This window comes from Rana temporaria, chromosome 8 (genome assembly GCF_905171775.1).
Source record: "Rana temporaria chromosome 8, aRanTem1.1, whole genome shotgun sequence".
NCBI lineage: Eukaryota > Metazoa > Chordata > Amphibia > Anura > Ranidae > Rana > Rana temporaria.
Genome location: NC_053496.1, coordinates 32,783,983 through 32,837,792, shown reverse-complemented (window position 1 = coordinate 32,837,792; position 53,810 = coordinate 32,783,983). Strand labels below are relative to the sequence as shown.

The 53,810-nt window shown below is 44.9% G+C and overlaps 1 protein-coding gene across 1 annotated transcript; it reads left to right on the top strand.

The window, feature by feature from the left end:
- The first annotated feature begins 286 nt into the window (after positions 1 to 286).
- On the top strand, positions 287 to 33,484 carry LOC120946810 (pancreatic triacylglycerol lipase-like). Its single transcript, XM_040361527.1, has 11 exons — positions 287 to 343; positions 430 to 478; positions 7,363 to 7,517; positions 9,247 to 9,372; positions 13,830 to 13,964; positions 21,987 to 22,095; positions 22,787 to 22,906; positions 25,384 to 25,506; positions 26,351 to 26,469; positions 31,119 to 31,239; positions 33,356 to 33,484. Exons 1-10 carry the CDS (start codon positions 299 to 301, stop codon positions 31,227 to 31,229), a joined length of 1,092 nt encoding a protein of 363 aa, XP_040217461.1. The 5' UTR covers positions 287 to 298; the 3' UTR covers positions 31,230 to 31,239; positions 33,356 to 33,484.
- The last annotated feature ends 20,326 nt before the right edge of the window (positions 33,485 to 53,810 follow it).

The following is a 53,810-nucleotide window of genomic DNA, read 5'->3' as shown; positions in this document are numbered from 1 at the left end:
TCTTTTGTGCAACACCTTGAAGTAACATAATACAAACATAATGATTAATTTCATGACAACTGATTTACTAAGAATGACCAGTGAATCCACAGCCTAAAGAACAGAAAAGGTAGAACTAATAAAATAATAAAATACAAAAATACATTATGTTTTTTTGATCCTGAGGGATTTTTTCTTGATGATATTATCCCGTGACACACTCTTATAGTGGCAATAAGAAGAGATGCTCTTTAATGATTAATACTGCTGGGGGTCATTGTGTATAGTGACCCCTCCCTCCCTCTATATATACACTGAGATGTCAGGTATGAGTGCAGCTGAGTGGAGTGCTGTGGGGACGGAGGTGAGAGTGGAATTCATTGTTTTCCATCACCAAGGGATGAAGAACGCCCAAATCCTCGTTTTAAATCCGTTCTCTTTCCCTTGCAGATGTTGCTCGCCTGGATCATCGGTATTTTCCTCCTAGGCACCGTAAAAGGTAAAGGAATTTATTCATTCGCTTATTCAGAATGATCACCAAAAAGTTTATTTTTGTCTTTGGAATCCCTTTGGGAATAATAAATTATTCTGAATATGAACTGATGTACATTTAAAACATTACAGATAAAGTGCAGATCTCATACTGAATGAGATAGAAATAAGGATATTTAGGGGCAGATCCACAAAGCGAGTACGCCGGCGTATCTACTGATACGCCGGCGTACTTTCAAATTTCCCGCGTCGTATCTTTGTTTTGAATCCTCAAAACAAGATACAACGGCATCTGGGTTAGATCCGACAGGCGTACCTCTTCGTACGCCTTCGGATCTAAGATTACATTTTTCGGCGTCCGCTGGGTGGCGTTCACGTCGTTTTCCGCGTCGAGTATGCAAATTAGCTATTTCCGACGATCTACGAACGTACGAGCGGCCGTCGCATTTTTTTACGTCGTCTCTAGTCGCCTTTTTTCGGCGTATAGTTACAGCTGCTGTTTTGTGGCGTATAGTTAAACCTGCTATGTTAAGTATGGCCGCCGTTCCCACGTTTAATTTGAATTTTTTTTTTAGTTTGCGCAAGTCGTCCGTAAATCGGGATGGACGTAATTTACGTCCACGTCAAAACAATGACGTCCTTGCGATGTCATTTAGCGCAATGCACGGCGGGAAATTTAGGGACGGCGCATGCACAGTTCGTTCGGCGCAGGGACGCGCTTCATTTAAATTAAACACGCCGTTTTGAATTAGGCGCCGTTACGCCGCGAGAGATAGACTACGCCGCCGTAACGTACGGCGCAAAATCTTTATGGATTCGAACCAAACTGCAGTAAGGTACGGCTGCGTAGCGTATCTCAGATACGGTGCGCCGGGGGAATACAGGTGGATCTGCCCCTTAAAATGTAGTAGTTAGTTTTGGATGGTATGGGGCTCTGCTAGAGAATTTTTCCCCTACTTGCTGGTAAAAATGAGTTCACCAGACATAAAATTAGGGAAATTTGAAATAAAATTAGGGAAAAATGCAGACAAACCTGAAGAAATGATGGCCAGAAACTTTATAAAATGCCCCAGGTCATGTAGGAAACATGCTGCAGAAGACAGAGACTGGAAACATGTTGCATGAAGCTGTAGAGATCACTGCTTATGCCCCTTTGTAAATCAATGCTCCCACTTTCACTACAGACTATGAGACCCGAGGGCCCTATAGCAAGTGTCAAAGGGCTGCTTGTGGTCCTTGGGCTGCAAAGATGGGCAGCAAGAGGGAAACGGAAAGGCGTTGCTATGTACAGTAAGGAAAGTGCTAGACACGGTCTATAAAGTCCAAAAATTAGGATTATTGAAAAATACATTCCATTGAAGCCAATGGTTTAGGAGGGTCTAAAGGACCATTCAGAAGGGTTCCTAGAAGTATACAAGAACCTGCTCATTCTTAGCTATACTGTAATGGCAACAGCAGACCGTTTGACTTCCAACACATTCCTGAGGAACCTATCAAAATTCAATGAATTGGTGGCCCTGCCGATACTCTAATGCCCGATATAAGGAACATTCAGCACAGCTTCTGGGATGATACAAGAACCTGCTCATTCTTAGCTATACTGTGCTGGCATCAACGGACAGGGTGAATTTCAAACAGTTTCATAGAATCAACCAAAATGCATGGTATGGGTGGTCCTGTTGACACCCGTCCACTGACATCCTTCTGTCAGCATCCAATTAGAAGCATCTAATGTTCAAATATTTTGACAGTTGTTGGAATATAATAGACGGCAAAAGAGATTCCTTCATCCATGCTGTCTCACATAAATGGGGGATCATTAGATAGCTCTCATATAGCCCTCGGCTTGCAGTGTATAGTCAGCTTAACACTTAGCTATCTAGTCATTGACCATTTATCATCATTATTTTATGTTATACATTCTTTTATTCAGCCATCCATGAACAGTACTGATACTATTTCTTTTTTTCCAATTTGCACTTAAAGCGGTGGTTCACTCTCAGTAACAACATTGTAGGATTAAATTAAGCATAGTAGCGCGAGCTACAGTATGCCTTTTTTTTTGCCCCGTACTCACTGTGTAATCCTATAGAGAAGATTCCGACTTCCCGCGGGGAATGGGCGTTCCTATCCAGAGGGAAGATGATTGACGGCCGGCTATGGCACGTCACGCTCCCCGAAGATAGCCGGAGTAGGTCTCGGCTCTTCCCGGCGCTATACGGTGCCTGTGCACAGACATCGGAGCTGACTGCGCAGGCGCCGTTAAGAGCAAACACCTATTTCGGCTATTTCCGTGAAGCGTGACGCTCCATAGCCAGCCGTCAATCACGAGCCCTCTGAATAGGAACGCCCATTCCCCGGAAACTTTACTACTCGATTACAGAGTGAGTACGGCGCTAAAAAAAAATATAAAGGCATACTGTAGCTCACGCTACTATGCTGAATCAAATGCTAGAAAAAAAAAATGTTTTAGGGAGAACCCCCGCTTTAACAAATAAAGAAATAATAATAATAATAATAATAATAATAATAATAATAAAACAAAAAAAAAAACATATTTCGAAAATGAAGTACTATTCAAAGAAAGTTAAATTAGAAGAAAGATGCTTAATTCAAGAAGCGTTATACAGCGATAAGGATCCTTAATGTCAGTCATGTCATTCTTAAAACTCATTGGGCTAATCTGAAAATAGCTTTTTCAAAGTAGGGATATCTTTGTGTGTTGTCTTTTTCTTTATTATGGTAAAGACTAAAAACAACATTTGAAAACTGTTATTTTTATTTTGAAATATGAAATTTTATATTCTCGTTTTTAGCCAGCAACTCCTTTGTGTATATGCAAAAGAAGAAAGATATGGACAGCGAGCTATGACTAAGCATTGATATCCAATGCGAAACGCGTCAGCTGTTTTTCCCACTGTGTGCTGATACCTGTAGTGCATTTTTCCTTTACCCAATAAAGGGCACGTCTTTTTAAGAAATTGGAGTGCGGCTGTCCATATCTTTCTTCTTTTGCATATCCCGTGCATTGCCGGCACCCATTGGTTTCTGAGTGGACATTGATTGTTCTAGTGTGCTCACCTGGAGCGGCAGCCTTCCTAACTCCTTTGTGCATAATTGCCTTTCTAAAGCCAGCCTCACATGGATTCAAATTTGTCCATTTCAGCAGGGACCAGATGCATTTTGATCCATGTAGGGGCAGGCTGGTTGTACACAAGTTGATTATACAATAAGCCTGTTGGAAAATGTTCTCTCGATCAGCACTGCCAGCCTAATTCCTATCCACTTTACTGATAAAAAAAACCTGTTGACATAGTAGCTCAATGAACACATACAATTAAAGCATATCTAAACCATAATAGTATATACAGTATTTTATGTTTATTTTTTATTTTGTATTTCTTTCCTTTGTGAATAATCGCTCCAACAGTTGTCTTCTTTCTCAACAAGCTGCTTGCTGATGGTCTTGTAGCCCATTCCAGCCTTGTGCAGGTCTACAACAATCTTGTCTCTAACAAACTTTCACAGCTCTTTGGTCCTGCCCAGGGATCCTCAAACTACGGCCCTCCAGCTGTTGCAGAACTACACATCCCATGAGGCATTGTAATACACTGACAGACACAGACATGACTAGGCATGATGGGAATTGTAGTTCTTGAACAACTGGAGGGCCGTAGTTCAAAGACCCATGGTCCTGCCCATAATGGTGAGGTTTGGATAGAGAAAGAGATTCTGTGGACAGGTGTCTTTTATACACATAACGAGTTTGTTGTTAGGATCACCTTCTTAAATTGACAGGACTAATCTGTGTACCACATAAGCACATACTGTAGCCAGTCTCTGGGAGCCAAAATAATTTTATAACATTTTTAACATTTGTATCATGTGAATTTTTTCTGAATTTTTGGTTGATATTCTGTCTCTATCATTTAAAATACACCTATGATAAAATTTATAGACCCTTTGGGCCGGATTCAGAAAGAGATACGACGGCGTATTTCCTGATACGCCGTCGTATCTCTGAGAGCATCTATGCGGCTGATTCATAGAATCAGTTACGCATGTGTGTGTTAAGGCATACAGCGACTTGTTGAACCTGTTATCAAAATGTAGACCGGTGAGTGATGTACTGCCAATCAAACTGTCAATCGAATTCAGAATTGTTATAACTTTTACTTAAGTAATGCGAGAAAAAAAAAAAAAAAGGGGGGGGGGAGAGAAATAATTATTCAAACAAAAAACAGGGAAAATTGTTAACTGTAGGAGAAAGACCGCTTTATGTAGGAATGCTCATGCGTCTAGGTTTCTGAGTGGTTGTCGCCATCTTCTTTGGTCTGCCCTATTCAGGATATTCCAATATCAAGCACAAGACTTATTCACACATTTCTCACCTCCATTCATTGGGCCATAGCCTTTAATTGGCGCTCCACTTTAGTACCCTGGCCACAGATTCTCAGCCGTATGACAAACATCAAACTCTCACAGAGAATTCACCATACGCTATATGATTCTATGCCCCAGTATAAAAAAAAATGGTCTCTCTGGGAAGCCACGCTTCTAGTTCAAGTTTAATTATTACTAACCATGACCCTTTCTCCCTATACAATGTCAATTATCAATGATACCCGTATACATTCCTGTACCATCATTGTTATTTTATTTGTACCTTGACTTTTTCTACAATAAAATCGTTTGTAAACAAAAAAAAAAAACAAAAAAAAAAAGAATCAGTTACGCATAGATAGCTCTAAGATCCGACAGGTGTAATTGACTTACACCATCGGATCTTAGGATGCAATACTTGGGTCGCCGCTGGGTGGAGTTTGCGTCGTTTTCCAGCATCGGGTATGCAAATAAGCTTTTACGGGGAGCCATGAAGGTTTTCGCGTTCGTTACGTCGTCGCTAGTTGTTTTTTCCCGTCGCAAAGTTAAGCCTGCTTTAACATGGCTTAACTTTAGACGAGCCATGTTAAAGTAAGTTTTTTTTTTTGCGTAAGACGTCTGGGAATATGAAAGTACGTTACGCACGTCGCCATTCAAAAAACACGTTGGGGCTCCGTAATTTCACGCAATGCACGTCGGGAAATTTCCTAACGGAGCATGCACAGAACGTTCGGCGCAGGAACGCGCCTAATTTAAAAGGTACACGCCCCATTTGAATTAGGCGGGCTTGCGCCGGACGTCTTTACGCTACTCCGCCGCAAGTTTATACTCAAGTGCTTTGTGAATCAGGCACTTACGAGGAAAACTTGCGGCGGTGTAACTTAAAGACGATACGTTAAGCCGCCGCAGTTCCTTCTGAATCTGGCCCTCTGTTTCTTTGTAAGTGTGCAAACTTACAAAATCTGCAGGGGATCAAATAATAATTTTCCCCACTGTATATACAGAGAGAGAGAGAGCTAGGCCGGCCATACATGGTGCAAATTTCTTTCCTGCAACTACGGTTTGCAGAAAAGTAATTTGCGCGATTCCCCCCATCAACACACACAGTACTGACAGGGGAATCAGTAATTGTCTTCTCCCGGCAAGGGGGGGGGGGGGTGGAAGCAGGTGGGAGGGGTTGAAGCTGTTCTCCCTGCCGAGAGAAGGCAGCAATTATCGCTAGCGTTTATAGCAGCCACTAGCAGTAATCGCACGAGAATTCCGGCAGGCTGGTTGTACTCAAGTTGATCAATCATTCAACATGCTATATGCCCAATAACAGTTTGAATCTTGGCCGGTTCCTGCTGGGTTGGGCAAGGGTTAAATCTTCAGCTGTTGGTGATGATGAGACATGGAAGGGTAAGCTTGTCTGTAGATAAAGCAGGTGAGGCTGATAAGATGTAACAGAGATAAAATCTCCTGAAATTACCTTGAGATTATACCTGCAGATAGCAGAGTACTGATCATCATCTGCAGTGAACAAATAGGTTCATCATGTTCACATAAAAAGATCACATCACATAAAAACAGCCAACATGTTTCAGGGGCCAACAACGCTCCACCTTCATCAGGGCTCGGTATACTTTAAAGTGTATTTGCACTTTTGCAGCCAAATTGGGATAACACTTAAAGCGGTTGTAAACCGCATAAACTTTTTTTTTTTCCCCCCAAACCTGCAATGCAAAAGGCATAATAGGCTAGTATGCATCGCATACTAGCCTATTATGAAATACTTACCTCGGAACGAGGTGTGTACCACTTACCTGGTCCACGCCGAGCAGGATGTCATCTTGCTCCGGCGTGTCTTCCGGGTATCGCCGCTCCAGCGCTGTGATTGGCTGGAGCGGCGATGACGTCACTCCCGCGCGTGCGCGCGGGAGATTTAAAATCGGCAGGGTCCGGCGATGCCGGTCCTTCAGCCGTGGAGTCCCCCCTGCGCATGCGCCGCCCGCATTGCGGGGGTAATATCTCCTAAACCGTGCAGGTTTAGGAGATATTATCCTTACCTACAGGTAAGCCATGTTGTAGGCTTACCTGTAGGTAAAAGTCCAAATAGTGGGTTTACAACCACTTTAAGCTGGTCATATATGGACAAAAATTCAGCCGGTTCAGTAGGAATATATGGCCATATTAGGTCAATGATGTCACCATCATCCCCTCACCTGTGTTACATATGAATTCCATGGCTGCTGTTGATTGGGCCTGTGACTTGCTATCATGTGAAAGTTTTCTGCAGGTTTGGGCCGAATTGAGAAAATGTGCAGTTTGTGCTACCTATAGACAAAAAACGACTGTGCCCAGAGTTACTGGTTGAAGGTGATCGCACATATTAGAGATCCGTAAGCACCCACCGTGCTCCTGATGCAGTTTTAGGTGGCCTTTTGGGTGGCCTGACCCTGACTTTAATTTTATTAAACAGAGCGTATTGGGAGTCTCTCCTCACTGATGTCTCTTTGTGCCTCCCTTCAGGTGGTGAGGTGTGCTATGACAGGCTTGGATGTTTCTCGGACGCCTGGCCCTATTCAGGTTCTCTTCAGAGACCCTCTGCCAAGTTACCCTGGACCCCAGACAAGATCAACGTCCGATTCTTCCTCTACACCAGGAGCAACCAGAACAGCTACCAAGTGAGAAATCCAATTCTGCCAATTTTTTCTGTAAACTTATTAATACTGGTAAAGGATCAGTCCTTCCCAAAGTGATATTTAGTTATTCTAAATTTCCTCACTTTCTGTTTCACCGAAAATGGTCATTATTGAGTGAGTAACTTGTATAGCGCAACAAATGCGACCTTAATCGCCTCAAGGCTCTTGGCATCCAGAGTCGTACCGGTCTTTCAGAAGAGGTGGGTCTTTAGTTTTTTCCTAAAGGAATGATGGTTTTCCTCCAAGAGGATGGTAGTGGGTAGAGCATTCCAGAGCCGTGGTCCTTGGACCGAAAATCTATGTTCTCCCTTCGATTTGTAGCGGGATTTAGGAATTTGGAGGAGGTTTTGGTTGGTTGACCGGAGCACGCGCTTGGTGACGTAGGGTTTTATTTTCTCGCTTAAGTATTGGGGAGCGTTCCCCTGTATACATTTGTGGGTGAGGCAGAGTGTCTTGAAAGTCACCCGGTCCTGTACGGGCAGCCAGTGGAGGGACCTCAAGACCGGGGAGACTGATTCCCACGGCTTTTTACCTGTTACCAGTCTGTAGACGTGAAATCTGGTATTTCGGTAGTCCTAAATAGAGGGAGTTTGCGTAGTCGAGTCGTGAGTTGATGATGGTTCCAACCACTACTGCTGTGTCCTCTTCCGGGATGAAGGGGATGAGTCTACGTAGCATGTGGAGCAGATGATGAGAACCGCTGACGACTGATCCTATTTGTGCTTCCATCATCATGTCTGAGTCAAAGATGACTCCGAGACGTTTGACTTTATTGCTTGGCGCGATGGTTCGTCCGAGGATGGTGGGTGGTGTCCATGTGGTCCTAGAAATGGATTTCCTATTTGCGTGAAGGGTGAGTAGTTCTGTTTTGGATCCGTTGAGTTTGAGGGAGCTTTCAGTCATCCAATTGTCGATTAGTGAAAGGCACTTTCCTAGTTCATGAAATTGGTCTTTTTTGTTGGTGATTCGAAGGTAAAGCTGCGTGACGTCCGCATAGGAGTGGTAGCGCAGGTCCTGTTTGCTGATGATTTTGAGGAGCGGGCGGATGTAGATGTTGAAGAGTACGGGTGAGAGGGGTGATCCTTGCGGGACTCCGCATGTAATGGTCCGTGTTTCTGATGTAAAACCTCCAAGTTTCACGGGTCTGAGTGCGATTTTCTAGGAAAGATGCGAACCACGGTAGGGCCGCATCAGAGACTCCTGCTACTTCTTTGAGTCGCGTGAGCAATATGTTGTGGTCTACCGTGTCGAAGGCTGCACTAAGGTCCAGCAGCACTAGGAGACAGGATTCTCCGTCATCTGCTGCTTCGAGGGCGTCATCCCATATCTTGAGAAGAGCAGTTTCTGTACCGTGGCCTGGGCGAAAACCTGATTGTAGAGGATCTAGGTATTTGTGGTCGTCCAGGTGGGGCTGAAGCTGCTGTACTACTGATTTCTCCATGATCTTGGAGATGGTGTTCAGGCTTGTTACCGGTCTGCAAAGGTTAGGGTCTTTAGGGTCGAGATTGGGCTTCTTTAAGAGGGGTTTTATTATGCCTTGCTTGAGGTTGTTCGGAACAATTATTGCAAAAAGAGAGGGTGAATCTCCCTAGTGAAGATAACAGGACTTTTCACCTTATCCCTTTCGGGTGATGTTTCCACAATATAGCACAATATAGCATATGATATACATTTTATCATATATAATTATTTTTCTGTCTCCTCCATCCAGGTGATCAGTGCTGTCAATCCTTCCACCATCTCCTCCTCCAACTTCAGCACCTCCAGGAAGACCCGTTTTGTCATCCATGGCTTCACCAGTAGCGGAGAGGCTTCTTGGCTATCTCAAACCTGCAGAGTAAGTGGACCTCCTTCAAAGTCATTGGCATCTCTACTGTTAATGTCCAACCTAATTTAAAGTTTTTAATCGTTTTTTTTTTTTTTTTCTGCTTTCCATGACTTCATTGGGGGGATTCTCCCTATCATTTTACCCTTGTGACCCCAGGATGGGAATTGAGGGGAGTGGAAGTCAATGAAAAACAAGCCAAGTCCAATTCCATTAAATTTAATTTAATTTATGATAGACTAGAAAAGGTTTAGAGCATTTATCATGGTTGTATTGCTTTCTGTGTTCTCATTGGGGAGATTTTGTCATGACAGGAAGTGATAGGTAATTGCTCTGGTGGTAACACAGATAAAAAAAACAAAAACACATTTTTAAGCAATAATGGTCCAGATTCAAGAAGCAATTGCGCCTGCGTAACCATAGGTTACACAGCGCAATTGCTTACTTGCTCCGGCGTTACAAATGCTCCTGATTCAGGAACATCGTAACGCCGACTGCAGCCTAAAATCTGTGTGGCATAAGGCTCTTATGCCACGCAGATTTTAGGCTGCATTTTTGCGATGACCGCTAGGGGGCGCTCCCATTGTGCTCAGTGTATAGTATGCAAATTGCATACTAACACCGATTCACAATGTTGCGCGGGCCCTGCGTAGGCAAGTTACAGAGTTTCCGTACGGCGTCTTTAGCGTAAGGCTGCCCCTTCTAATAGTAGGGGCAGCCAATGCTAAAGTATACCTGCCGTTCCCGCGTCATGAAATTTGAATTTCACGTCGTTTGCGTAAGCGATTCGTGAATGGCGCTGGACGCCATTCACGTTCACTTGGAAGCAAATGACGTCCCGCAATGCACGTCGGGAAAGTTTCCCGACAGTGCATGCGCTCTACGCTCGGCGCAGGAGCGCGCCTAATTTAAATGATTCCCGCCCCCTACGGGATCATTTACATTAGGCGCCCTTACACAGGACAAGTTTAAAGAGCGCACACGCAATTTACGGAGCTACTGCTCCATGAATCGCGCGCAGTGCAGATAATTTGCGGGGGTGCAGGGCAAAACGCTGCCCTGTGCCTCCGTAAAAAAGGGGCAAATCGTACCTGAATCTGGGCCAATAAGGTTACCAGAAATCATGGACTTTATAGGTACAAAGGCATGAGTGTATAAACAATTACAAACCAACTTTACTGATACATCATTAAAACACTAATGTCAGTAAAAAGGTCTAAAAATCCTTCACTTAATAACTTAATAATAATAGCCGCTTCTTCAGGAGCTTCTTTGGGTGCTGAGTCAACATAGTGATTTAAAAAATATTTAACATTAGTGTATACGATATTTTTAATCTGTATATACAGTACTGTATATACTCGAGTATAAGCCGACCGAGTATAAGCCGAGGCCCTAATTTTACCACAAAAAAATTGGGAAAACGTATTGACTCGGGTGAGAATGCAGCAGCTACAGTAAGCGGAAAAGAGGATCAACAATGCCCATTTGCAGCTTCACTGGGCCCATTTGCACGCCTCACTGTGCCTATTTGCAACCTTACTGTGCCCATTGCACCCTTACTGTGCCCATTGCAGCCTTACTGTGACCATTCTGACTGTGCCCATTGTAGCCTTACTGTGCCCATTGCAGCCTTACTGTGCCCATTGCAGCCTTACTGTGCCCTTTGTAGCCTTACTGTGCCCATTCTCACTGTGCCCATTGTAGCCTTACTGTGACCATTCTCACTGTGCCCATTGTAGCCTTACTGTGCCCATTCTCACTGTGCACATTGCAGCCTCAGAGTACCTGTATTCTTGACAGGCTGCGGGCATCCATTTTGCAAAAGTCGCGGCTTCCTCCTGGTTCCGTTCCATGATAGTCAGTGTACCTGTCGGGTCGCGGGCATCCATTTTTCAAAAGTGGCAGCTTCCTCCTGGTCTGTGATTGGCGTTTGACACTGTGTTCTGCTACCGCCTATCATGGAGGTCCTCTGACTCAGTTTCCCAGCAGACACTGTGTTCAGTGTTCCACCAATCACGGACCTTCTTTCATCCTCGGACAAGAGGACGTCCATGATAGGCGGAACACTGAACACAGTGTCTGCTGAGAAAGTCAGAGGATGAGAGGACCTCGGTGATAGGCGGTAGCAGAACACAGTGACAAACGCCTATCACGGACCAGGAGGAAGCCGCGACTTTTGAAAAATGCACGCCCACGACCCGACAGGTAGACTGACTTGAGTATAAGCCGAGGGGGGCATTTTCAGCCCTAAAAAAAGGTCTGAAAAACTTGGCTTATACTCGAGTATATACAGTATATAATGTCATCTCGTTGGATTAACTGAAACTTTTAGTAGAGTGGGTAAGGGTTCCTCTTTTTTTTTCTTGTCTCAAAGACAACCATCCTCCTTGTTTCTTGTATGGATGTCACATACAGGACAGGACAGGAAGTTGAGGAATACCTCTCCAATTTAACAGAAATATTAGCTCTTCACCACTCTGTCCAATACTGAAAAAAGAAGAGATGATATAAAATGTAGGAAAAACTTCAACTGAGATCACAGAAGCCCAATTCACACAAGTGTCTACAGGAAATGTTTGGATAGCCCTCATTAGCATGTACCATGCATTATTTACTGGTTGTCAGCCCCTTAGATCTGTCTGTACTTTAGTTCATGGGGTTCTTCTGAGGGGTCTTCACCAAATACGAACCATAAATGGGCAAACTTTAAACCAATATAAACCTTGATAGCCAAAGTTCCTCATCCTCAGAAGATAAGGTGTAGAAGACTCTGTTGCTTGAACATGTCTGTGTTTGAATTATCAACAGTATGCTGAAAATTGCCAAAACCTGAACCTGAGTCTGAACAGTATTGAAGTCAATGAAGAGAGAATTCAGGGAGGCTTTTCGGTAATCTGAAAGACTGCCACAGCCTCCGCGGGATCTGTGGAGATCCAAAGGAGCCTTATTGACAGCTTAGCCACTGATTGGCCAGAATTCCCAGAACCCTTTGACAGGTACCGTTCCCCACTTACAGAGACGGTGCCGCAACGCCATTTTTCGGAAGTTCGGCCCCCCTCCTCCACCACCATACCAATTAGAAACGCGCTTTGTGCATTTGCAGTAGGGAACCGGCTGTGAAGCCAAAAGGCTTCATTCCTGGGTTCCCTTACCAGGAATGGCAGCGGCTGCACCTAACAGCCGATCTGAAGATCGGCTGGGGTGCCGACATTGTGGGATCCCTGGACAGGTACGTGTTCTAATATTAACCTGCAGTAATTGTAGATGCTGAATTACATTTTTCTTGTGGGGGGGGGGGGGGGGGCTTTTCCCTTCTCTTTAACAATCCATAGTTAAAACAAAGGGTTTAGTTTCACACATTTGCAATTATATGTAAGTGTCGCAGTGCCCTGCCAAAGCTCCTCTGTATACTATGTTGGGGCACATATAGCAGTAAATAAATTAAGGGCATGTTTGCCAGGAAGGAGCATGTCCAAAAAATTAAGTTTTTCCAACTTCATCATTAAAAACGATGTTGCCCACACACCATCGTTTTTAAAAAATGATGAACAAAGCGCGGTGATGTACAGCCTTTGGGGAATTTTAAAAAACGAAGCTGAAAAATAATGTGAAGCCCACACACGATGATTTTAAATGACGTTTTAAAAACGTCGTTTTTTTAATGCCGAAAAACGACCGTGTGTACACAGAATTAGGGTCAGAGGCGTTAAAAAGAAGACCAATGGCTTCATTATTGCAGGTTCCAAAATGGTGGCTGGAGGATTGAATCTGATTACAGCAGTTCCTATAGCAGTGACAATATTGCAGTTGTTGGGTTCTAGCTTTTTAGAACTTATTCTGTGACGTTCAGGATGTTCAGGATAAATTTGTAATTTTCCCAAGCATGAACACAAACCCTAGCATTGTATGAAGCTAGGTTTTCTAGGCCCAATATATAGGGTATCTATCCCTGAAGTACAATATTCAAGAACCCACAAGGGGAACAAAAGTTGGAACAGCTGGGGTAGGAACTTGTGGTCTTGGCGCCAACTCTAGCCAACCAGGAAGCACCTCTGAATTGTCTCTGTTTCAATGCAGCTAGGGCCACTGACTGCCATGTGTCCTTGACAGTTAATTTGGAACCTCCCTTCCCCCACCTTTGTAGCGATAACAGCATCCAATCTTTTCTGAGGGCTTTTTTCAAGATTTAGGAATGTATCCATGGGAATTTGTGTACATTCAACCAAAAGAACATTTGTAAGGTCAGATCAGCTCGCAATCAGATTTCTAATTCAGTCATTCAGCAGGATGGAGGTCAGGGCTTTGTGAAGGCCACTTGAGTTCCTCTACACTAAACTAGTCAAACCAGGTTTTATGTTGAAGTGTAGGTGGGAAGGTCAAGGGTTCACATACGTTTGGCCATATTGTGTACATACTGTGTACATCAAAGCAAGAAAGTGTAACCAGCCTCTGTTTCTGGTGCTCAGACCCTGTTTCAGGTTGAAGATGTGAACTGCATTGCCGTGGACTGGGCCGGAGGATCCCGCACTACTTATTCCCAAGCTGCTAACAATATCCGCGTTGTGGGGGCAGAAATTGCCTATTTTGTTAACTATTTATCGGTAAGTTTGTGAAGGTTCTTATATTTCCAAGTTATGATATGCTTAGTAGTAGTTGGACTTGTTCTGTGATTTTGAAGATGCTTCATTGCTCATCCAGGTGGCTTCCTAATGAATGTTGATGATTTAACAGTTCAAACCCATTGCCATGTAACTTGAAAATTGGACACCTGCCAGACTTCATGGCAAATCAGAACATGGGGGTTTACAACTTCCTGTTTTTGGATAATCACATTCTGCCTTGAAACATTTAATTTTAATGAAAATATGTTGGTGTAGTGGTGAATTTAAATATTGGTAGGTATTAACCACTTCCATACCAGGCACTTACGCACCTTCCCGCCCAAGCCAATTTTCAGCTTTCAGCACTGTCGCACTTTGAATGGCAATTGCGCGGTCATGCTACACTGTACCCAAACAAAATTGGCGTTCTTTTTTCCCCACAAATGGAGCTTTCTTTTGGTGGTATTTGATCACCTCTGCGTTTTTTTGCGCAACAACTAAAAAAAGACTGAAAATTTAGAAAAAAAAATTATGTTTTAAATTTTTCTGTTCATTTTTTTGTAAATAAGTAAGTTTTCTCTTTCAATTACGGGCACTGATATGGCGGCACTGATGAGATGGCACTGATGGACATCGATGAGGTAGTACTGACGGGCACAGATGAGGTGGCACTGATTGGCGGCACTGGTATGCGGCACTGATGGGCACACATAGGCGGCAATGATGGGCCCACATAAGCGGCACTGATGGGCACTCATGGGCGGCACTGATGGGCACTCGTGGGCGGCACTGATGGGCACTCATGGGTGGCACAGATGGGCACTCATGGGCGGCACTTATGGGTGGCACTGATGGATACTTATGGGTGGCACAGATGGGCACTGATAGGTGGGCACTGGGCATGGATGGACACTGTGGGGTGGCACTGATGGACACTGTGGGGAGGCACTGATTTACCCATGTTGCCAGTCAGTGCCCATTTGTGGGCACTGATTGGCATCTTTTTTATTTTTTAATGCTTTTTTTTTCTGATTTTTTTTTTTGCCCCCCCTTTTTTTTTTGCCCTTCCCTGGTGGTCCAGGGTGGGCTTCCCTGGTGGTCCAGTGTGGCGATCTGAGGGGGGGCTGCGCTGATAAACAATCAGCGCGAACCCCCCTGTCAGGAGAGCCGCCGATCGGCTCTCCTCTACTCGCGTCTGTCAGACGCGAGTGAGGAAGAGCCATCAACGGCTCTTCATGTTTACATCGTGATCAGCCATGGTTGGACACGGCTGATCACGTGGTAAAGAGCCTCCGTGAGAGACTCTTTACCTTGATCGGTGTTGCGGGGTGTCAGACTGACACCCTGCAACAACGATCGCCGCGATGCGCGCCCCCGGGGTGCTCAGAATCCTGAGGACGTCATATGACGTCCAGTCAGAATTCTACAACCACTTTGCCGACGTCAATATGTCATTGGCGGGCGGCAAGTGGTTAAGGTCTGTTGATATTTTGGTGAAGAGGCTCATTCTGAAATCCAATGTTTCCAAAAAACCGAGATCCTTGTAATGACGGCAGTACGTTTGACAGTGTAAAGAGAGTGCCAGATGTATAGTTGAGAATTCTTTTAAATTACATTTTTTATTTCAATATAAAATTGTTCTGAAAATGTTCAATGCATTTTGGGGTCTTTTGCAAGTGGGGGTTGGAAGAAAACTGAACTGAGAACAAGAGTACATTTTTCTATAATGGATTAAGGGCTAGTTTGCTAGTGAAGTAGGCACATTCCATGGTAACTGGGTGCAGGTGACTGGGGTTTGCTAAAAAATATGGGGGAATGTTCCCAGCACTAATTCGAAATGAAAAACACACTTGGATGAATAGTGAAATGTTTTTACCATTACAGAGCCAATTCCAGGGCAGTCAATGTTGTCAAGTAAACAATTGAAATGCCCCCTGTTCAAAAGTCTGCATCCCCTTAGTTCTTAATACTGTGCATTGCCCCCTTTAGCATCAATGACAGTGTGCAGTCTTTTGTAATAGTTGTCTTTGAGGCCCCCAAATTGTTATAGCTGCCCATTCGTCTTGGCAAAATGCCACCAGGTCATGCAAAGTCATGGTCAGCTTGCATGAACCACACGTTTGAGATCTCCACAGAGAGGCTTCATGATATTAAGGTCAGGAGACTGTGATGTGACCACTCCAGAACCTTCACCTTTTTTTGCTGTAACCACTGGAGGTTCAACTTTGCCTTGTGATTGGGAATTTTGTCAAGCTGGAAAGTCCAAGTGTAACGGCTACCCCCTGGTAGTGAGGGGTATCGGCCGTTGGAGACGTCCTTTTCCCTGGCAAGCTGCGATATGCAGGTACCGCCGGTATATCCCATCGAACGCCCTTCCAAGAAACGAGACGTGCTACGTTTGGAGGGTCAAGCAGACTGACTTTATTTGGCATATTTCACCTGCTTATATCTGCTTACAACTGTTACAAGAACAATGACAGTTTCCGCCCTCCCCTTTTCCCAGTAGGGGGCTTCAACACAAACCCCCTGAAACAATGACATCTCCTTGAATTAATCACTTGGCCAGTTTCTAGCCGCTTCGGCACCTCACCCCACTTAACATTTCCTGGCCAGGCACATAGAATTCAATTAACCTTTAAAACAATTATCACTCACACATAATCCCCATCAGCATACACCTCACAGGGGGGCTGTTTACCTGCACACAAAAGAGGGTTCATTAGGTATGCGAAGGGAACATTAGCATTCAACAATGAAAAGATACTTGTCCAATTAACCCTTTGTGCTCAGAATACAATGTGGTAAATCCAACTGTAACAAGTCCTGCAGTTATTATCAATGTCCAGGCAGAATAGTCCATAATCCGTTACACTGCCCCCCTTTTGTGGAACACTTCGGCAGACCCGGATTGATCCTTTTCGGATCAACTTGGGGATGTCCGGTCTGCTGTTAGGGTAAAAGTTCCGTTTGCCTGGACAGTCCGTCGGCCTTCCCATTGGCTTACCAGGTCGGTAGCTGATGGTGACGGTGAAGAATAGAATTCAATTCTGGAACAGTCACTTGCTTTGCTCTCTCAATGGCTCCCAAAACCTGTTGCTGATGCTCTTGGGACAGATACGGCACCACCTGGATGCAAATCCCATTTAATCTTTTGACAATTTCCGCCTGTTTGTGCATTTCAATATTCAAGCCACGGGACATCTCATAATACATGACATAGTGTCGTTGCATCTCTGATTTCTCACTGGCCAACTTGTCACATTCCCATTTTAGACTGTGATATTGTGCCGGATCTACAGTACATGTCGGGGAAGGTAGTCTTACCCGGTTCTCAGCAGCAAGCGGGTTGATTCCAGCAACGCGGGTGGTCCCGGGACAAGCAGCAGCAGGTGTAGGTAAATAAGTCAGAGGGCCAATGTCGTTGCCCAGCACCACCTCGGCAGGTAGGTTGTCCATGATACCAACTGTGGTCTTTCCTGACCCGGCTCCCCAGTCTAAGTGCACACGGGTGGTGGGTACGCGAAATACAGCACCCCCTGCGACCCGGACGGCAACTGTGCGAGTGGACACGTTCTCTGGCTTTACCAGATGTTTTTGAATCAGAGTGATAGTAGTCCCGGAATCTCTTAAGCCTTGTGCTACTTGTCCATTCACTCGTACCTCCTGACGGTGATGCTGACGGTTATCCGGAGAGGCCACTTGTATTGGGTCTGCCTCATACCAAATTCCCAGACATTCCTCAGGGCCCCCCTCGGTCTCCAGGCAGTGGGCCGCAGAGGGACGTGATGGAGTGACCTCTGTGTTGGGTGTTGTGCGTCTCCAGTTGTTATTTGTAGCTCTCAAAGGGCAATAACGAGCAATATGTCCCGTGTCGCTGCAGTGATGGCACGTCACCCTAGGCGAATCCCGGGGGTAGTTGCTAGGCCCCTGAGGACGTGGTGGGACTGGAGCCCGAAACTCTGGGCGTGGGGTGACGGTTGGAGTACGCGGTTCTACCTTCTGAGCCAGCCGCGTCGTACCCTGGCTTACTTTCCTTGTCTCCGCGTACTCATCTGCTAGCCGAGCCGCCTCGTTTAAGTTAGCGGGACGGCAATCTCGTACCCAGTCTTGTATGTCTGCGGCCAGGTCTTGGAAGAAATGTTCCATTAGGAACAGCTGCAATACTTCCTCCCCGGTGTTGGCCTTGCACCCTTGGACCCAAAGGGATGCCACCCTTTGTAACTGGTTGGCCCATTCCATGTGGGAGTCCACAGCCATCTTCTTGGACTCCCGGAAGCGCCGGCGGTAGGCTTCTGGCGTTACGGCATATCGGGTTAGCAGCGCCTTTTTAACTTGCTGATATTGTAAAATATCCTCTGGAGCGAGAGCCCGAAAGGCTTCGTTGGCTTTGCCCGACAATTTCCCCGACAAAATAGTGACCCATTGGTCTGGTGGTACCTGGTGTAGTGAGCACTGCCTCTCAAAGTCCGCCAAATATCCATCGATTTCCTCCTCACTTTCTACAAAAGCTTTAAATGCAGTGAACGGTATTTTCTTTCCTGTAGCAGCGGGTGGGGGGGTAGGAACTGCAGGTGTAATGGGCTGTCTCGCTCTTACCAGTTCCAGTTCTTGTCCCCTCTTCGTTTGTATTTCTTCCCTTGCTTCCCGGAACAGCTGGTTGATTAGTTCCACGGACGTTTCTGGATACAAGGATAATCTCCGCTGTACAATCCCAGTAATTACATCTTCTTCGCTGACCGGTGCAAGGGGCTCCGTTCCTTCCATGGATCTATCCATTTCGTCCAGCCCCAGCAGTTCAGCTATCAGCTCCCTCCGTGGTCTGTTGCTGGCGCTCCTACCACGAATCTCCAATAGATCTTTCAGTGTGGATCTTTTCAGCCTGGCGTACTGCGACTCCATTCAGAACTTGCTCTTTGGATAAAAGGACCATCCCACTACTGCCAACCAATGTAACGGCTACCCCCTGGTAGTGAGGGGTATCGGCCGTTGGAGACGTCCTTTTCCCTGGCAAGCTGCGATATGCAGGTACCGCCGGTATATCCCATCGAACGCCCTTCCAAGAAACGAGACGTGCTACGTTTGGAGGGTCAAGCAGACTGACTTTATTTGGCATATTTCACCTGCTTATATCTGCTTACAACTGTTACAAGAACAATGACAGTTTCCGCCCTCCCCTTTTCCCAGTAGGGGGCTTCAACACAGACCCCCTGAAACAATGACATCTCCTTGAATTAATCACTTGGCCAGTTTCTAGCCGCTTCGGCACCTCACCCCACTTAACATTTCCTGGCCAGGCACATAGAATTCAATTAACCTTTAAAACAATTATCACTCACACATAATCCCCATCAGCATACACCTCACAGGGGGGCTGTTTACCTGCACACAAAAGAGGGTTCATTAGGTATGCGAAGGGAACATTAGCATTCAACAATGAAAAGATACTTGTCCAATTAACCCTTTGTGCTCAGAATACAATGTGGTAAATCCAACTGTAACAAGTCCTGCAGTTATTATCAATGTCCAGGCAGAATAGTCCATAATCCGTTACACCAAGTGCATGCCCAGCTTGAGAAGAATGCACATTGTCTGCCAGTATTTTCTGAAACAATGCTGCATTCATCTTGCCATCAATTTTTAGAAGATTGCATGTGCCTTTAGAGCTCACACACCCCCAAAACATCAGTGAGCCACCACCATGCTTCACAGTGGGGATGGTATTCTTGTCGCTGTAGGCCTTGTTGACCCCTCTCCAACAATATCGCTTATGGTTGTGACGATAAAGCTCTATTTTGGTCTCGTTGCTCCAGATTACAGTGTGCCAGAAGCTGCGAGGTGTGTCAAGTAGATATGTGCATTCCCGTTCATACGAATGTTATTTTCGTACGAAAATGTTAATTTTCGTACCCGCAGAATAATGTGTACATACGAAAAAATTAAAGCACCAAAATACGAAAACGACGGGATTACGAATGAGCCGCATAACGAACAACCGCAAATACGAACGAACGATCTGACGAAAATACGACAAAACGAAAACGGCAAAAGAACGAAAATTACACCTACAACAAAAGATTTGCATTCTGTATCCTGTTTGAATCCCCTCTCTGCTCGTATCCTCAGCCGTATGTTCACACGACATCCACAACAAAAGACCCGCTGTCACACGAACACTCGACCGAAAACACCAAAAGAAAAAGGATCCAAAACACAGAATGCAAATCCCTTGCCACAGATGTAATTTTCGTTTTTTTGAATGGGCAGTGAGTGTAGTTAGTAAAGCAGCTTCTCTTTTGTGCTGAGTAGTACAGTAAAGCCAAATAAACTTTTCTGTGGATTTTCATCTGAAGGGAGATCAGTTGGCCAGACTTTTGAACCCAAAAATGGTTTTCTGATGGAGTTTAAAAACGAACAAATTTTCTGAGAACGAACGGAAAACGATCGTTTTTATGTTTGTTGTTAAAAAAGTCTGACCAAGTGTATGGGGCTTAACAATCGTTAATATGGATGAGCCGCGTGTTGAAAGTGCCGCGAATCCCACGATATATTTACCAAAGTACAAAATGATGAAAATCCTTTTTCTGTTCGTATCTTCAGTCGCATGCCCACATGACATCCACAACAAATTGTCATAGATGTCACACGAACACACGACCGAAAACACGAACAGAAAAAGGAATCCAAAACACAGAATGCAAATCATTGACGAAAATTCACGAAAATTATTGTCTAACAAGTAACGAACATGAATTAAACAGAATAACGAACCATCCCGTTTATTTATGTACGAAAATAAAACGGTAACGAAAATACCAAACGATCGGAATACGGAAAAATCTCGTCGTACGAAAAACGAACGGGAACGAACAGGAAAACGGGCGTCTTACGAAAAACGAACGGAAACGAACCTACAGAACAATACGAAACAGAACAAAAAAAAACGAAAAAAAATTCTGTGCACATGTCTAGTGTCAAGGTGTTGAGCATATTGTAACTGGGTTTTTTTGTAGCATCAGCACAGTAAAGGCTTTTTTCTGACAACTCGACCATTCAATTAATTTTTGTTAAATTATCGTCGTATTGTGCTCCTTGAAACAACCACACTATCTTTTTCCAGAGCAGCATGCGTTTCTCCTGAGTTTACCTGTGGGTTTTTCTTTATATCCCAAAAAATTCTTCTGGCAGTTGTGGCTGAAATCTTTTCTGGTCTACCTGACCTTGGATTGGTATTAAGAGATCCTCAAATTACTGTACTGACTGGCATATTCAAGGTTTTGGCTATCTTTGATATCCTTACCATCTTTATAAAGTTCCATTGCCTTGCTATGCAGGTCTTTTGACAGTTCTTTTTCTGCTCCCCATTGCTCCGTATTCAAGCCTGCTCAGTGCATACACATGAGAGCTTACAAACAAATTGACTATTTATACACAGACACTAATTGCAATTTAAAAAGCGACAGAGGTGGAAAATTAACCTTGTGTTTCTGTACCAAGGCTAAATATTCCAGGGTATGTAAACATTTGATCGGGGCCATTTGCATGATTTCTGTTGTCATGATTTAAAAAGGAGCCAAACAACTACAGTATGTGATAATAATTGGCTTCATGTTATCGCTATCCTTAAATAAAAGACAGTTTTTTGGCACGATCGGTTATATTTTTAATATCAATGCCAAACTGTCAAGTTTTCTGCCAGGGCATGCATGTTTACACATGGAAGAGAAGGGTTTCATGCTTTTTTTTAACCTTTCAGTAAGTGACAATTTTTATTATCACAATTGCATGTTGAAGCAACATGAAAATACCCTTTTCCTGCTGTACATTACTTTTTGCTTTTTTCCAATTTTGGCTTTGGGTACATGTGCCCCATGGCAATGTCCAGCTTTCTATATCTACTTTTTTTTTTAAATACTTTGCTAATCCTTAATTTTATTACTATTAGCAGAAAATGTCCTTGAATTGAAATAAGCTGTTTCTTTTAGAACGCTTTTATACCTTTTCATATTTCTAATTTCTTATTAGGAAAAGCTTGGATATTCTCCTTCCAAAGTCCATGTGATCGGACACAGTCTGGGGTCACACGCTGCTGGAGAGGCCGGGAAGAGAATGAAAGGCATTAGCCGAATCACAGGTGACAACTGATGGGGGGGGGGGGGGCTACACAGACAGGATAACACAGTGTAAACCCTTTTACATGTTCTGTTGTGGTATTCTGACCTTAATGCACGCCTTACAGCATTTTTTCAACCAAATTTCACAGCATGTTTATCATACTTAGCTGCAATCAGGGTGCCTGGGCACCTAATACTTTAATCCAAATATGGTCCCAGGACTCCACAAATGGAACCCAACAGAATCAATAATATAATAGTGAATGTCACCACCAAAACCTACTGATCCAACAAGCAAATAAATGTAGGTGGGAACCTACCGTAGTTGAGGGTTGAAGTGCCATTCTTAACTTCTGACACTGTGTGCGAACGGAGCAGCGGCTGCCTGCTGATGCTGAGACTTAGTTGCTTGCTGCAGAGAGAAGAGAGTAGGAACAAAAGTGGCTGGGCGCCATAGGCAGCAGGGTGCCTTAGGTGGCTGCCTAGTTTGCCTAGTGGTTAGTAATCTCTTCACTTTCGACATGGGACTAGCATGCCACAAAAATCTGACGTTCTGTCGTCCGAAAATCAAAGCGTGTTTACATGGCTTAAGATAATGTGTCCTCGAGGGGGTGGGGTCTCATGGATCAGAGGGACTGTACGGTCAGTATATGAGGATGTTAATAAGGAAATGTGTGGAAATCTCATATTGTATGCTTCCTATCTGGGCAGGTCTGGATCCCGCTGAGCCATACTTCCAGAACACACCCGCAGAGGTCAGGTTGGATCTGACGGATGCTACATTCGTTGATGTCATCCACACCGATGCTGGAGATATCCTGACCAACTTGGGTCAGTATTACTAAACAATTGTAATGATAAAAAAAAAAAAAAAAAAATCAGGATAATGTGCGTGTAGAGAGTGTAATTCCCGTGCATGCAAATCATTATTGACCACTTAATGTCCGAAGAGGAGTGCCATGGGAACCAGAAGAATCGTCTATGCTGGGGGAAGCAGTGGTGACAGGATCTTGGACCCATTATCACTGAAGAACAGCACAGTAGGAAGTAGTAGCAGCAATAGTAATAGATTAGTAGCAGGTAGTTGTAGATACAGTGTAGTAGTAGTAGTAGGTAGTAGTAATACTAGAAGTGGTAGAATAGTTGTAGGTAGTAGGTAATAGTAGAGTAGTAGTAGTAGTAGTAAAAAGCCTTGTACACACAGCTGGTTTTCCCGACGGGAAAACTGCGACGGAGCTTTGGTCGGGAATCCCGGCCGTGTGTATGCTCCTCGCAGTTTTTTTGACAAGAAAACTGGCCAAAAACCACCGGACAAAAAAAGAGAACCTGCTCTCTTTTTTCCCCCCTGGTGGTTTATGGCAGTTTTCCTATGGGAAAAACTGCGATGGAGCATACTCACGGCCGGGATTCCCGACCAAAGCTCCATCGCAGTTTTCCTGTCGGGAAAACCGGCCGTGTGTAGGGGTAAAGACTGACCAAGCAGGTTCTCAGCTTTCCCTTCAGGATTTCCGATGGGAACTTTACCCGTCGGAAATCCTGCACGTGTGTACTAGGCAAAAGAGTAGTCGTAGTAGGTAAAAGGTAGTACCGTGTTTCCCCGAAAATAAGCCTGGGCCTTATATTAATTTTGCCAAAAAAAGACAGAGTAGGGCTTATTTTCAGGGTGGGTCTTACCATGTAATGTGCTGTCTTCTCTCCCCCTCTCTCTCCCTGCCTGACAAGAATCTCCAGTGTGAACAGAGATAAAATGCTTGTAAAATCCTATAATACACTCTATTACAGTATTATATAATGTACAATGTGTGTGTTTCTGTAATATAATTGTAGCACCTGGTTACTTAAAAGGTAGTGGGCTGTGGGCTGTCTATTGTTGCTGGGGTGTAGTTCCTACCTCAGGGCGATGGGTGGCAGCAGTGGAGTCGAGGTTTGGGCGCTCTTCCCCAGCAGCCAATCAGGATGGTTGAGCCTCGCTGTGCATGCTGGGGGAGGGTATTTAGGGGGCAGACGTCATTGTTCTGGGTTCTTCTTCGGAGCGTGGCACCCACCTTTAGGGTGACTGTGCATCACGGCGCCCTGGCGAAATGGCCTTCCAGGCCGTGGTGCACGCGCCACGTGCCACGTTCATGGTTCCGGGACCATTTAAGATGTGGCAGGGGGCCCAGTAGTCGTCTGGGTTCCCAATTCTGAGGATCCCAAGCGAGATAGCTGTTCGGTGGGGAGTCCATCTGAGGAGAGCCAAAGAAAGTTTGGCGATCCAATAGGGTCTCGACAAACCACCGGGGATCAAGGTAGCCGGACACTGAGAGGCTGGCCACCTGTCAGTCGGTACCTGAAAACTATCTGAAGGAGATCCAGGCTAATTCTATCAAGGAGGATCATCTCCGTAATCACAATCACAGAGAGGGCCTGTGGCAGAGGCTTTTCCCTGAGTCCATTTCAGGAGGGTCTGTGGCAGAGACTTTTCCTTCCAGTTCGAGCGATACCCTGGCTGCCAGGTCAGTGAGAGTGGGCATGTCCGGGTACGCTATGCCCACTCTGGCTGGAGTGGTGAGGAATACAAAGTTTTGTTGGGAGCAGGACTGTTTCCCTATTGTTACGCCTGAGTCTGCTATTTCTCCTTCTACTTCACCTCTACTCTTCATCACAAGTTTTAATGTTTTTACCCGGCTGGGTAATAAAGAGCACAGCAAAAGACGCCTGTCGTGGACATTCAATTGCTGCTACATTCACCATACACCCTAGGCTGGTGGAAGAGCCACGAGGTAACATGCTGCCCAAAACCAACTAGCAGCTCCTCCAGGGGTAGTGCTACATAATTGTGCCAAATACCTTCATTATAGCGCCGTTCTGCACTTCTGTGACCCGCCGGAGCTCTCTTCCCCGCAGTTATATTAGAGAAACACACACATTGTACATTATATAATACTGTAATAGAGTGGATTATAGGATTTTACAAGCATTTTTTAACTAGGGCTTATTTTCTGGGTAGGGCTTATATTGCAGCCCTCCTGGAAAATAACGGTAGGTCTTTTTTTCGGGGTAGGTCTTATTTTCGGGAATAGACAGTAGTAGTGCAGTAGTAGTAGGTAGTAGTAGTAGTAGAGTAGTAGTAGGTAGTAGTAGAGTAGTAGTAGGTAGTAGTAGTGATAGAAAAATAGTAGGCAGTGGTACTGTGCAGTTTAGTACTTGCAGACTATGGGAAAAGTTCACTTCTACCAGAGAGTTTACTCTATCTTTACTTCCCACCTTCTTATACAAATATATCCTACATGTATTACATTGTACTGCCATGAAATTGTATCTTGCAGGTTTGGGGATGAGTCAGGTCATCGGTCATGTGGATTTCTTCCCCAATGGTGGTGTGGACATGCCTGAATGTCAGTCCTACAAGAATGTTGAATTTACCAAAGAAGAAATCTTGAGTGATCCAAGTAAGTCATTGGCATAACAGGTCTGTAACATGCAGAGTACACATAGTGGATGAATGATGGTAGTGGTAGCGTGCTTTGAGGGTCAGTCCACTCAGAACTGATACAGTATGTCAGTGTTTGGTAGGTGCTGAAAACCAATCACAGTCTGTATCTCTCGGAGATTTCATTAGTGAAATCCCTTTGCTGTGTTCTCAGCTTTGCACACCTACTGTGCCTATTATGAGTAGTTTCCACCATCTCAGAACTGAGTTCCCGACACTGCACACTTGATGTACCCATAATGAGGGGGTCCTAGATCTGCCCACCTGTTGTGCCCATTGTGAGGGGTTCGCACCATCCCTGTGTTGAGTTCCCAGGTCTGAGGCCCCGTACACACGACCGAGTTTCTAGGCAGAATTCAGCCAGAAACTTGAGGAAGCCGACGAGTTCCTCGTCGAGCCAAATAGAGAACATGTTCTCTATTTCCTCGTTGTTCGATGAGGAAAGTTGGCTCGCCGAGATCCTCGGCGGCTTCACACAGAACTCGACGAGCAAAACGATGAGTTTTGCCCGTCGAGTTCCTCGGACGTGTGTACGGGGCCTTAGAGTGCCCAGTGTGGGTGGGTGAACCTTATCTTCTTCCTGCTTCTCCTCCCTTTCTTATATGCCCCCCCCCCCTCATTTTTTTCTCATGTTATGATCAGGGAACTCAGACAGCAGTACAAACCTGGCAGAGGGTCTAACCTTTCCCCACTCTATTAGAAAACTCAAAAATATGTAATAAATGTTAATACATAATAATGATAATAATTAATAATCTGCCTGGAGTTTAGTGTTAACCTATTTCTGTCTGAACTTTTTCCAGCAACATATGCCTCCCTCTTGTGTAACCATGATGCTGCCAAAGTATATTACCTCCATAGTATCACCAATCCGAGCGCCTATGTCAGCTATCCCTGCAGCAGCTGGGAGAATTACATGGCGGTAAGTTCCTGTTACTAGGCTAAAGGGAGACGTGGGGTGTTGGGTAAAAACCGTAGACTCCTGAAATCACAAAATCAATAAACGCATTTTATCTTTCTCTGCCTCCGAGTACCTGACACCTTCTCTGCTCTACATCATACCAACAGCTCAGCATACATACAGCAAGGTCCTGATGGGACACATTAGATTGTAAGCTCCTATAGTGCAGAGACTGATGGGACTGTCTCACTGTTCTCTGTACAACACTTATAGCTAGATTCAGGTAGCCGGGCGCATCTTTGAGGCGGCATAGCGTATCGTATTTACGATACGCCGCCGTAAGTCAGAGAGGCAAGTAGTGTATTCACAAAGCACTTGCCTCCTAAGTTAGGGCGGCGTAGCGTAAATGGGGCCGGCGTAAGCGTGCCTAATTCAAATGAGGATGAGGGGGCGTGTTTTATGTAAATGATTGGTGACCCGACGTGATTGACGTTTTTTACGAACGGCGCATGCGCCGTCCGTGTACATATCCCAGTGTGCATTGCTCCAAATCACGCCGCAAGGACATATTGGTTTCGACGTGAACGTAAAAATTTCAAATTTCGACGCGGGAACGACGGCCATACTTAACATTGACTAGGCCAGCTATTTGTTCGACTAACTTCACGCCGGAAAAAGGCGTACGTAAACGACGTAAAAAAAATGCGCCGGGCGCACGTACGTTTCTGAATCGGCGTATCTAGTTATTTGCATATTCTACGCCGAACTCAACGGAAGCGCCACCTAGCGGCCAGCCTAAATATTGCACCTTAAGATACGACGGCGTAGGAGACTCACGCCGCTCGTATCTTAGCCTAATTTAAGCGTATCTGGTTTCCAGAATCCGCTTACATTTAGGACGGCGTAGATTCAGAGTTACGACGGCGTATCTACTGATACGCCGGTGTAAAGCTACCTGAATCTGGCTAATAGAGTTATATACAGTAAATGTGGTGGGGACATTGGAGTGTGAGCTCCTTTGGGACAGAAAATTTTGAAAACGGCTCAATGTTTTCTGTATAGCACTGTGAATGCTATATAAATGTAAATTAATAATAGGTGGGACATTAGAACGTAAGCTTCTAATAGTGTGTGACTGTGGTGGGATTTTAGAGCGTAAGCTTCTCTGGTACAGCGACTGATATGACTGGCTCAGTGTTCTCTGTACAGCACTGCAGTATATGTCAGAGCTATATAACTGTATAATAATGGAGTGTGATTATGTTGGGACATTAGAGTGTAAGCTCTTCTGGCACAGAGACTGATGTGACTGGCTCAGTGTACAACACTGCAGTATATATCAGAGCTAAATAAATGTATAATTACAGTATGTGAATGTGATGGGGACATTAGAGTGTAAGCTCTTCTGGCACAGAGACTGATGTGACTGGCTCTGTGTTCTGTGTACAACACTGCAGTATATATCAGAGCTAAATAAATGTATAATTACAGTATGTGAATGTGATGGGGACATTAGAGTGTAAGCTTCTCTGGTACAGAGCCTGATGTGACTGGATCAGTCTTCTCTGTACAGCACTATGAAATATATCAGTGAAATATACAGTAAAGGCAGTGGCTGCCCATCCATAGGGGGAGCAAGAGCAAGGGCGTGTATCTACATGCAGGGACCCGGATGCATGGATTGCAATGTTTTTTTTTTAAGCACATGATTAGAGCCTGGTGCCGCATACACACGACCGTTTTTCGCGATGTGAAAAACGACATATTTTTTTTTATGTCATTAAAAACATTCGTGTGTAGGCTCCAGAGCATTTTTCGCGACTTTAAAAATGGGCATTAAAAATTTAGAACATGCTCTAAATTTTCACGTCGTTTTTAACGTTGTCGTTTTTAATATCGTAAAAAATGGTCGTGTGTGGGATTTAACGACGTGAAAATAACGCGCATGCTCAGAAGCAAGTTTCTGGTAAAACTAGCGTTCGTAATGGAGATAGCACATTCATCACGCTGTAACAGACTGAAAAGCACGAAGACTGAAAAGCGCGATTCAGCAAAAGCAGCCCCAAGGGTGGTGCCATCCGAATGCTACTTCCCCTTTATAGTGCCGTTGTACGTGTTGTACGTCACCGCGCTTTGCTAGAGCATTTTTTTTTCACAATCGTGTGTAAGCAAGGCAGGCTTAACAATAATCGGGTTGAAAAAAACTTTGTTTTTTCTAGACCATTAAAAACGATCGTATGTACACGGCATGAGACTCTGATGCCTCGTACAGACGAGGGGACATGTCCGATGAAAACGGTCCACAGACCGAAATCACACCATCAAGCCGAAATCCCCGCGGAGAGAGAACGCGGTGACGTATACGACACCGACGTTCTCTGACGCGGAAGGTCAAAGCTTCCACGCATGCGTCGAATCATTTCGACATCATGCGCGGGTTCTCGGGCCAGCGGACATGTCCGATGAGTCATACTGACCATCGGAAAATTGTCCGGTCGGCCCTACACACGACCGAACATGTCCGCGGACCAGTTTCAGCAGACATGTTCGGTCATGTGTACGAGGCCTAATTGGCTTAAAAAAAGTGGTGGGTTTGGAGCGCAGAACACTTGTGTGACAATAGCAAATTAATATTCGCTATAGTATTCCTTATTCTCCTCCTGGCCAATCAGGAAGCAGTTCCTGAGACACGATTGGCCAGGAAGACTTAGGATTCCTGGCCAATCGGGTCTCAGTCAGGATGCACTTCCTGTTCAGCCTGGAGAACAAGCAATGGCCCGGAGCGAAGACCTGTCTGACCTGCCTCCTTCCTTAGGTAAGGAGGCCTCTGATTGCCACCACATTCCCGTCCATCTCCCGCAGAGAGGGGGGGGGGTTGATGTGGATCGCTGCACTGGCGTTGGTTTGCTGCCCCCCCCAAAAAAATATTGAGCACAAGCCACACTGAGTAGATGTTTAATTAACACTGCATCACCTGCATATGAACCAGTTCTCGGGGGCTAAGACCTGTAGTATATAGCCATGGTGCCATAATCTTTCAAATTTACCCAGCCAACCTCTACGTTGGTATACGTACTTTTGAAAAAGGAGTGTGTTGCCCATGTGAGTTACCTACTGCTGAGGGGAAGGGGAGCCAGATGTTTTCCATTGCAGCAGCAATACTCAATGGGCTTGAAAAAGAGCACGAGTAAAGGCCACCTGGGTATATTCATCCAAAATTATGTTTTTAGGAATGCTCAATAAGCTGTATTTGGGGTCAAGGGGTACCTTGGTCTGGAATTTCTTGTTAAGGGTACCCATAACTTCTGTCAGGAATTGGTGGCACTTAGGACACCTCCATAGGAGATAGATAAGGTCTCCCCTATCTCTTTAATATCTATAACATATAGGCTCTGCAGAAGGGGTCAAGTCCTGGGGGAAAAAAGTGTGGGAACTCCCACCCAAGATCCACTCCCCCACCAAAAAATAAATAAATGATACGCTCATATGCATAATTACTAAACCGCATGATTTTTTTTTTCCGATCCACTGTACCTTAGTAATCCTTTATGTTACTGGCCGCTTCCTGTATATGGATTCATAGGGTAGTGTGCGGGTATTCCGTCACTTCCTCGATGCCGCAATGTCTCCTGGGAGCTTTTGTCATTGTTCTTAGGAGACATTGCGGAGGTCTGCCGCGAGTTATCGCGGGATTTAGAAAGAAGCAAGTTCTACACGATGAATCCATATACAGGAAGCGGCCAGTAACATAAAGGATTACTAAGGTTTGCCTGCCCCTGACAGTGAGTCGAGCTGGGCATCGCCGCTTAGTGAAGGATTGGCTCGGGCGGCTCGGCTGCTCTAGTCCTGCAAAGGGAACTGAGTTCCTGCTGTGAAAAAAGTACAAAAGCTCCGTTCCCACACGTTCCCGCCGGACTTGAGCCCTGCTCTGCAGTCACTCCCATATGGTGGAGCTTGGTTGGAGTGTAATGTGCTCTCAGAATTACCGTATTTATCAGGGTATTGCGCGCTCCGGCGTATAGCGCGCACCCCTAATGTGGACCCGCAATTCCTGTAGAAAAACATTTTAGTACTTACAGTTTTGGTGTCTTGCGCGGCGTCCATCGGCGGCCTCGTCGGGTCCGGCGTCCGTCTGCGGCTTCGGTGGTGTCCTCCCAGCTTCTCCCACGCTGTCTCGCCGTTGAATCGCCAGGCTCGGCTTCGCTCGTGCTCACGCTCTGTGACGTTTATGCGTGAGCATGAGCGAAGCCGAGCCTGGCCGAATGTAGCCGAGTGTACTGCACTCGGTATATGTCGGCGCAGGCATTCAAACTGAGCACGGGAAGCGGGTATTGGCGTATATCGCGCACCCACGATTTTCCCCTTATTTTAAGGGGAAAAAAGTGTGCGGTATATGCCGATAAATACAGTATATAGAGTTGGGATAATCTCTGCGAGGAAATCATAGAACTTGTTACCACATCTTGTAACGCCTCCTCCCATTGGTCCCCTGATAGTGGACCTACTTCCCTCCCCCATCTCTGAAGTGTCCCAGTAGGGTGTGCATCCAGAAAATCATTCAGCAGCATGCCACAGACAGTACCATATTTACTTAGTGAAGTGTACAGCCAAACACACTTTTGTAGGTTAGAGATTAACTTAATTTATTAATTTGCTTTGTGGTGTTACAGGGCAACTGCAGGTCGTGCCCCAGTTCCGGCTGTCCCAAGATGGGTCACTACGCCGATACCTACAGAGGTGTCACCAATTCCAGCCAAGTCTTTTATCTCAGGACGGTGTAATGATAAACTGGTAAGTAATGCAAGTAGAGCTATGGGCACCCATAAAAAAAAAGATATGTACTACAGAAATTAATTATAAGTCCATCTTTACTTACAGTTTTCTCAAATACCTGACGGCGGCCGTGATGTCCGACGACCTCACGCAATCGCAGGCATGAGAGCCAGAACAGTGATGTGTGTAAACACACAAATCCCTATTCTGTCAGGAGAGGAGAGACAGATCGTGTGTTCCTACTAGCTAGGAGCAGCGATCTGGCTCCTCCTCTAGTAAGTCACATGCCCCTACAGAAACACCTAGCAGGGAACACATTTAACCCCTTGATTTCCCCCTAGTGCTAACCCCTTCCAGTGACATTTACACAGTAATCAGTACATTTTTATAGCACTGATGGCTGTATAAATGTCAATGGTCCCAAAAATGTGTCAAAAGTGTCCAAACTGTCTGCCGCAATGTCACAGTACCGCTAAAAATCGCTGATCACTGCCATTACTAGTAAAAAAAACAATAAAAATACCATAAGTCTATTCTCTATTTTGTACGCTATAACTTTTGCGTAAACCAATCAATATACGTTTATTGCGATTTTATTTACCAAAAATATGTAGAACACATATCAGTCTAAAACTGAGGAAGAATTTTTTAGGGGGGGATATTTATTATAGCAAGAAAGTACAAAATATAGCTTTCTTTCTAAATTGTCAGTCTTTTTTTGTTTATAGCGCAAAAAATAAAAAACGCAGAGGTGGTCAAATACCACCAAAAGAAAGTTCTATTTGTGGGGAAAAAAAATGTTTTATTTGGGTACAATGTCGTATGACCATGCAATTGTCAGTTAAAACGACGCAGTGCCGTATTGCAAAAAATGGCCTGGGAGAAATTCTTCTGGTCCAAACAACTTGGGTACAACCAGTCTGCTGGGTTTTACTTGTGATTATTGCTAGCGGTTGCTATGGCCGTTAGCAATAATCACTGTCTTTTCCCGGGGTGGGTATGGCTCCCCGCCCGGGAGGGTGTGGCTCCCCGCCCCCACCGGAATAATACAATATCTTGTCAGGTGGGATTCCCCTGTCAGCACTGTCTATGTTAATGGGGGAATCATGTAACCTGTAGTTGCAGGAAAGAAATTCACACCATCTATGACCTGCCTAATGCCATGTACACACGGTTGGAATTTCTGACAAGAAAAGTTCGATGTGAGCTTTTGGTTTGGAAATTCCGACCGCGTGTAGGCCCAATCTGACTTTTTCTGTCGGAATTTCCGACAGCAAAAATTTGAGAGCTGGATTTTCTGAGATACGTTACGCCGCCGTACCTTACCTGGCTTTGGTTCGAATCCATAAAGTTACGGCGGCGTAGTGTATCTCAAGCAGCGTAATGACGCGGAATTCAAGTTGGGCGGGTAGGGGGCGTGTTTCATTTAAATGAAGCGCGTCCCCGCGCCGAACGAACTGCGCATGGGCCGTCCCTAAATTTCCTGCCGTGCATTGCGCTAAATGACGTCGCAAGGACTTCATTGGTTTTGACCTGGACATAAATTACGTCCATCCCAATTCACGAACGACTTACGCAAAAAAAAAAAATTCAAATGAAACGCGGGAACGACGGCCATACTTAACATGGCAAATCTAACTATACGCCGCAAAACAGCAGCTTTAACTATACGCCGGAAAAAGCCGACTAGAGACGACGTAAGAGAATGCGACGGCCGCTCGTACGTTGGTGGATCGTCAGAAATAGCTAATTTGCATACTCGACACGGAAAACGACGGGAACGCCACCCAGCGGACGCCGAAGTATTGCATCTAAGATCCGAAGGAGTACGAAGCTGTACGCCTGTCGGATCTAACCCAAATGCCGTCGTATCTTGGTTTGAGGATTCAAACTAAAGATACGACGCGGGTAATTTGAAAGTACGCTGGCGTATCAGTAGATACGCCGGCGTACTCTCTTTGTGGATCTGCCCCCTGTGGTCATGAGCCTTTAAACAAATTTTTGGGTGTTCCCCTCCCTGAAATCTGTGTTATATTGCAATGCTGCTACTATTGTTATTTTCTTGTTTTACCGTGATTTTGGTTGGTTGATTAACAGCTGAAAGTTTAATAGATCTATTTGTATTTATTTTCAGATAAAAACACAATCGACCACAGACCAGGAACCGTTTTCAAAAGGCATCTGAGTTTTACTAAGAAATAAATCTTATTCTGTGAAATCAGTGTCTTGTGATCTGTGTCAAAAATAAATGTTTAAAGCTGAAGTTTAATCTCCTTAACTGGCCTTCACTGGTCTGTCCTCCATGAACATGCTAATTAAAATATTAATTATAAACTTTCTATTATTTCTATTATATACCTTATTTTAGATCCCATGACATCATCACTTGGGGTTTGTGGTAGTCTATGCAGTGCAGGCAGATCATGGCTGGTGGGAGGGGCTGGCAGGGTGTTATACATAGCGCCCTATAAATGGGGGGATCACGCCCACTGGGCTCTTGTGTTCTCATGGCTAAAGCATGCATAGCTCCCAACTGTCCCTGATTTGGAAGAAAGTCCCTCTGTCCATCTTTCCTCCTCATTTGTCCCTCATTTTGGTCTGATCTATATAGATGTATATAAAATGCACTTTTTATCTTTCAAAAAGTGTTTCTCAGCGCTAAACCTTTCATCTGATTTCTAAATTACTGCATTTGTAAATTTTAAAAGCCAATATAAAGAAATAATAGTTTTTTATGGGTCTAACAAATATTTTTTTTGTTTAGTTCTTCTTTAAGGGGGCCTGGCGGGGGGGGGGGGGGGTCTTATGTCTACATACTTTTGCTAATAGGTGCCCCTCTATCCCATTTAAAAAACTTGGGTTGTATGAGCTGTGGAATTCTTCTACTTGTCACTATTGGGAATCCAGCCACGAGAAATGCCATGCAGTCCTTGCTGGAGTGCATGTAGATAGGAAATGGCAGCCGCTGTGTCCTTAACAACATGATTCATCTGCTGTCAGCGGGTTTTCCGTTGACAGCAGAATGTAAACAATTGTATTTATTTTTGTCACCGGGTGTGTGGGTGCCCATTTCCTTAGTTTATTTATCAGCCTCCCTCCGCTAAATAATTTAAGGGGTGGGGCCACTCCATGATGTCACTGGGTTATGACATCACTGACACAGGCATTTCCTAATCGGTTACATCATAAGTGGGTAGGGTCAGACCACACTGGCTAAAAGACCAAATTCAGAGAGTAGTGGTTAATGATTCTTACTCTGAATGGTCTAAGGTTATCAGTGATGTACCACAAGTCAGTGGTGTACCCCAATGATATAGAATCTGGGATTAAAAGTACCATGTCAGTCTTTTTCAGCCATGATTAAGCACTGATCGTAGTGTGAAACGCGTAAGGCTGCTATCTCCATTTTTTGCTGTACTTTGTAGTGCATTTGCCATCTGTTTTAAAATAAAGACAACCTAAGTTTTTTTAAAGACAACCTAAGTTTTTTTAAAGACAACCTAAGTTTTTTTTTTTTGAAAGTGCGGCTGTCCATTCTTCTAGCCTCTACATTTTACCATGTCAGTCTTTGCAGATGACACCAAGCTATGCAGTGAAATAAAGTCCTTACAGGATGTCTCCAATTTACAAGCTGACCCCTATGTATTGTTTTATTGGGCAACTATGTGGCAGTTGAGGTTTAATGTTAATACAATAAATGTAAAGTTATGCACTAGGGGCTTCTGGAAGAATGGTCAAACATTCCCATAGACACACTCCTAAACCTTGTGGACGGCCTTCCCAGAAGAGTTGAAGCTGTTATTGCTGCAAATGTTGGGACGACCCAACATTGAACCCTACGGACTAAGACTGGGATGCCATTAAAGTTCATGTGCATGCAGAGGGAGGTGTCCCAATACTTTTGGTAATATAGTGTACCTTTGCAGTACTTAGTGCATTCAGACAAATTATACCAAGTTTTTTTCAGGACAAGAATGGGTCACCATTTAGTGGCTTTTGTTTTTTATTATCAAAGGAAACCTAACCCAATGTAGTAAAATAAAATGAAAACCTTTGTAACCCCAACATTTCATATTCTTGATATATGCCCAGGGCCGGGCCCTATGATGGGACCGGGTGGTACCATGGGTACCAGGCAGCACTTATAGGGGGGCAGCATACTGATGCCCACCAGCCCATTCCGCCATTTCCGCTACCCAAATAAAATTGATGTCCTTTTTTTCCCACAAATAGAGCTTTCTTTTGGTGATATTTGATCACCTCTGCGGTTTTTATTTTTTGTGCTATAAATATATATATTTTTTTACTTTTTGCTATAATAAATATCCCCAAAATTTAGAAAAATAAACTATTTTCTTCAGTTTAGGCCAATATGTATTCTTCTACATATTTTTGGTACCAAAAAAACCCCACAATTAGCGTACATTGATTAGTTTGCGCAAAAGACATTGTGGCCGCCAGCAATTCACAGGTCCCTTTATACTCCTGGATACATGTATAGAGCCATGGCAGGTCCTTTTATACGCCTATATGCATGTACAGAGCCATGACAGGCCCTCTTTATACATCTATAGAGCCATGACAGGCCCTCGTTATACTCCTTTATACATGTATAGAGCCATGACAGGTCCTCTTTATACTCCTATATACATTTATAGAGCCATGGCAGGTCCTCTTTATATTCCTTTACATGTATAGAGTCTCGACAGGTCCTCTATATACATGTATAGAGCCATGACAGGTCCTTTTTATACTTCTTTATACATGTATAGAGCCATGACAGGTTCTCTTTATACATCTATAGAGCCATGACAGGCCCTCGTTATACTCCTTTATACATGTATAGAGCCATGTCAAGTACTCTTTTTAGTCCTATATACATTTATAGAGCCATGACAGGTCCTCTTGATATTCCTTTACATGTAAAGAGTAATGACAGGTCCTCTATATACATGTATAGAGCCATGACAGGTCCTCTTTATACTCCTATACATGTATAGAGCCATGACGGGTCCCCTTTAGTTATCATGATATAAAATAATGAATGTGGGGGCCTTTTGGTTGGCGTGATTTTTTTTCTGGGGGGGGGGGCAGCATTTCATTCTTGGTCCCCGGCAGCACAATGTCTTGGGCCGGCACTGTATATGCCTGCTATACCATGTACTTGTATGAAAACGTATCCTGTTCTCTTTGTATTGCTTCCTTTGTGTGAATTACCTGGCATTCCTACCAGTCCCTCTGCTTTCCTATTAAAAACTTTAATAGGTATAATCTTTAAAAAAAATGTGAAAAAGGGTAAAAATTTACAACTCCAAACCATAAATCTCTGATGGTGCAAAAAGAAGTTATTTGGCTGGATTCACACCTATGCAGTTTTAGTGCTTTTTGCATTTTGCAGATTTGCACTACAGTCCTTTTAACATGGTTTCCTATGGAACTGTAGTGCAAATCTTCAAAATGCAAAAAGCACTATAAATGCATAGGTGTGAATCCAGCCTAATGCCGCGTACACACGACCGTTTTTTCCATTGGAATAAACTCTGACTGTTTTTTTCCGACGGAATTCCACTTAAGCTGTCTTGCATACACATGGACAAACCAAATTCCTTCCGTCAAAAATGCGGTGGCGTACAACACTACGACGAGCCTAGAAAAATGAAGTTCAATGCTTCCGAGCATGCGTCAAATTGTTTTAGAGCATGCGTGTTTTTTTCTCCATCGGAATTCCATACAATCAGAATTTCCAATAGAATTTTTGTTCTCTTTCTAAGTCCGTTGGAATTTCCGACGGAAAAAGTCAGATGGGGCACACACACGGTCGGAAAATCCGATAAAAAAATTCCGTCTGACTTTTTCCATCGGAATTTCTGACCGTGTGTACGAGGCATTATACATCAAGCATGGTAGTTGTATAATAAAATATGGGGAAGTTATTACTTATTAATGATCCTTTGATGATGCTACTGGCTCTGATAGGCACAGAGGGCCATATTCTGAGTAAATATCCGCCTGCTTCGCTTAGGGCACTTACACTCCGCTGTCCCAACTTACTGGAGCAGGTGTTGTATTCCCCAACCACTTGCTCCATAAGTTGGGACAGCGGAGTGTAAGTGTCCCGGCGTAGCCTGGCGGATCTCCAAGGGGGCGGCTTCTATTCAAATGAAGCGCACCCCCGATACAAAAGAACTGGGCATGCGCCGGGCTGCAAAAAGCCCAGTGCGCATGCTCCAGTTCTTGGCGGAAAACGTCAATGACGCCGACGTGTGCGTCATTGACGTAAAGTCGTATTCAAGAACGACTTACGTAAACGACGTATCCGACGAAAAAACACGACGGGGACCCGACGCCATCCGTAACATGGCCTACGCGAGACTTGCGGAAACTTACCCCTCATATAGCAGGGGTAAGTTTCCGCTTACGCAAAGGACGTTAGCGACGGTTACGCGACGCAAACTCGTTCGTGAATCGGCGTAGAAGGATCATTTGCATATGCAAATGACTCCTTCATGTAAATGCCATCTAGCGGCGGCCGGCGTCATTGCATTTAAGATCCGCCAGTGTAAGTGACTTACAGATGGCGGATCTTAAGTGTATCTATGCAAAAATGATTCTAAGAATCAGGAGCATAGATACACGGGTCAAAAAAGGGAGTTACGATGGAGTATCCTGAGTTACTCCATCGTAACTTTACTCAGAATATGGCCCAGAGTATGTAGCAGAAGAGTTGGAACCATTACACTTACCTAGGGACTCGTAACCCCTAACTGAAAAGTTATGAGGTTAAGAGGATTGCTATTATAAAAATTCCAATTATTTAAATTATTATTTTATACTTGTGTAGCGCCCCTTTACCTTTAGAAAGGACGCTATGTTAAATTTAGTGGGGGAATGAGAGAGTTATGTTGCTCTCATTCTTGATTTTGGTAAATTTGGCTGTCGCCAAATCCTGGATTGTCCTGTTGGTCAGTCTGTGCGTCCAGAGATACGGTTTCATCTCTGGACGGCAGATGGCGCCAGAGGGATCCAGGCGGAGCCGCTTCTTCCCAGCAGCCAATGAGAGGAGTTGGGCCTCGCTGTGCATGCTGGGAGGGGTATTTCTGTGGCGGAGGCCGTTCTGTGTTCTTCGCGGGTTCCTGGTTCCAGGTGCGGCACCCACCTTTAGGGTGTGCGCACATCGCGGGCCCCACCACTATGGCCTACCTGGCCTGGGGTCGCGCGCTACGTGGAGTTCCAGACTCCGGGCCATCCTGGCCTGGAGCGACTGATGCTGCCAAGGGGCCCCAGTGACTTACTGGGTCCCCACTTCTACTGAGGAGATCCCAGGCTGTATTCCGTTCGATGGGGGATCAGCTTGAGGAGAACCCGGAGGCAGGTTGTCCAAAAGGGCTTGAACGAACCATCGGGGATCTGGTGACCGGAACATTGACAGGTACACTTGCACTGTCAACCGGTGACCCTAACATAATTTACTGGGAGGATTTGCTCTGCTGTTCAACTTAAATCTTGCACTAGGCCTGTGGCAGAGGCCCCAACATTCAATTAGAGCCAAGTCTGTGGCAGAGACTTGTTCCTCCCAGCAACCTTAAGTGGCACTCCGGCTGCCAGGCCTGTGGCAGGGGTCTGTCTGGAAGGCACTTCACCCACTCTGGCTGGAGTGGCGACGCATTGCTACAACTACAGAATAGCAGGATTGCTTTTCTTCATCCAAAGTCTGATACTGCAGAGTTCCTTTATTTCATCAGCCTTTCCTGTCTACCTTGAGTTGATGTGTTGGTCGTGTTGGACCAAGAAATAAAGCATTCAGAAAACTTCACCTGCAGACTGGACATTCAATTACTGCTCTACTCACTACCTTCACCCCTAGACATCACATAGAGGTAACTTAATACGCCGATCCCAAATCAATCAGCGGCTCCTGAGGGGGTAGCGCTACACTTGCAATCTGTCTAGTCTTAATGGGTGGTAAATCACTTGTGATCTGTAAGTACGGCTTCACACTGCCCTGGTGTGTTCCACTTGTTCTTTGGACAAAGCCCAGCTAACCCATGAGTTTCGTGCAGGTTAGCTGCACTTTCCCATAGACTTCTGTGATGTCCTGATGTTTGGTGTGGTTTCAGAAGGGTCACCAAAAATGCAGCATGCAAGAGTATCAGTACATGTTTTGAAACCGCACCAAACCTCCTGGACGTCTATGGGAAAGCACAACTAACCTGTACAAAAAAAGCGGATTAGCTGAGCTTTCACAAAAGTGCAGTGAGTATGAAGCCACCTTAAAAATGTACAACTCTCAATCATAAAAGTTTCTGTAAAAGTCGGTTGGTGCAAAAAGAAGTTCTTAAGGCCCGTACACACGGTCGGACTTTCGGCCAACAAACTTCAAAATCAACAAGTTTTCAAATTTGTCCGATTGTGTGTACACTCCATAGGACCAACTTTTTCGGGTTTCATCGGACAAAAAGTGCGGTCTGCAAACGGACAAACTTTACGACAACAAAAGTCCGATGGTGCCTAGTCCGACCGTGTGTACAGCAAGCCATCGGACTTTTGTACAAAGTGCAAATACGCATGCTCAGAACCAATGTTAAAATCAACCAACAATAGCAGAATTTAACCAAAGGGTGGCAGTAAAGAGCAGAAAAACCAAGTGATGTTTTAGAAAAGTTTGCAGAAAAATCAGAGCGTGTGTATGTTATGGGTGTGACCGGACAACTCCCTTCGGACAAAAATCCAAGGGAAAGTTTGTCGGATGTTCGACCGTGTGTACAGGCTTTAGACATCAAGCATGGTAGTTTTGCCATAAACTATGGGGAGGATAATATTTCTTTCTGTTATTTGATGGTGCTATTGGCACAGGTATAGAGTATTGGAGTTTGGACTTTATGCATGGTAGAACATCTGGAACAATTACACTTACTTATGGACTCATAACACACAACTGAAAAGAGATTGTGAAAAGCTATTGCAAAAATTCAGATTATCCAATTATCTTGAATGAATGAATGAATTAATTAATTTGATAATAGGCAACGAACAGCCCCTTCTTACGATTGGATAGTGTGAGTGGGAGACAATTCACTTGTGGTCCGTAAGGTATAACAATGAAGATCTGAGATCAAATCTGGGTCATACCTGGTGGGATTGATCAATTTGGGTGTGTGGTCATCATCATTTTCTATCCAATCCTCGAGGCAACAGAAAGTAACTTTCATGACACAAGCATGACAACATACATGGTATATGCTCTGCCCACCTCCCAATCACAGGACCAGTTGTACTATAAATGACACCCCCAACCAAGGTGATATTCTCCCTTTTTTTTACCTTACTGGACAGCCGGTTATGCTGTTTTTAAGAATATATATATTTTTTTATTTAGCCTCACCTTGCCGGTTTTATCTGGCCAGCCACATAGGTTCAGCCGCTTTTATGGCAACGTTCCTCCTGTACAGGTTGTAAATCTCCTATATGAAGAACACTCCCCCATCCAGAATCCTGGGGTTGTAGAATGCTGGATTTTGTGTACATCTCTGATGTTGTGGCTGCAGGCTTCCATGTGGTTGATGTAAATAGCATTTGTATTGCCATGTGTTTTTCCACATGCCACTGTGTAATTTTCAGATCAGAGAAATTGGTCTGTGGCGGGCTGTGGGTTCCTGAGTCACAGCTTTCAGAGTTTGAGGGCACCCCACATCCTTTGCTAATGGTCACCCTCATCCAAAATGGTGCCCGATGAGTATTCGGTGACTGCATGGGTGGGCATGGGTGAGATAGCACCCACTAGATTTCTGGTGGCCGGTCTCCCCCTTCTACAATCTGTACATATGCCAGGGTCTGGGAAAAGTTTGTCACCTTTGCAGGTTTTCAAGGATTCAGCCCCATGGCACCAGCAGATATGGATATGCTGAACTCTCTCCAAGCAAGCCTAGAGATGGGCCTATGCACAAGCATACTGAGAGTGCAAGTTTCAGCCTTGTCCTCACTATCTAGGGTGAGATGGCTACACGTAATCTGGTACACCGATTCCTAAGGGCATGCACTAGAATTCCCCTTCGGCCTTGTACACACGACCGAACATGTCCGATGAAACATGTCCGACGGACCGTTTCCAGCGGACAAGGCTGAATTGTCTGTTGGTCTGATGTGTGTACACACCATGAGACCAGAATCCCCGCGGACAGAGAACGTGGTGATGTAGAAGACACCGATGTTCTCAAACACGGAAGTGCAATGCTTCCACGCATGCGTAGAATCAATTCGACGCATGCGCGGGATTTCGGGACGCTGGTTACACGTCATAACCAGCGGACATGTCCGATTAGGTGTACTAACCATCGGACATGACCGACGGACATGTTTCCAGCGGACAAGTTTCTTAGCATGCTAAGAAACTTTTGTCCGCTGGAAACCTGTCCGCTAGGCCAGAAACCTGTCCGCTAGGCCGTACACACGGTCGGACATGTCCGCGGACCAGTTTCAGCGGACATGTTCGGTCGTGTGTACAAGGCCTTCCAGAGTAGCCATTCATTTCACCATGAGCTACAGGAGTACTTGACGTTCACATTTCCTTGTAGACCAGTCATCTGCAGTGTGGACATGGACATTTAAAGCAAGGCCATAACATCAGGAAGGAGGGTGTCTGACATTCAAGCCTTGTGTTGTAAGCCTCCATATTGCCATCATTTCTCAGACAGAGAACTGCTGTGGACTCTTCCGCAACATTGTCCAAAAAGTAAATTCGACATTTCAAGTAAAACAAGAAATTGTTAAGCACATCTTTCAACATTCAAGATTGAGACAACTACTTCACTAAATGAGTTGGATATACACTGAATTAATTTATTACTACAGGAAGGTGGAAAATCTGTTAATCATCCCTGGCGGTATTAGGAAAAGGGCTTGCTGCGTCTACTAGGACATTGGCCTTTGGGCTGGTTAAAGCAACTCGGAGGGCTTATCTGGCAAAGGAGATGGACCCTCCTAATAATCTGAGGGCTCAATCCTCAAGGGGTATGGCAGTATGTGCAGAGTTTAGAGGTTTATCCCCAGTACTAATCTGCAAGGCAGTGACCTGTTCCACATTAAGCACATCTTTGGCTCATTATAGGGTCGATTCAAAGTTCAGGAAGTTCAGCAGGGACCCGCCAGATTTCAGTCCATGTATGGGCTAGCTGGTTGTACACAAGTCGACCCATCAAGTGGCTCGAGAAAAACTCAACATGCTGACTAAAGTCAAGTCGACCGATAGATAGATAGATAGATAGATAGATAGATAGATAGATAGATAGATAGATAGATAGAGCTTTCTGCCATTCTTCTTTGCAAATCCTCTCAATTAAAGTCAGGTTGGATGGAGACCATCGGTTGACAGCCATTTTCAGGTCTCTCCAGAGATATTTAATATGGCTCAAGCCAGGGCTCTGTCTGGGCCACTCTAGGACATTCATAGAGTTGTCTCTTGGTCACTCCTGTGTTGTCCTGGCTGTGTGCTTAGGATGGTCGTCATGTTGGTAGGTGAACCTTTGGCCCAGTCTGAAGTTCTAAATGCTGTGGTACAGTTTTTCATTGAGGAGATCTCTGTACATTGCTCCATTTGGCTTTCCCCCAACCCTGACCAATCTCCCAGTCTCTGCTGCTAAAAAAACACCTCCACCGCATGATGCTGCCACCACCATGCTTCATTGTTAGGATGGTATTGGGCAGGTGATGAGCGGTGCCCGGTTTCCTCCAGACATAATATTTTGGAATTGAGGCCAAACAGTTCAATCTTGGTTTCATCAGACCAGAGACTCTTGTTCATCACAGTCTGAGAGTCCTTCAGGTGCTTTTTTTGGAAACTCCAACCTATCCACTCTGCCATAAAGCCCAGATCAGTGGAGGGCTGCAGTGATGGTTGTCCTTCTGGTAAAATTGCCCCATCTACACACAGGATCTCCAAAACTCAGATTGACCATCTGGTTTTTGGTCACCTTAAGGCCATTCTCCCCAATTGCTCAGTTTGGCTGGGCAATCATCTCTTGGAAGAGTCCTGGTTGTGCCAAACGTCTTCCATTTGAGAATTATGGAGGTGGCTGTGCTCTTGGGAGCCTTCAGTGCAGCAGAAATTGTTCTATAGCCTTCCCCAGATCGGTGCCTTGCAATAATCCTGTCTCTGAGCTTTGTAGGTAGATCCTTTGACCTCATGGCTTTTGCTATGATACAGTATGCATTGTCAGCTATGAGGCCTTTTTTTTTAGAGAGGTGTGTGCCTTTCCAAATCATGTCCAATAAGTTTTCCTAATTTACCACAGTGGACTCCAATCAAGTGGTAGAAACATCTCAGCCAACGATCAAGAGAAATGGGAGGCAACTGAGATAAGTTTCAAGTGTTGTTTCAAAGGTGCTGAATACTTATGCCATATATTTCAATTTTTTCCTTTTCACATATTTGCAAAGATTTCTAAAATTCTGTTATTATGGGGTACTGAGTGTAGAATAATGAGAATTTTATTTTATTTTAAACAACTGTAGTATTAGGTTGCAATATAACAAAATAGAAAAAAGTGAAGGGGGTCAGAATACTTTATGAATGCACTGTAAATGTGCCAATAACAGATCCACCTTCTCAGTTTGTAATATTTATTGTAACAGCGGGTGATCTGCCAATGAGGCTGAGCCTGGCCTGCCGCCATGTGCCCAGCGATATCTGTTGCTTTACTACTGGCTCTGTAATGATATCACAACTGACCTCGGTGTCAATGAACCCGGCACTGGCATAGCTACACCTGCTGACACTGCATATTGCTCTTTATAGAATAATACTTGGGATTTGTGCCCATTTCCTTTTACCTTGAAAAAAATGAGTAAGGCGCATCTTAATAATGAGTAACGCAACATTTATGCCTGGAACATCACTATGGGGTTTATCACACAGATATTTATTGGACGTTTGCTCCACCTGGAACTGATAAGGAATTTGACTCTTCAGCCAACACTGACATAACAATAATTTCTATCCATTGAGGACTATATTGGTGAGATTTATTTGCTGAATTCAAGGGTCTGTACACCTGCTGTGCCCATTTCGAGGGGTTCCCACCATCCCTGTACGGAGTTCTTGGGTTTGTATGTTGATGGGAGTGCATGGGCGAAATGCTTGCCATTAACTTATTTATTTTCAGTGTTAGCTTGATGGCATTGCTCTCTCTTGTGTGAGTTTACGCTCCTTGTGGCTGGAAGCCATAGCACTACAACGGACCCCACACCAGAAGGATATCGTCAGTGGCACCTGTCCTGGCACTGACTACAAAGTAATTTTCAGGGAAATACCGTGGAAAATAGATTTTCCTCCCACAGTTCTTCTACACACATCACAAGTTATGCTTGTGGTTCAGGCTCTATCCATAGGAGAGTTCCGCTATGCAGCAGGCCCTAATTAAGGGTCCCTACCGTTTAGACGGGTAGACCATACAATCACCAATCCACCTCCTTTATGGGGGGTGGGGGGTTGCACAGCTGTTATAGGTATGCTACTTATCAACCCTCACCCTTCCTTCCCACCCTGAGTTTCCTGCAAGCCTGTGGGCACAGAAGAAGGCTCAGTGCTCTCAGTAACAGACTCAACCAAGGGAATGATCCATTCTTTCCATGTTGGCGTCCCCTTATCAGCCTTCTTAAGACAGTGCTGGCTGGCAGAGCTGTTGGTGGTCAGGAAGTTTTTTTTGGGGGGGGGGGGTTGCTGAGAGCAGTTGGGGATTTGTTTGTTGGTGTACAGGAGAAGGGGCTAGTGGGAAGTGGTGGAGGAGAGTAAGCGCACCACAGACAGATACCCCCCCAGTCTGATTTTTTTTTTTTTAGCCAACACTTGGCTTGAGTGTTGTTATTATATGTATCACCTGACATATTTTTTGAGGAAAGTTCTTATATAATGTGTTCAAGGAAAGATCTTATATAATGTGTTCAAGGAAAGATCTTATATAATGTGTTTTCAACTCTCTGATATAGTTATGTGTTGGCCTTGGCTGTATCAGGCAGCTGTTTTCTTCTTGTGATAGATATTTAAATAACTACAACCTTCACGGGCCATGTGTTCCAGCTGTATGTTCCTCAGCGGCAAAACAGAGCTTTCTGTATATTTGGAGGGTGTGCAAACTGGTCAGCCAATCTTGTGACAGTAATGTATATTTACCAGAGGTTGAATCAAACTGAACCTTCTTCATCCTGTATGTTGAACCAATATAAATAACACAAAACTACTTCTTGGCTGTCTGTGTGACATTGAACTGTAAGGCCTCGTAAATACGACGGGACATGTCCGATGAAAACGGTCCGCGGACCGTTTTCATCGGACATGTCCGCTGGCGGATTTTGGTCTGATGGCTGTACACACCATCAGACCAAATTTCCCGCGAATTTCCCGCGATGACGTGGCCGCGCCGTGGCCGCGAAGATGACGCGGCGACATGCGCGACCCTGGAAGGTCAATGCTTCCACGCATGCGTCGAATCACTTCGACGCATGCGAGGGCTTTCGGCCGAGCGGACATGTCCGGTGAGTCGTACAGACGACCAAACATGTCCGCCAGACAGGCTTCCAGCGAACATGTTTCTTAGCATGCTAAGAAACATTTTTCCGCTGGAAACCTGTCCGATCCGCCGGAAAATTGTCCGGTCGGCCGTACACACGACCGAACATGTCCGCGGAAACTGGTCCGCGGACCAGTTTCAGCAGACATGTTCAGTCTCATTTAATTGGGTGTAATTTAACCCTTCCTGATCATAGGCTGAAACTATTAAGACTACGATACAGATGGACACTACGAAGACTATGATAATGCACTAGGCTGGTGCGCCCCCTGTTGTCTTTGTTTCAGCCTTTGGTCTAGGGATATACCCTCAGGCCCCATACACACGTCTGAGGAACTCGACGTGCCAAACACCACGAGTTCCTCGTCGAGTTCTGTGTTGAAGCCGCCGAGGATCTCGGTGAGCCAACTTTCCTCATTGAACAATGAGGAAATAGAGAACATGTTCTCTATTTGGCTCGACGAGGAACTCGTCGGCTTCCTCGGCCGAAAGTGTACACACGGCCGGGTTTCTCGGCAGAATTCAGCTCCGACCGAGTTTCTGGGTGAATTCTGCCGAGAAGCTCGGTCGTGTGTACGGGGCCTAACTCTGAAGTGGGCAGCAATGCCTATATAATGAAGAGTTCCTCAAGGTCGTTTCTAAAGGCTTACGTTTTTTTTACATTAATGCAGGTAACAAACCTTCTCTGTGCAGCAGCCCCCCCCCCCCCAATACTTACCTGATGTGCACAAGAGCCTCAGCTCTCCGGGTACTCTCCCTCCTCATTGGCTGAGACAGCCGTTGGCTCCAGCTGCTGTCAATCACAGCCAGTGAGCCAATAAAGAGAGAGGGGGTGGTGCCAAGCCATGGCTCTGTGTGTGAATAGACATGCAGAGCCGAGACTCATAAGCGAGTCTACGTGGGGGCCTCCATTGCAAGCTGCTTGCTGTGGGGGCACTTGGCGCAAAACCTCTGCAGAGAGCAGCTAAGTATGATATGTTTGTTATATTTAAAAAAAAACACCTTTAATATCACTTTAGGCTGTCTATACAGTAGTAAACAGTTAATTTAATGCTGCTTACATATATGCTTGTGTGGATTGCTTGACTCCCATGCCCCAAGTGCACTAGGGCTCCTCCCAACCTGACTTATAACTGGGCCCTAACTCACCCATGACATCACTACAAGAGATCTCTAACTAAAAGGGGTCTATCAGCTGATGACACTGTTTGCTTTAGCCAGACACTATTCTGGCACTACCACCTAGTGGTAGACTAGCTAGCTGCACCTGCCTACAAGCGATCTGAACAAAAAAAAGCAAAAAAAAAAAATGTATTTCTCTATCTACAAAAGCAAGGGAGATGGAGGATTCTCCCCGGGACTTTGTATTCTGACAGCGGGACTTGCTGCTCCCGGGATGCACTGATTGGCTGTAGCCGCTGATCAAGAACAGTTTTTTCAATGTTCCCATTCAACAGAAGTTAATGTAATGATCGACTTCTGTCGAACAGGGATGGTGACACATTGAGCAAAAACTGGCCAGTTCATCGGGAACTTTTAATCCATCTATAGCCAGATTTTGACCTCATGTACCCAGGTGTATTGTAAATTCCTCCATGTGTCAGGTCTTACTGCCAGGAGTTGCCATAAAATTCCAGCTAATAATAATTTATGCACATTTATAGGAGCCTAGGGCCAGATTCACGTAGAATCGCGGCGGCGTAACGTATCGTAGATACGTTACACCGCCGCAAGTTTTCATCGCAAGTGCCTGATTCACAAAGCACTTGCGATGAAAACTACGCCCGCGGCCTCTGGCGCAAGGCTGGCCAATTCAAATGGGCGTGAGCCATTTAAATTAGGCGCGCTCCCGCGCCGGACCTATTGCGCATGCTCCGTTTCCTAACTCCCGCCGTGCTTTGCGCGCCGTGACGTCATTTTTTCGACCGGCGACGCGCGTAGCGTACTTCCGTATTCCCGGACGTGTTACGCAAACGACGTTAAATTTTAAATTTCGACGCGGGAACGACGACCATACTTTAGACAGCAATACGTTTGCTGACTAAAGTTAGGGCACCTAAAACGACGACTAACTTTGCGACGGGAAACTAGACTAGCGGCGACGTAGCGAGTGCGAAAATCCGTCGGGGATCCGCCGTAACTCCTAATTTGCATACCCGACGCTGGTTTACGACGCAAACTCCCCCCAGCGGCGGCCGCGGTATTGCATCCTAAGATCCGACAGTGTAAAACTATTACACCTGTCGGATCTTAGGGATATCTATGCGTAACTGATTCTATGAATCAGTCGCATAGATAGAAACAGGGATACGACGGCGTATCAGGAGATACGCCGTCGTATCCCTTTTGTGAATCTGGCCCTTAGTGTGTAGAGGTATATGCATGTAAATGTATTCTATTGGCTAGAAATTTCATATCTCTATGAGAAAGATCTACTAAAACAGGAGAGTGCAACACCTGGTGCAGCTCTCCATAGAAAATCAGCTTCCAGGTTTTTTGTAAAAGCTTAATTGAACAAGCTGAAGATAGAAGCTGATTGGCTATCATGTACAGCTGCACCAGATTCTGAGTGTTCCAGTTATAGTAAATCCCCCCTATGTATCATATATTCATATATCCAGCCTTTACAATGAATTAATGTTTGTTTGTGCTTGTTTATATGCGTTTATGTGCATGTATGCATACTTAAAGCGGAGCTCCACCCAAAAGGGGAAGTTCTTGTTTGCACCCCTGTTGAAAATGCTCTTCACCGGGAACATGCATTTTGGGCATTTTGCTTTTATGATCCTGAACACTGCACGCAAATACATGCATAAACACCTGCATGAGCATGACCACATTAGCTAACATGCAAAGAAAAAAAAAAAAACGCCAGACATCCCATAAAGCAGAGCTTTTTTTACACCCTTATACATGAGTCCTTAGACAGGTAAATTAATTTTCCTCATCGCACAGCCTAAAAGGGGTATCTGTGACTAGCAACAACCATGTCTCCTACAGCATGTCCAATGTCAGCTATTATTGAATATAAATGTCAGGGTAGGTACACGGTCAGGGTCAACAGCATCCTCTGCAATCTTCATTAGTACAGTACTGGTTGTATTATCTTTACATGCACACAGATCTTCTTTGTTAAAATTTGTCAACAGGCCCGGTAATGGGGTCCCTGTCCATCCCTAGGCCCCCATAGCAGCCACTTGGGCTGCTATGGCTATTATTACCCTAAAGCCAGTTAGTGTACAATGTTACATTGCAAGACACTGGAAAATCACCCTTCTGCTCCCCTGTTTCTTCCCCCCTTTTTTTTTTGCTCCTCTTTCTCTCTCCCCTCTCTCTCCCTTTCTTTTTGCATATTTCCTCAAGATAGCCACTGTGGGCCGGATCTATTGATACGCCGCGTAAATGCTACGAAACGCCGGCGTATCTTCTTTCTGTATTCAGAAAGCTAGATACGCCAGAATTTCCCTGAGATCCGACTGGCGTAAGTGTCTTACACCGTCGTATCTTAGGCTGCATATTTATGCTGGCCGCTAGTTGGCGCTTCCCTATATTTTTCTGCGAGGAATATGCAAATTAGGTAGTTACGCCGATTCAGAAACGTACGTCTGCCTGGCGCATTTTGTTACGTCGTTTACGTTAGGCTTTTTCCGGAGTAAAGTTACCCCTGCTATATGAGGGGTATCCTATGTTAAGTATGGACGTCGTTCCTGCGTCGAATTTTGAAAATTTTACGTCGTTTGCGTAAGTCTTCGTATCTGATATACGTTACGCCCCGCGGAAAGATACACCAATGTATCTGAATCCGGCCATAAGACTTTTCTGTCTACTGCCCCTTTCATAATTATTTACAGTGTTGCATTCTCTACCCAATAGATCAGGGGTCTCCAAACTGCGGCCCGAGGGCCAGATGTGGCCCTTTGCTAGCCTTTATCCGGCCCTTGGGGCACAATTCCTCCCACTGACATGAGGCACTATTCCTCCCATTGACACCAACAATGGGGCACTATATTATCCACTGATACCAAAGATGGGATACTATTCCTCCTACTAATACCTCTTCCTATTGACCACCAACCCTGAGGCCATATTTGTTCTCACTGATGCCGGGCCCGTGACATTTTCTTCCCTTGCTGGCCCCAATCCGGCCCTCCTAAAGTCTGAAGGGCAATAAAGTGGCCCTTTGTTTGAAAAGTTTGGAGACCCCTGCAATAGATGGTCGATACACACCCCTTCTTCTCTCCCTTCTTGATTCATTTGGAATCTTTAGAAATACCGTTTTAGTTTTTGATACTTCCATATACCCTGTGGAATGCTCTATGTACACTCTGGAGGGTTACATCGACCATGGTGCTATAGGTGATGTAATTATGTACTATACTTTTATTTATCTTAGAAACCATTAAAGATATTGTAATGTTGTGCTAATATAATGTACCGTATTTATCGGCGTATAACACGCACCCTAACTTTAAGAGGGAAGTTTCAGGAAAAAAACTTTCCACACCCCCTGCGTATAACACGCAGGCACAGTTTATGTGTAGGGTAAAAAAGTGAGTGTTATACGCCAATAAATACAGTATATCGTTTCAGATTGTGAAATAATACTTATACACTGTCAAAAATCCCCTTTGTCTCGTCCTAAGGAAGCCCAACGGCGAAACGCGTAGGCGACTTCAGAGGATTTTTTCCATATATATCTATTTCATATGGTTTTATGTATCTTTTATTGTTGTATAAATTTTCTAATTTGGTAATAAATCTATATTTTTTATACTTCCTTCCGTCTTGCCTCAAAGTCCGACCATCAGTTACTATTCTGAGCAATTGTTTTCCCTTTCTACTGGAAAATCACCACTGAGTGCACAAACGTACAGTGTGATCCAAGTTTTGTAAGCTGTTAGCAAAACACAGTAATATAAAAAATGAAGCCACTAAATTTTATTATCTGTTATTTCATGTTGTAATAAATGTATACAGCTCACAGTTTATTTTATTATTTGTTCAGATCTGATATGGTAAATTGCCTTTGCTCTATTTTTTCTATCTGAATCATCTTGTCACCGTCTGATTTCAGATCTAAAAACTAGTGTCGGCGGTCAGAAGAAGACGACAAAGTCTAAGGTGGAGAAGATCGTGTTCCTGCTAATGTGTAGAGAGTCCAGGATCCGAGGCGACACATCGGTCTCTTAGGTAATGTTATTTCTGCTTGATCTAGGAACAATTCTACTAGTATTGAATGATCTGTACAAAATCCAGTGTTCAGTGAATAAAAGGAGTGACACAGTCACAGTCATCAACATTGAAACCAGCTTGGACATGAGACTTTCATCCTTTTTTAGGACTGAGGAGTCAATTCGCTAACGGTTATTGTTATATTTGTATCACGTGATTATTTTAAAATATTGCATGCAATAATTAAATAACCAATTCATAAAATAAAAATTTCAAATTAGCAGCAAAAACATTTTAAAAATGCTCCCTCCCCCTCTTATAACCTATGCTGACTAATCTGTGTAAGAAAGATATATATATACTTTCCTATTTTCAGCCCCCTCCAGTCCAGTCACATGATCCCCTGTGTTAGCCAGCGGCTGCTGCAGGGGAGAGGAGAGAGTGCTCGATGACAGCTGGAAATGACGGGATTAGTGAAGTAATCCATGGGCTCCCATGTCCCAACTATTTTCAGTACTCCCTCCTCTCCCCCTCAGCCAAGGTGAGGGGGAGAGGAGTACACCCCTAAGTGAAAATATCCAAGTTGGGCCCAATTAGCCATTTTCCCTCCCGGGTGTCATGTGACTCGTTAGTGTTACAAGTACTCAGGTGTGAATGGGGAGCAGGTGTATTAAATTTGGTGTTATCGCTCTCACTCTCTCATACTGGTCACTGGAAGTTCAACATGGCACCTCATGGCAAAGAACTGTCTGAGGATCTGGAAAAAAAGAATTGTTGCTCTACATAAAGATGGCCTAGGCCAGTGATGGCGAACCTTTTTGAGCCAGAGTGCCCAAACCGCGACGCAAAACCAACTTATTTCTTTCAAAGTGCCAACACAGAATTAAACCTTCCAGCGGCTCTGTACAGAGGATGGGACTGATCATCCCTCTCTGAATGAGCCCTAAGAGACCAAAAACGTAAGATTCTGCCATATTCGCTCAGAATACAGGGTTCAGGAATGCATTGTGCTCAGAATGCACTGTGCAACATACACTGACCTACCTGACACATGCACTCACCTACCTGACACATGCACTCACCTACCTGACACATGCAATGACACCAATAATGAGGCACGTTTCCCAAAGACACTAATAATGAGGCCAAATAACATCAATGACGGGGCACAAGGTTTCCAAATGAGGCACAATGACACCAATGAGGGGGGTAAAATGTCTCCCAATGACACCTATAATTTGGCACAATAACAGCAATGATGGGGTGCAATGTTTCCCAATGACACCTATGATTAGGCGCCCCATCATTGCTGTTATTGGGCCTAATTATAGGTATCATTGGGAAACATTGCTGTCCATGTGCCTCATTAAATATAGGCGTCATTGGGAAACATATTGCCCCCCTTCTTAGTGTTCATGTGCCTCATAATAGGTGTCATTGGGAAACATTGCACCCCATCATTGCTGTTATTGGGCCTAATAATTAGGCCCAATAACAGCAATGATGGGGCGCAATGTTTAGTCATGTGAGGGGGGCAATATGTTTCCCAATGACGCCTATATTTAATGAGGCACATGAACAGCAATGTTAATGTGAGGTCTTCATAAATAAAAAAACATTTTTTGGCCATTGTACATCCCCAAAAACATGTATTCTTACTAATAAATATGCTCGTCTGGTAAAGAAGAACGATGGCTTCACGACTGCTGCTGCAGCTCTTTCCTGCCGCACGGCTTCTCCTCATGCTCCCATTCACGTCCAGCACGTCCAGCACGTCAGCCATTCACATCCAGCACGTCCAGCACGTCAGCCATTCACGTCCAGCACGTCCAGCACGTCAGCCATTCACATCCAGCACGTCCAGCACGTCAGCCATTCACGTCCAGCACGTCCAGCACGTCAGCCATTCACATCCAGCACGTCCAGCACGTCAGCCATTCACGTCCAGCACGTCCAGCACGTCAGCCAGCGCTGATATTTTTTTTGGTAGTGTGTATCAGCCGCTTTGATTGGTTAGGAAGCTAGCACGTGACCTCCGAGCGCTCACGCCCACTCAAACACGTCACCGCTAGCACAGAGAAGTGTGGGAAATATAGTTTTTAGGTGCGGTGTACGATTTCATTCTTTTTTCGATGACATTTCTACAGTCTCACGGCGTGACCACCGAAACGGCTTGCCGTGCCGGGAGCGACACGCGTGCCATGCGTTCGCCATCACTGGCCTAGGCTATAAGAAGATTGCCAAGGCCCTAAAACTGAGCTGCAGCACGGTGGCCAAGACCATACAGTGGTTAAACAGGACAGGTTCTACTCAGAACAGGCCTCGCCATGGTCGACCAAAGAAGTTGAGTGCAGTGCTCAGCGTCATATCCAGAGGTTGTCTTTGGGAAATAGACATATGAGTGCTGCCAGCATTGCTGCAGAGGTTGAAGGGGTGGGGGGGCCAGCCTGTCAGTGCTCAGACCATACGCCGCACACTGCAAGAAAGCCCACAAATAGTTTGCTGAAGACAAACAGACTAAGGACATGGATTATTGGAACCATGTCCTGTGGTCTGATGAGACCAAGATAAACTTATTTGGTTCAGATGGTGTCAAGCGTGTGTGTCGGCAACCAGGTGAGGAGTACAAACACAAGTGTGTCTTGCCTACAGTCAAGCATGGTGGTGGGAGTGTCATGGTCTGGGGCTCCATGACTGCTGTTGGCATTGGGGAGCTACAGTTCATTGAGTGAACCATGAATGCCAACATGTACTGTGACATACTGAAGCAGAGCATGATCTCCTCCCTTCAGGGACTGGGCCGCAGGGCAGTATTCCAACATGATAACGACCCCAAACACACCTCCAAGACGACCA

Bases quoted from the DNA above. Each gene is read 5' to 3' on its own strand.
- LOC120946810 (XM_040361527.1), top strand. From the start codon at position 299: ATGTCAGGTATGAGTGCAGCTGAGTGGAGTGCTGTGGGGACGGAG. The intron at 7,518-9,246 runs GTGAGAAATCCA...TCCTCCATCCAG, and splicing joins GCAACCAGAACAGCTACCAA to GTGATCAGTGCTGTCAATCC. The intron at 9,373-13,829 runs GTAAGTGGACCT...TCTGGTGCTCAG, and splicing joins GGCTATCTCAAACCTGCAGA to ACCCTGTTTCAGGTTGAAGA.